Consider the following 72,089-nt stretch of genomic DNA (forward strand, 5'->3'; position numbering starts at 1 on the left):
AACAACTATCAACATATGAACACAAATCATACCCTCTTCATAAGACATCACAGGAGTAAAATCACTCACCGTATAATATATGTTGATGACATAGTAATGACAGGAGATGAAAAAGAAAAGATGACTCAGCTAAAGAAGCAATTGACTCAGGAATTTGAAATCAAGGATTGGGGAAAATTGAAATATTTCCTGAGAATTGAAGTTCCCAAATTGAGAAAACGAATCTTTATCTCCTAGAGAAAATAGAGTCTAGATCTCTTGACAAAACAGGCATGATAGATTGCAAACAAGCAGAATCGCCTATTGAGAGCAAATCATCAATTGCAAGAAGAGAGTCCATGAATAAGGAGAGATATCAGAGACTGGCTGGACAACTATTTATCTTTAGCACACTAGACCAGATATAGCATAGTTAGTTTGGTAAGCCAATTTAAGCATGATCCTCGAGACCTTCACATGCAAGCCGTTTTTCAGGTTCTACGCTACCTAAAATCTGCCCTAGTAAAGGGTCACCTTTTCTCCAAGCATGGTCATCTCTGTATTGAGGCCCTTTACAAATGCAGCTTGAGCTAGTTCTCCAGATAATAGGTCTACGTCTGGATATTACACATTTGTGGGAGGAAACCTAGTCACTTGGAGAAGAAAGACGCAATGTGTAGTTGCTCGATCAAGTGCGGAAGCAGAGTACAAGGCTACAGCTCAAGGTGTCTATCAGCTTTTGTGGTTGTGAAAGGTATTCAAATAACTAAATTTGCCAAAAAAAAGACGAATTATCCTTAGATTGTGACAACAAGGTCGCCATCAGTAGGGGTGAGCAAAATTCGATTCGATTTGAAAAAATAAAAAAAATTCAAATTTTGAGTTAATCGAATCAAGTTATTTGAATTATTCGAGTCAACTCAAATAAGAAATTTCAGATTTCGAGTTCAAGTCGAATTGAATTTTTATAATTTGAATAACTCGAATAATTCGAATAACTCGAATAATTTGAATAACAGATGAGTATAAATACCCTTTTGGTCCCTATCAATGTTGAAAATGAGCAAATTGGTCTCTCTTAACAAAATTACAAAAAAAATCAAAATAATTTTAAAAATTCAAAATAATTTTAAAATTCAAAATATTTATAAAAGTTCTAAAATTTGCATTTTAAAAAATTATAAATTTTAAAAAATCTAAAAATATATAAAAAGTTGAAATTTTCAAAATTTAAAATTTTTATAAAATAATAATTTTGGAATATAAATAAGTGATTTATGATCCAAGCTTATCATACTAAAATATCTTATTATTATGTTTTAAAAAAGTTTTCAAATATATATGGTTTCAAATTTATGTACTCTAACATGGAAATAGTTATATTGTAACAAGATTTTAATTTGACATTATTAATTTTTCTAATTTAACTCGAACAATTTCACTCGATTCGACCGAACGCTTACACTTAATTCGAGTTATTCGAAAATCCAAATAAGAAAAGGCAAAACTACGACGTTTTGATAAATGTTTACCTTATCTAAAGTTAAAAGTCAAAACTATCAAGTTAAAAGGCAAAACTACGTTGTTTGATAAATGTTTACCCAATAGTCTTACTTTCCTTCCCGAATCGCCCCACTTTCCCTTTTTTCTTTACTCAAAATTAATCTAAAAGCTTGTAGTTCGTCTACTAGTTAAATAATCGGTCCATGTAAATGTAACATTAAATATAAATAATAAGATTTGTTAACCCGACTAGACTCGATTCGATTCAATTCAAAAAAAATTCAAATTGAGTTCGGTTGCTAAAATAGGATTCGTCAACTCGACTAACTCGAAATTTTTTGACTCGATTCGACTCGACACAATCGAATACTCACCTCTAGCCATCAACATAGCACAAAATCTATTGCAACATGATCAAACCAAACACATTGAGATTGATCAACACTTCATCGAAGAAAAGCTAACTACCTCTTGAACTTATTTCATTTGACATCCGACAAGCAAGTAGTTGACTTTTTCACCAAAGGACTTAGCAATAAGATCTATTTTGGATTATAAGTTGAGCATGTGCAATATCCATGCACCAACTTAAGGGGGAGTGTTAACTAATTGACAACTAATAGTATAATTGGCAATGTATATAGCTGATCTCTAGGGCTTTAATTAGATTTAATTAGCTTATGTTTAAGGATTTTAGTCATTACTAATTTCCTTCTCTTCCTATTTTGTGTATATAAATAGCTATGTAACTTACTCATTGAAATCAACAAGATAGAAATTCTTCTCATATTCTTCTTTTTTGATGCCCTTTCTCTGATTTTAACACTTTGACTCTAATTGAGCTAATTTAGTTTATGATAATAAAAAAAATCAACTACTGGTTTTGTGGTTTTTCTTGGCAATAATCTTATTTCTTGGGCTTCATGAAAGTTGCGGACTAGAGCTCGCTCTTCTACTAAGACTGAGTATTGTGCCTTGGCTTGTGTTACTCCTGAGGTTCTTTGGCTTCAATCTATGTTTCATGAAATTATTTCTCCTCTTCATCAATCTCCTCAATTGTTTATGATTTGGCTGCTACTTATTTAATAACCGGTCATGTTTTTCACTCATGTACAAAGCATAAGGAGACAGTCTTTCATTTTTGCAAGATAAAGACCCTTGATGTTTGATATATTAGCTCTCATAAACAGGTTGTTGATGTTTTGACCAAGCCCTTGCTTAAGTCTTGGCTTCAAGTCCTTGGAAAGAAGTTGATCGTGCGATTCCCACACTCAACTTGAGGAGTGTGTGAGATAATAATATAATGTAAATAGGGCTCCTATGTAGATAGACTTTGTAAATAGGATTTCTTATGTAGATGGACTTCTCCTATCTTGTACAATTTACCCTAGTCGTTTATTCTTTTCTACGTGCATGTGTGTGTATATATTATTGTTAATAATAATAGGTGAGCCCAATATTATCTTTTAAAAAGGCCATCAACAAGAGTGATGGTGGCTATTACATGAGAATCCAACTAACCCAAGAATTCATAATCAAATTACTGTCACATGCTATTCATGTATCTCTCAAGTGATTACCTCATTTTCATATACATGGTACACAATTTTCCCTTTATTAGTTATTACCCACTCTGAAATCAACCCTTCAACCGCTATTCCCATTGGGCACAAGAACAAACATTTCACGTATAAGGCTTTTTCCTTGATATGTTATATTGCCAGTTGATTGCATGAACCATATTACACCACATGCGCATTTTAGTAACCATGTGGTGAATAAGATCCATGAAAATAAGGTCCTTTACAATAGCCCTCATTATCCAATGATGCCTTCTTCGATCTCCACCTCCCATTTTTGGCACAAGCATCTTTCACTATGTTGCATCTTTTACAAAAGCATATTACACCTCTTCAACTCACTTGTACAAATTACTTTTAGTGCATTTCCCACATTTTATGCTCAATTGATGCAACGCAAGTGCAATTTGATTTTCAGATGCACTCATTTCTAATCTTATTTTTTTCACTTCTACCACTACATTGGCTAACAACAACATCAGAGCAGAAGTTTCACCTCAAAGCATCAGTAGGCCAAAAGAAGACCTAAAATAGTGGGTCAAGGCTATGAATAGAACTACACTAGCCCATAACAAGATACAAGAGGTTGAACTGGTACTGACCTAAGTTACAGATCTAGGCCATTAACTGCTGAGAAAATCTCTTCCAATACCGAACTTTTTTTTTCCTAATTTCATACCAGATTGTCTTGTATCTAAATTGGAATGGATTGGAAGGGCTGATATTTGCATGATGGAAAAGAAAATCATTTAACCAATCCCTAGTAACTGGGCAACACTAGCCCAGTTAACTTTCTTTTTTAAAATTTTTTGCCACAAAAGTCATTTGAGTCTTAAATATTCAAATAAATAATAATTGAACACTACCTCACCATAAACCGTGTAGATCCAGGATCCCCTTGCCTTCCTGCTCGACCACGAAGCTGTAAAAAGCCATCATCATGGTTATGTTAAAGATTAGAGCCATGTTTAAAATGCAATAAATAGAAAAGAAATAAAGATAGTTATCAGTTCTCTCTACCCACAGCCCCGCAAAAAACAACCAAAATAAACAAAAGAGGGGAAAAGAGTATGTTCATTGACTAGTCAGACCATCAAATTTTAGATAGTTCGATGCATCCCAAAGTTTCCAATTTCAAACAATTTGTCAACTGACAATGAGTATTTAATGAATTTGGGCCTAATTAGATCTCATAGAATAAAACTTATGGCTCCAACATATACATGCACGTTTATACATGTATAATAGTAGTCCATATCATGTAATTTACATGTTACATTTGTGAATAAAAACATCACTGAACTGAAAATTTCAGCCTTCTCTGGCATTTGCATATACAGTTACATCTAGATTTCAATCTTCCTAGAGAAATATAGTTGTTTGGCATGGCACATATGAAGTCAAACTATCATCAAAGTGAATCATGGGGGATACAAGGTGCATTTTGAAAGTAGATGAAATATTGTGACCATGGTACTGTATAGAAAAAGTTTTACTCCACAGTAAATGCTTGCAGCATTTGACCAACAAAACAATAAGTTGAGTGATTCAGCAAAAGGAAAGAAAATCATAAGGGATGACTGACAAATCAGTTGTACTCAATCTAGCAAAGCATCTAACCAATATTTTTATTTGGATCAGCTGATGCAAATGATCAAAGGGAACTACCATATTGATCCTTAGGAAATCAATTTTCTAAATTGGATACTTGTCACTTTGTTATGGAAGTTTGAGTCTCCATCTTCCAATAGCAAAAATTGATGCAATTTTCTTAAAGCAAGATACTTTAGAAATGTCTATCAAAAAGAAGATAATTCAGAAATGCTAACTAAATAATGGTTTAGAACTTTAGATGTAGCATAATTACTCAAATCTTTTCCGCATTTAATCACTAACCTGATTATCTATTCTACGGGATTCATGCAAAGATGTACCAATCACATGAAGCCCCCCAAGCCTTTTCACTTCAGAACCTTCTTTGGTGCAGTGTACTTCACAATCTTTAAGAACAGATAAATAAGTAATCGCAATAGAAGGGCCAAGAGGGTACATCTCAGACTGTTCATCAATAAGCTTCTGCAGCTCTTTCAAAGGCTTTAACTGACTCATTTCCACAGATTCTAAAATGATAGATTTTGCCTCCTCATGTGTCCAGCTCTTTCCTTCACTTTTGCCAACAAATTTTGCTGTTTGATTCACATTGAAAGGAAGAGTGGTATCAGAATAATTAAATAAATATTCCAATATCACTACAAAGAATGTATATTACACAGAAAAATCAAGCTACACAGAAAGTTTTAAGAGTCAAACCCATTAAAGCAGCCTTAGCTAGCAAAGCCATTGATGATGGGCCAACCTTTACCTTTGAAAACACCTACGCCAAAAATCTCGGAGAATAAAAAATTTATTTCTTACCAACTAACAGTGACAAGAAAGAATTACCTTTCTTGAAATTGCCATGTCACTGACTTCAATACTAGGAGCTTCTCTCGTCAGAAATGAAAGCAAGCTGTCCTCTATAATTTCTCTCGCTAGCATCTTGATATGGCACAAGAAGTGGTGTAATGTCATTTCCTCATGTATTTCGAATAAAAGAAAAAGACTTCACAACCACACTTACTTTGGGATTTCCCCCAAGAATAATGTCAGTTCCTCTGCCAGCCATATTGGTAGAAATGGTTATAGCATACTTTCTCCCAGCTTGAGCAATAATTTCAGCTTCCCTTGCTGCATACTGATAGAATAGAAGGCAAAAAGAAAATTGCTGGTGAAAGAAGCTTGCATAAACATAAAGGTAAAATGATTGATGCCAAGGAAAAACCCTGCACATAGGGTAAACTGTTCATCCAACTGCAAGGTATCATTGAATTAAAAAAATAACAAACCTTGGGACGAGCATTCAGGACACTGTGAGGGATATTTCTCTCCTGCAGCAGATCTGACAGGTATTCAGAATTCTCAACACTGCATCAAGAAGGTGATAGATCATATCTAAGGACGTTCTTGTTTTTGAACACTCTTAACAGATAAAATTTGACCAATTGTTTAACTTTCTATACAATAGCAAGAATAAAAAATAAGAAAAGAGGAAAGGATATATCACAATGACAGCTGCTAGAGAATTTACCTAGTGGTCCCAACTAAAACTGGACGCCCTTGTCTAAACATGTATTCCACTTCTTGACTAACATATTCCCATTTCCCTCGAGCAGTCTTAGAAGAATTGACAAACCAAAAACAACCATAAAAAAATAGTAACAAACTAATATTAAAAAAATATAAACACTATTAAGAAAACACTCAAGTATTAAATGTCCTACAGCAAACGCTTGTATGGGTAAATCTTTACGAATATTTGGAAGATTTGTGGGCACTTCAATAACGGGCATCTGGAACATTTTCAAGAATTCCTTCTCCTACAAACAAGTTTGCATTCTTTTTTGAGTTGCATTAAAAAAGTAGGAATGGCCAAATATAGCGCATGAAATCCACTTATCATCCATACTTCTGTTTTTGCAGTCCCGGTCATTCCAGAGAGCTTGGGATAGAGCTTAAATAGAGACTGATAAGTGATTTGAGCCACCACAACTGAATCAGCCTAACAAATATAGAAAATTTACAATTTTGAATGAGAAAAATATAATTGTTATACTTGATATGGGTCAAGATGAAGTTAAGAACTTTTCAGATATCATATCTACCTGAATCTTCAAACCTTCTTTTGCTTCTACAGCCTGGTGAATCCCTTCAGACCATCTCCGTTTTTCTTCAACTCTACCTGTCAGCTGCAGATTCTCATAAATGTTTAATTTCCATCACAAGGAAAAAGACATACTGCTAAACATACAAACACCAAAAGCAACAATTTTTACTTTTTCCGAAGCTTTAGCCTTGAACATAAAAAACAACATGATAAGGTTCTACCTCAAGCAAGGGTTAATGAAATCAAATGTATTTTCGACATAAAGAAATCATTAACTTTGCTCCTAAGAATGTTTGTGATGGATATATAGACATGATTAAAGTATCAACTGAATCAATTCTAAAAATTTGAATTGTCTTTAGTGGCTAGCTAAACAGTTTGCAGGAACCAGTAATTACATACAAACATGGTCAATGGAGAAGTGGTACTGCAACAAAGAGACTGAAACATCAAAAAGCACTACATAAAAACCTCGTTGATAATGAGAGCTTTCCCATTTCTGACAATGTATTGGACATCCCGCCGATAAAATTCTTTAGCTTTCAAAGCATTCATCACAAATCTGCAACAACATAAATTTTAACATCAAATAATTTGTGGATTGGATCACATTCAACCACTAGAGAACCAAGTATCAAGGTAGAGAGAGTGTGTAGGCTAATATACAACAAAGGAAAGAAAGATATCAGATTGAAGTTGGTCAAACATTTTCTTTTGGGACCTTTTAAGTTTTAAAAGTAACATATGTTAGTGAACTTGAAACAAAAGTTTGAGAAAATGCTAAAAAAGAAACAGATATTCAGAACAAAAAGTGTAGTAAAAATTGCTTATCCCGAGAATGAGTACAAAAGAAAAAAGGCCACAATTTCACCTTGCCCAGGGATCATTTTCATCCCATAGATCATTTGTTTCAAGAGCCAACTCAGCAAGTGCAATTCCTTCCTCAGTCAACTCCACTGAATTATCTTTAAGCTCAATGTTATAATGCTGTTACCAGAATTTACACGGAAACTACTTTAGCCGTAAACTGTGTGTAAAATAACAGTACAAAATTACATTGGCAGCTTGATAGCAACAAAATAATATGGTTTAACGAAAGATGAAGCCAACCAACTGAACTCACCAGACCCCTCATTAGCAGCTCAGCCACTTTAGCAGCAACAGGATATCGCGCATCATCTTTACTAGCCTGGAACACAACAGAGAAGAGGCAACAGGCTATTACAAGCTATTTCTACAGCTCTCACTGTCCTCCCAACATTTCCAAAAATTTTCAGAGGCAATCAGTTAAACAGTTTAAAATAGGTTTCAGTAATTTTGTGAATCAAAATATTTAGTATTATTCGTGGAATCAGAAAACAGTTAATAAAGGAAGAAAGATTAGTTTATATTACCTCACCACTTATTAACAAAGGATTTCTTCCTTCATCAATCAGAACAGAATCAACTTCATCAACAATTGCGAAATGAAATGGTTTTGGCCTGTTTTTGCAAGTCTATCACTAGTGGTCCATTAAAAAAAATCAAAGACCAAATTGAAATAGTGCTCTGGGACATACCATCTCATCACAAGTTGATCATTGTTTCCAGCAAGATTATCTCGGAGATAATCAAAACCTAGTTCCTAAAAAATGTTCAAAAACAATGGTATGAGAAACATGATATTGGCATGCCATGGGAAGGGAAAAAAATGCATCAGCAGTAGTCACATTCAATTGTACCAACCAAATTAGGAACACTTACCGAATTGTTGGTGTACGTAATATCACATTGGTAGTTGATTCTCCTCTCTTCTGCTGTCATCCCCTTCTATATATGCAATCAAAACAGGCAAAAACTATTACAATTAGAAGTATATAAGTATGTAAACAGTTACTCAGATCTGCTTCTCATGCATAAAGAAAATAAATTGTTCAGTGGTTGACTCTCCGCAAGAATGACACAAGTTTTACAACATTCTGCCACTTAGTAGACAAATACCTGAACAAGCCCAACTGAAAGACCTAAGAAGCGATGAACACGACCCATCCACTCAGCATCACGTTGAGCAAGATAATCGTTCACAGTTACCACTGTTAACAACAAAAGCAACGATGTCAAATTAACGCATTACCATCTGGTTAAAAAGAACATTAAAAGAGTAAAAGTTGTGACCCAAAAATCCTGCAACAAAAGGGAATTCAAAGGACTGCTGAGAATCTAGTTAGAGGTAAACCAGATGAAAAAGTTGTCCCTTTTTTAAATATTTTATTAGATCCTTATATCTCCAATATCTGACATACACACAAACCTGAGAGCCTCATATTCAAACTTTTAGAATATCAACAGAAACAATAAAGAATAACATCTTTAGATTAATTTCTTTTCCAAAAAGAGGAAGAATGCAGAGCATACCATGGACACCATCACCAGTCAGTGCATTAAGATATGCAGCTAATGTGGAGACCAATGTTTTTCCCTCCCCTGTCTTCATCTCCGCAATAGACCCATCATGAAGCACCGCTCCACCAATAATCTACCAGTAAAAGATCTTTAGATTAATAACTGACTTCAAAATGAATTTTAAAAAGAAAAGATACCTGTATACAGTGACGTAATCAAGGATAAATGACCGCACAGTCATACATGCTTTTGTCTTTAATCTTTATACATAAAAAGATCAATACCTGCACATCAAAATGGCGCATGCCAAGTTTCCTTTTTGCAGCTTCACGAACCACAGCAAATGCCTCTATATAACAATCAATAAAAGGAGCATTAATTGTCATATAAATTTCATAAATCAACCCTCTGAAACAGAAGCATTAATAAAGACTAACCAGCTTGAATATCCGAAACAGCCTCTCCTTGGGTCAACCGTTTCTTAAACTCGGAAGTTTTAGCAGCCAACTACAACAAACAAGCTCAGTCCATCATCCCAATGACCCAAACAAAGCAAGCCAAGTACTTGATTCTAAACAACCCAACCAACCTGCTCATCAGATAGCCTCTGAATTTCTGGCTCAAGTGCATTAACAGAGTCGACAAGACGATAATAGTCCCGAACAACCCAGTAGTTTAAGCTAGTAAAATCACTCAAAGTCTTCTTAAAACAACCCACCTTCTCCTGAAACAAAACAAAGGGGGGGGGGGCGTCAAAAGTGAACAGAAGCAACTCTGCAGACACATAAAATCAAACAGTTGGTCAGCAATTGGGAATGGTGAAAAATAACGCAGAAGAGGACCTTGAGAGATGCAGCTATAGGCGGTTGTCCATTGAAACGATGTTGTTGAAGGTTGGGAAAAGAAGGGAAAGACGAAGGGAAGAAGAAAGGAGAATTGGGTTTTGCAGAGGGGAGGGTTTTAAGTTGAGTGAGGGGTTTGGGGGTGAGGAAAGGAGCGTTGAGAAGAGAAAGCGCAGTGACCATTTGGGTTTCAGCTAAAGTTGCCGTTGGCTTCTCCTATGAATTTTAAAGATGATAGCAGTTGTCTAGCATGCCTTTTCTGGCACTTGCAAGTTTTGGGCTCTCGGCTTTGCTTCCACTGTCGAGTACTTTCGTGTATTTGCTGGGTTTTAGGAAAGCACCAAGTGTTCGTGCATCTTAATTAATTAGGTAAAATGCTGCCATTAGTCCCGTTACTATATTTAAGTTTCAAATTTATTCCCTATACTCTAATTTGATCAATTTTAGTCTCTATATCTTTTCCAAAATTTAAAATTTTAATGTTGAGTGTTGTCCTAAACAATAGCAATTAAATCTATTAGATCAAATATTATCTTTCTTGTATTATAAGTAAGTTATGAATTTAATATATGCTCTCTAATTTATCATTTTTAGTTCTTATAAATTTTGAAATTTCAATCTAGTAATCATTAATCCATAAACTAAAATAACTTTTATAAATTTTATGTAAAAATAAAAAACTAACATGGCATTATACTATAGAGACTAGTATCAATATTGACAAAATAAAATTCATTTACACCCCATTCAATCAAAGTATTTATGCTGGTGCAGCACAACCTTTTTCTCCAAAGTCTTGGGAATCTTACTGCTTGAAATTTTGTGGCCAAGGTAGTCATTTCTCTCGTCGGGGTGGTGATCCAGGGCTTGCCTACTAGTGTGTCTGGTTTGGTGTTGGTTCGTAACCCAACTTTCAAGCATTCATGTAATCAAGTTTTGGATGGTCACGATGCAATTGATCATCCCATGTTGCCGAAGGGCTCCCTCCCCAATACAAACCAGGTATGAGTTTTAGGGATTCAATGTTAAATAAGAGTTCTGCTCCCAAGCTTTCGTGGGATGATGTATTAAGAACGGACTTTGATTGTGGGAGTTAGGAAGAAAAGGGAGGCTTGAGTTGGCCTTTGTTAAAGATCATTGAACAAGAACATATTGATTTGTGTATACCCAAGTCTTGGGGAAATTTATTGGGTATGGTTCCTTAACAATAGGTTGAACCAAATTTGGCAGCTTGTATAGGATTTTGATTTAATTGTTCTAGGAAATGACTACTTCCTAATTAGGGTTCAGAATTAGATAATTATTTTTATGTGTTGCCTAACGGTTCATGGGTTGTGGCAGGGCATTACTTGACAGTTCTGAAATAGAAACCTTTGTTTTGCCTATTCTTGGAGACAATTGAGAAGACAATAGTTTAGGTTCATCTTTCAGTCTTGTCAATAAAGTTCTTTAATAAAGAAAATATGATGGTTGTAAGCAACCTTCTAGGCAAAATGGTTAAAGAGATATGTGGATTGTAACACTCCTTAACCGACCCGACATCCAGTATGGATAGGAAATGCTACCGGAACAAGTACGAACAAGAAATATTGAAAAAAGATTTTTAAAAAAAAACTTAAAACATTTTTATAAGATCAATAAATCGAGTTTAAGAAAGTTTAGAGGCTTTAGAATCATTTTAAAATCATTGAGTAGTTTGAAAAAAATCATTTAGGAGTGATTTAGCGATGGGAGATGCGATGCCCTTTGCTGGTTGAGCAATGTCACAATGTTGCAAAGACGAGGTCGCAATGTTGTAGGTGAATGTTGTGACGTCACAAATATGAGATCACAATGTTACCTTCTAAGTAACCCAAAAACACTCCAAATTATCCCCAAATCACCGCCAAACATGGTATACATAAAGCATGCTTAAAATTTATCAAAATATGTGTAAGAACTATCCCTAAAACATGCTCAATCATGCATTACAATATAAAATCATTGAAATAACATTGAAAACATGCTAACACCTCATGAAATCATTTTAAACAAGTTCAATAAATATTCAAAACGTTTCTCACATCAAAAGGAGGAAATATGCATGCATGTTATCCCAACTTAATGTCATAGCTACCTACGACACAAGCCAACTATCCTTGCCACAAAATGAAATTCAATTGTCACATCCAAATATAAGGCCAAGAGTAGAATTAAACTAATATATATGCATAAACTAAGGACTCCTAGTACATGCCACTAGGAGTCAAATACACAAATACAAAAATTATATACACTCGTAGTCTTGCTATGGTGTGAGGTGGTGATCCACGAGACGAGTAGAGCTTCCGAGGTTAAAAAAAATCTATGCGCAAAACAACAGCATGTTAAACACAAAGCTTAGTAAGTCTAATGGTAAATCAATATCACATGTTTTTCCTTAACCTATAGTAATCCATTTAAAAACATCTACATAATTAACAAGAAAATTTGAGATTTTACCAAAAGAACTTTCCAACAAAATAAATAAAAATAAGTGGAAAATCCCCTTCTCTATATCAATATGCAAGCTTGCCTTTACCTTTGCTTGTAGTCCTTTTTGTTGGGATCTAGTGCCCTTAGTGTTGTATTATCGTTTATATGTACTTGCATTTTTCAAACAAATTGGTTTAATAAAATATCCATTATTTACATTAATATCCTTTTTATATTCTCCTCAGCGGTTTTTGCACTCAAAGTAAAAAGAAAGCAAATATTGGATCATTGATTATCTAACATTTAACTAATACTAATCAGTATCACATGATTAGATCATAATACGAAAAAATAACTTGTATTAGTAGATAATCTAAACATGTCATTAGTTTAATCGAAAATAAGAAAACCGATTGAAAGACTAATATGTCATCTATCAAGTCCAATTGGGGAGTTACATTATCTTGGGTATCGAAGTAGATGACTCTCAGAAGATAGAGACATAGATGTGATTGATTGGGCTGATAGTACATCAGACATGACCCAAGTAGAATAGATCCTAGATTTGTTTATAGATCTATTCACTTGCGATGCTCATAATGTGACATACATTAATCCTAAATGGATGATGGACTATGTATGCCTGACTCGTATACTTTGATGCAAATGAAAGCCTGAGTTCAAATATATAATGAACTGAAAGCTAGTACGTTGGGTAGAAGACTTCAGCAGTATGTAACATCATTCCACGACAGTGAAATTCATAGCCCAACTATAGTGTAAATGATATCCTCTCATTAACACTACATGATAGATAAAAAAACAAATATGACCATAAGTCATTTGTCTTTGTGATAAATGATTTAATTACTCTTTGATAGTAATTGACTTTTTAGGAAGGAAAATGCAATGGCTACCATGAGATAAAATAGGATCATACTGGGAGAACAGATTTATCCCAAAGAGATTAAGGATACCCTATGATAAAGTTATTGGATGAGCACTTATTAAGTAGCTGTCATAATGGTATATAATAAGAAAGAATTCAGTCACAATACTTTAGTGGAATGACTTCATTACTAAATAATGTTATAATTAATAGGCAAAAGTCGAAACCTAATTATAAATTATTTGAGCTCTAATTGTATATGTCCAATTGGTCCCTCCGCTGGCTCAAGATATCTAGAAACAAATAGCATGTAGGACTAATGAATAAAAATGAATGAAAACAATAAAGTAAGAGAAATAGATCACATGTCTCACTATCCACTGTGAATGGGTTTTCTCACTAAGTATTAGAAATGACTAAAGAATTAATTTAAGATTCTTTGAATTTTTATTTAATTAATTATAATTAAAAAAATTGAAGTTTGAAGATGAAATTAAATTAATTAGTCATTATAAATTTATTGAATTAGGAAATTAAATATATTTTCTCATAGATTTTATTATGGTAAATTTTCTATGACTTTAACGAAATTAGAACTGGTTTTGAGAAAATTATTTAATTAAGAAATTAATTTAGTTAATTAAATTAAATGATTAAATAATATTTATTTTAGGTAATAGAAAATAAATATTCAGTTGGATAAATTATAAATGTTGGCAAAAGTTCAGGAAACATATAATTGGACCCAATACATCAAAGGCCCAACTAAGCCTTGTATGTACTACAAGGGTCGTAACCCTAGTACTGTTACAAAGGTGCCATCCCCCCCTTTACTTTACTCAGAGTAGGATTGCATTTTTCTATTAAAATAGTATTATTTATTTAGGATTTATTCAAGCAAAACTCTTATACTTTTCTCTATAAATAAAGACTACCGGTTAAGCAATTTACACACTTCATAAACGTCGTTATTCTGCCAAAAAGTAGTGGTAATTTATTTACAAAGAATAAATTCTATTTTTTGAGAAAAATGAATAATTATCAATTTATAGAGAGAATTTACTTTCCCATTAAAAGTAAATAAATTGTTTTCATTCTATGAATTGGTTCGTGTTGCTCAAGCCCACACTTGAGGCAATTCGTGGTTCGAGAATAGGGAAAAAGTTGTTCAGTTGAAAGTCAAGATCAATTTTTGTCTGCCTCGTACAAAGCACATGTATAATTTTGGTTAAAGTTTATTACTAAAAATATTACAAAAGGGCTCAGTTTTAGAAAATTTTAAACTTTCGTTGTACCTAAAATAACTATTTTCTAAACAGATTTTCTAGCAACTTGTATCAAAGCCAGGTTGTGTTATGTTTATAGTATAAACCAATATCGATTTTATCTCTATATCTCATGTTCGATTAAATTAGATAAGATGTGACATTCTTTAAATTGTATGCATGTTTTGGAATATATATGTGAATGAATGTATGTCATTGTTCTATTTTTTGTGATAAAGTAATTTTGCCAAAAGTTGTGCTAGAAATTAGATCCAGTGTATTTTGGATTTTTCATAAATTTTGGAATATGTATTTAGATTGTGGACTATCAACTCCACCCAGGTTTTAATTTAATTTTTTATTTTATAATAATTTATGTGAGTCGAAAACGGACTAAGAATTTGTGTAACCTAAGTTTTTCGATGAAATTCAAAGAAATGAGGTGACTAACAATGTAACCCAAAATGATTGAGACAACCCAAACTTGACCAAACCAATCAGTAAGAGATCGGCAATGGGCTAACCAGAGGTGATCGATGGTGACCAATAGTGGGCCAACCAGTGGTGGCTAGCAAAGACGGTGGCCAATGGTTGACCCAATGATGGCGACGAAATTTCAGTGGTAGACCCCTTCGGTGGACTATTCAAGTTTTTTTGGGTTTTGGGATCCTTTGGTGCATTTGGGCTAATTTTGGGAAACCCAAAAATGATATTTAGCTTTAACCTAAAAGACCCAAAGAATGCTTTGGGAATAATAAATGTAATTTATTTTATTTTTATTTAATTTTCTTAGGATGGAATCATGAAAAATTTTGGTTGGTCAGAGTCAATTTATTTTCTTCATATATTAGAGCATGTTATATAATACGAATGTGATGAAATTGAAATTTACAGAAAAGTATGTTCATGTATATGTATGAGATAAGCATGCCATATAGTTTAGGGAAAAAAGTGCATGTTTTTAAATATTGAGTGAGAGAATGTCCCTGAACAAGACTTACGACCTCCATCAATGGTCACTGTGTGATGACATGATAATGCTTCAAGTCAGTTTTCCCCTAGCCGCACCCTACGGTAAGTATTATCATGTGGATTTCACTAGGGAGATTTCCTTTAAGAGGATAACTAGTCATGTATGTTATTCATTGAGATTGTCCCAAGATGACTCTATTGTAGTACATATTATGATAGGTGTTGAATTGATGGTTATAAAACCAAGATTATTCTAGTTAAGTAGCTTCCCACAAAGCTTTACTTAAGTTATAATAATGGTCAAACGTGAAACAATTATTAGTACGAGTGAATCTCTAAGGAATTAGGTTAACGTATTAATTGGATGGAAATCCATACTCTTACTAGTTGATTAAGATTACCCCATGGTAACTTAATTCAATGGATGTAGGAATTATCATTGCAACGGATTACAAATGTTTTCAAGGTTTAATGTCAGACACATGCATCATTTAAATGCTTGTCGTATGTTGCAAAACTTTTTCCAGAATACTTGTTTAATATATAGATATAATTGAATGGCGATTTTATTTTACAATTTGAAAATGACACTAACTCCCTTAGTTAACATCCTAATTGAGAACAAATTGAATGGAAACAACTATAAGGAATAGAAGAGGAATCTCAACATCATTTGATGCTGTGTTAAACATAAAACAATACTTGATAACAAATACCTTTCGACCAACCAAACTGAGGCAATAACTCATTGGCGCATATCTGAGGAGATATCTCATTATTATATATTGGATATTGGAAAAAAATTAGTTTGAAAATGGTTTTCTTGCACAACGGAAAATTAAAATTTTGAAAACTGAGCCAATTTGTGATATTTATAATAATAAACTTGTTCCAAAATCGCACATTTGTTTTTTGCTAGACGGATCCTTGTCGTTCCTGGCTTTCAACCAAAGGACCTTCACTGCTATTCTCGTACCATAAACTACTTCGAGTGTGGGTTCGAATGAATTCAAATCAAACACAAAACAAAAAATTATTTACTTTATTTTCAGTGGGAAAGAAAACCTTTCTTCAATAAAAATCGATAGAATTTTTATTCCAGAAAATAAAATTTGTACTTAGAAAATAAATTCACACTATTTTCAAGTAGAACAACAATATCTCAAAGTTGTGTGTTTAGCCCTACCGGTGCCATCTATTTATAGGGACAAGAAGTGAAACCCTTGTTGAATTAGTATAAGTTTATTTCAATAGAAAAAATAAAATCCTAGTCTAACTATGGGAGAGAGGGGCGGTAACCCTAGTTAAATATACTAGGGTTTGTCATCTCATGTATTAGCATGAGGGGCTTTTAGGTCTCTCCCGTATTGGGTCCAATTATAAGTACTTCATGTACTTTTAACCCAGTACTTTTTAATTCAATCCAACCCAATACATGTTTTTCTATTTTCCAAAATAAACATCATAAATTAATTTTAATTAATTAATTTCTCAATTAAATAATTTTCTCAACTCGATTCTAATTCTATTAAAATCATTGCAAATTTACCGTAAAAGAATCTATGAGAAAATATATTTAATATTTCTACATTCAATAGGTTCACTATGACCAAATAATTTGATTCTTTTGAAATTTAATTAATTAATTAATAATTCAAAAATCTATAAATTAATTTTTAGGTCATTTTTGTTTAGTGAGAAAATTACATTCATTTCTGAATTTTTGTCATTTCTCCAACCTTACCATTTCTGTTCATTTGATTCAACATGAAATTTATTTCTGATTTCAACAAGTTAGTGGAGGGACCGATTGGACATAAGTGATTAAGGCTTAAATGATTTATAATTAAGTTTCATCTTTTCACATATTAATTATAAACTCATTTAGTTACCGATCTGCCACAATTCATTGTGGAAAATTAGAGTATTTTCGGCACTTAATGAACTTGCTTCTAGCTCTTTTATATGATTTTATTACATTTTCCGTATTTATTAATTTATGTTTAATTTTAGTAAAATAAGTGTTTTTACGCAATTTTTAGCCATGTGATGACTTAAAAGGGCAATATGTGCCTAAGGATGAACTAACAAATCAAGTGAGTGCGCAAGACACTGTTTTCGAGTTGAGAACGCGAAAGACAATGATAGTGTCGCGACACCGGCATGTGGTGTTGCAACATCGGGCTTCAAATCCAAATAATTCACCCTCAAAAGACAATGTCGTGATACTGATCTTTGGGTTTCGCAACACCAGAGCGATGGACTGGAATTTAAGTCAGGGGTGTTTTCGTCCGTACAATGAATATTATTCAGTTTTAGGGCTGTTAATTAACCTAGTTAGGACATAAAATTTGGCTATGAATAAAGGTGTTGAACCTCAATTTAGGAGGCTTGGCTGAGTGATTCGTTTAGATTTGTTTTAGGATTTTATTTTAGTTTTACTTTTCTTTCAAGTTAGTCGTTTAGTTACTAAATGAAATTTTCTTTCCATTATTCTAACTTGGATTCAATTTCGATTCAAGCTTTTATTTAATTAGTTTATAGTAATTTCTTTTTGGTTTTCAATTACAATTGAGATTACCTTCGCAACTTCCAAAAGAATTTCAACTTTAACACAAATCGATATAAAAAAAATCAATTTTCTTATTCCCTTTTCTATTTAATTATCTACTTTGCATGTTGAATATGAAATTAGGGAAAATGACATTTAGATCCATGAGTGGTTAATTTCTTTAGGGAGATTAACGATTGGATGCAAGAATAATTAATGAAAGAATTAGGGTTTGTTTTTTAGTTAGTTGTGTAACACCTTAAACTCGATCCTATGAGCTGGATCTGAATCCAGGGTGTTACTACTCATGAACATATGAATTTCACTCAAATAGACAATTTACATTCGATTACAACTATTTAATTATAAATTTGCCTAAGAAATACATAGGTGTGATTAATGCAAGAATTTATTTGGTACACACAAAGAGACTATTTACGACTATGATTGAATTAATGTCATAGTCTATTGTAATTATCCCGTGTGAGAGACTTCTACAAACAAACCAAACTCGAACACGACATTAGACTTGCTTTGTATGCATAATAGCCCACTTTGCCACTCCTTTGTCATAGCCCTAACATCGTCCCCTTGACGCAGACCCAAATCCGCTTATCTGTGACACAATATACAGAGGTAAGTTCATGAGAACTTAGTGAGTTAAACCTCATTTACTTGTATTGTCTCAGTATTATGCATCTGGTGATTTTATTATCATCTCATTATTCTTCGTTCTTCAACTTTGGAAAATACCCTCTTCTTCATACCATAGGTGCCATGCCTTATTTTGTGATCATCTCTAACCCTTAGCATCTTCAGTACATTACTTACATTCTTTACCCAGTCTTTTCGTGATTCCTTAACTATTCCCATACTGGACCCCATACCTACAAAACAATATTAATTGAGCTATTCTTCTATTCTGCTTGGTTTATACTATGAATTTGCCACATTCTTTGGCATGTTCCATCTTCTTTGGACATATCTTAAGACTATGTAGGATACGCCACGACATTTCTTACAGAACATTTTCTTCAGAGCTTGCCATACGTACTATTCCTTCAAAGTTCGCCATACGTACTATTCTTTCAATGTTTGCCACACATATCATTCCTTCGAGGTTTGTCACACTTACAATTCTTCAGAGTTAGCCATACATACATTTCTTGCGGAACAGTTTCTTCAGAGCTTGCCATACGTACTATTCCTTCAAAGTTCGCCATACGTACTATTCCTTCAATGTTCGCCACACATATCATTCCTTCAAGGTTTATCACACTTACAATTCTTCAGAGTTAGCCATACATATCATTCTTCTAGGGTTGGTCATACTTACCATTCTTCTCCTTCAAGGTCCTCCACAAAAGCATTGCCTTCAGATGATTTTTATAAGGGCATTCCTGTAGAGTGCGCCACGAAGGCGTTCCTTTCCATATATCGCCACAAAGGCTTTAATTTCATAGATTTCCACAAAGGCTTTAATATCATAGATTTCCACAAAGGTTTCCATTTCAGAGATTGTCACAAAGTCTTACATTTCATAATTGCCACAAAGGCTTCTACTTCATAGATTGCCACAAAGGCTTCTATATTATAGATTGCCACAAAGACTTCCAGTTTCTAGCGCGTTCATGATAAGGATTCACCTAGACTCAAATTACGTGAGGTTTGCCCCTCATTGTCTTGGGTTACGCAGAGAACTCTATTAGGTAATAACCTTCCTTTAGTACTTTCCATATGATGCCATAACCCACGAATTATGGTCTTCTATGATATAGTCTTTCCATATGACGCTATATCCCACCAGCTATGCTCTTACACAATATAGTGCCATGGACTTTTCATTTTAGAAAATCATGTTTAAAGTCTTGATGGACTTCTTTAAACGACTCCGCGGAGACAGATACAAACTCATCATACTCTAACTCACTTTTGATAGACATAAATCATAACATGCTCTCAATATACACTTATACATTACAATTGTTCATATACAAGCATCCTTTGATTTCCAGTTTCACATCACATACTTAGTTTATCATGTTTCATGTAATTTATATGTACACGATCCATCAAACATTCATTCTACATAGAATCGTCACACCATACTTTTCTGGCTTCCGTCCTATAATTTATTTACTTTTCACAGAAGTTTCTCAGATGCACAATCACACATACAAGAGTCAGCTTAGGAACTCACTTGACAAGAACATATAATAGCTTGTGTAACAGCCCAATTTTGACCCTAATCAGACATAGTGGTTTCGGGACCATGAATCTTAGTTAGAAAAATATTTTAATATTATTTTTAGTGTCTACCGCATGTTAAGTTGTATGTGTGAAAATTTCGTGTGAAAATTTAATCGTTTGAAGGCTCAATTCGATAAAAAAATACTTAATTCTGTAAAATAAAAATTTAGAGGTTAAATTTTAAAAGCACCTATTTGTTGTTGTCTTTTTAAGTGGGAGGTCTAAAGATGCAATTAGACCAAGAAATAGTTAGTGGGTGGCATATGACAACATTGTCCTTAATATATATGTTATATATATTTATTATAATAAGGTTAATTTACTAAATTAGTAAATTATATGATATAATTAAAATAAGTAAAGAAAACATGAAAACATTCATCATCTTGGCCGAATATTAAGCTTGGAGAACTCATCTATGGCTTCCTAGGGTTTTGGCATTTCTATTGTAGATTAAGGTATGTTTTGGTTTCGGTTTTTGATAATTTTTATGTTTTTGATATCGTTGTTTTGTGTACTACAAGACCCATGCTTGAATTTTTGTAATTTTTGATTATTTTGTGTTTTTCCATTGATGATAATTTGTGATTTGTGATGTTAGTTGATGAAATATGAAAGATAAGTGTTAGATTAACATGTTTTGTCTTTGAATTTTTGGTGAAATTGAGTAAATAGGGCTAAATTGTGAAAATAAATTTTTGAGGGACTAAAATGTGAAATAAAAGAAATGTGTGGACTTGTATGAAGTCTATGAACATTCAGCCCTCGAATAGTGTGGGCAAATTTTGAGTATTTTGTGTTTTATGCAATATGGACTAAATTGTAAAAAGTGTAAATTTTAAGGGGAAAATGGTAATTTTCCCAATTATGTGTTTTTGTACTAAATTGAATGTGATAATATTTAAACTAGCTCATTTTGAATATATTTAGATCAAGAACCAAAGAAATCGGAGTTAGATAGGGGAAAAGCTAAAGGAATCGAATAATCGTCCGATTTCGATTTTTCATCGTCCGAGGTAAGTCTACTAGCTATTTAATGTTATTAAATCAATATATATGTATGTATATCTATTGTATATCTAGCAGGCTTAAGGCCGGTGATGTAATTCAGACTTTATGTCCAGCTGGCTTAATGCCGGTGAAATAATTCAGACTTTAAGTCTAGCAGGCTAATTGCCGGTGAATTGAATCAGGTTTTTTTTTTTGAAAATCTAGCAGGCTAGTTGCCGGTGAATATGTCTAAAATGTGTGAGTTGTACAGACTCAAGTATTTGAAGGAGTTTGCACTTTTATTCAGCCAAAGTAGTTGACAAATTTATGTATATATCTATGCACTTGTTAAATGTAATTGAAAGGTATATACATGTTAATATATGTGCTTTTGGCATAAGAAATTGAAGAAATATACTTATGCGCATATGGGAACATAAATATGTTTGGTTATTTATTTGCAAGTAATTGTTGATCAATAAAGCATCCGGTTATTTATGTTTAAGTATGAGTTAGGTTAGAATTTATGATTAATATACAAATATGCGTGATAGGTTATGCAATGTGATTAATATATTCATATTTATATTTGAGTATATATACGAGGTAAGTACACATATACCTTTAGTTATATGTTTATGATAAATACCTATGCCTATTCAATCTTTATATTTGTTAAGCATATGAATATATAGATGTATTTCGTATATATATAATTATTAGTTTCTATTAGTCCATTGATTTGTAATTTGACAAGTAAAGATGTGTTCATTATATTAGAATGACATTTAAATGTATATGTATAAATACATATGTATATTCAGTTTTAATAGTGATTGAATATATCGTATATGAATAAGCATTTGGTTATACACAATTGATGTGTATGTATATTTGATTCTATGTATTACATAATAGGATATGTGAAGGTTGCAATGTATATTTATGGAATCAGAAATTATTTGATTTTATGTAATATTTAATTATTATATTTTTGGGTATGCTATAGACTTACTAAGCTATAAAAGCTTACTTTATTTGTTTATGTCTTTCTGTTTTATAGTTTAAAAAGATCAAGCTTCAAGCTCGAGGACCGTCAGCAAGTTCATCACCCTATCTGTTGTTTCGATATTTAAAATGTTTACATTCTAACTATGGGATGTACAGACTAGATAAATGAGTTGTGGGTTGTATTTTGTAATAATGTAAGTGATTATAATATATATATATATATAATGGTTTATTTTCTTATGGACTTATTAGTTTGTAATATCCTTGTTTATTTTAAATGGTTAGAAGAAAAAAAAATCTAAAAATTAAAATTTGCATGTTTAATATTAGGTTCAGATTATCATATGTGACTATTAAAATTATTTAACTTTAATATATGTTTGTTCTGAGTTATGTTATGCTTAGTAATGCGTCCTAACCCTAATTTGGCGACGGATATGGGTTAGGGGTATTACATTTTATTGGTATTAGAGCTACGGTTTAGTCGGTTCTAGGACTAACGTAGCGCGTGTAAGTCTAGTTGTACATGCCATAATTTATATTCTGATAGTGTGATGACTTCTGGCATTTGAAATTGTGTTTTCGTATAGGAATGGATCCCGATCGAGCTGTAGCTGATGATGTTGATAGTATAGCGCCTGCTCCCATGCAAGGGACAAAGCCAGTAGATTCTAGACCGACCTCGAGTAATCAGGAGGGAGAGGCTAAACAAGCCTTTTTCCAAATGATGAACGACTGGTTTACTCAATATATCTAGACTAATCCGGCTACACAACAACCTTCACCCCCGACTAATCCATCTCCGATACCTATGGTACCTCAGATGATTGATCCGATGAGATTTAATAAGCCCCATGTTGATAAAATTAAAAAATACGGGGCCGAAGAATTCAGGGCCGCAATTAATGATGATGCTGAGCGGGCTGAATTTTGGCTCGATAACACTATCCATGTATTCGAAGAATTGTCATGTACGCCCGACGAGTGTTTGAAATATGCCATGTCTTTGTTGCGCGATTCTGCCTATCATTGGTGGAACACTTTAGTGTCGGTTGTGCCAAAAGAGCGGGTCACCTCGGAATTCTTTTAGATTGAGTTCCGTAAGAAATATATCAGTCAAAGATTCATTGATTAGAAATGTAAAGAATTTCCTGAGCTTAAACAAGGTCGCATGACTGCCATTGAATATGAGCGGGAATTTGTGAGACTCAGCAGATATGCCCGAGAGTGTGTTTCGACTGAAGCTACAATGTGTAAATGATTCGAAGACGGGCTGAATGAAGACATTAAACTGTTAGTTGGCATAATTGAGATAAAAAGAGTTTGTGGTACTTTTTGAACGAGCTTACAAAGCCGAAGAACTAAGGAAAGAGAAGAGAAAAGCTGACTTTGAAGCTAGAGATTCCCGTAAAAGAACATTCAGTAAATCATTTCAGTCGACCTCAAAGAAATTCAGAGATGATCATAGCCGATCTAAATCTACTACAGGCTTTTCTAAATGAGATCGAGATCAACCTCTTATGAGTTCACGAGCCACTTCAGTTGCTAGTGTTGGCAATGTTCGACAGAATAGATCAAAGTGCAAGCATTGTGGTAAATGGCATCCTGGAGATTCTAGACTGCATGATCGGTCTTGTTTTAAGTGTGGACCAAAGGATCATTTTATTCGAGAGTGTTCGATGATGGCTGAGCAAAACACTGTTCAGAGTACCAGACCAAGTAATGTATCAGTGCGAGGTAGACCACCCAGATCTATAGGCAATGTAGGTGGCAGTCAGAGAGGGACAAGAGACACAACAATTTGATCTGAGGCTCATGCACCTGCTAGAGCATATGCTATCTGCACTCGTGAGGAGGCTTATTCCCCATATGTTATTACAGGTACTTTCACTCTTTATGATACTAATGTTATTACTTTGATTGATCCTGGTTCATTCATATGTATGTGAAACTTTAGTATCCAGTAAGACTCTACCTGTTGAGTCTACTGAGTTTGTTATTAGAGTATCAAACCCCCTAGGCCGGTGTGTTTTGGTTGACAAAGTGTGTAAGAACTGTCCGTTGATGATTCGAGATTCATGTTTTCTGGCTAATTTGATGTTATTACCATTCAACGAGTTTGATATAATTTTGGGTAAGGACTGGTTAACTGTGCATGATGTTATTGTAAACTGTAAATGAAAGACTGTTAATTTGTAGTGTTAGAATGATGAGATTATTCAGATTGAATCTAATGATCTAAATGGGTTATCGGCAGTGGTATCCTCGATGTTAGCTCAGAAGTATGTGAGGAAGGGTTGCGAAGCTTACTTTGCATATGTTCTTGATAGTAAAGTGACCAAAAAGAAGTTGAATCTGTACCAGTTTTGTGTGAGTATTCGGATGTGTTTCTTGAAAAATTACTGGGTCTGCCACCTATTCGAGAGGTAGAGTTTGGTATTGAGTTAGTACAGAGGACGACTCCAATTTCGATAGCTCCGTACTATATGGCACCGACTAAATTAAAAGAGTTGAAAGCACAGTTGCAAGAGTTGACAGATAGAGGTTTTGCATGACCGAGTTTCTCTCCTTAGGGAGCACCAGTTTGTTTGTGAAAAAGAAAGATGAAACAATAAGAATGTGTATCGATAATAGACAACTCAATAAAGTGACTATAAAGAATAAGTATCCATTGCCACGGATAGATGATTTGTTCGATCAGTTGAAAGGGGCTACTGTGTTTTCAAAGATAGATTTGAGGTCAGGCTATTATCAGCTGCGGGTTAGAGACTCTGAGGTACCAAAGACTGCTTTCAGAACGAGGTACAAACATTACGAGTTTCTGGTTATGCCTTTTGGACTTACAAATACACCTGCTATTTTCATGGATTTGATGAATCAGATCTTCAGACAGTATCTGGATCGGTTTGTGGTTGTATTCATAGATGACATTTTGATCTACTCCTGTGATGAGACCGAGCATGCTGAACATTTGAGATTTGTATTACAGACTTTATGAGATAAACAAGTGTATGCAAAGTTTAGTAAATGTGAGTTCTGGTTACGTGAAGTCAGTTTTTTGGGTCATGTTGTATCAACATCGGGTATTATGGTTGATCCAAGTAAAATTTCAGCTATACTTGATTGGAAACCTCTAAGAAATGTCTCTGAAGTTCGTAGTTTTCTGGGACTCGCTGGTTACTATAGACGATTCGTGAAAGGTTTTTCTATGATTGCGACCCCGATGACGAAGTTGTTACAGAAAGATGTTAAGTTCGTGTGGTCAGAAAAGTGTCAGAAAAGCTTTGATCAGTTGAAAGCCCTTTTGACCGAAGCTCCAGTACTAGTTCAGCCAGAGACGGGTAAAGAATTTGTTATTTTTAGCGATGCATCTTTGAACAGTTTGGGCTGTGTTTTGATGCAGGAAGGCAAAGTTGTAGTTTATGCCTCATGACAGTTAAAGCCACATGAAAAGAACCATCCGATGCATGATCTCGAATTGGCCGCTATTGTGTTTACTTTGAAAATATGGCGCCACTATTTATTCGGTGAAAAATTTCACTTTTATTCTGATCACAAAAGCCTAAAATATTTGATGACTTAGAAGGATCTGAATTTGAGACAGCGACGCTGGTTAGAGTTGCTAAAAGATTACGAGCTTGTGATTGATTATCATCAGGGAAAGGCTAATGTTGTTACTGATGCTCTAAGTCGAAAATCACTGTTTGCTTTTAGTGCTATGAACGTGCATATAGCTATGTCTGATGATGGTCCGATGATAGCTGATTTAAAAGCAAAACTGTTATTTGTTCAACAGATTTGTGAAGCTCAGAAAGCCGATGATGATTTAACTGCAAAACGGGCTCAGTGTGACTTGAATGTTGATTTAGAGTTTCTAGTTGATGCTGAGGATTGTTTGAGATTCAGAAACCGATTATGTGTTTCGAAAAATTTAGAGTTAATTCAGATGATATTGAATGAAGCTCATAATAGTCGATTATCTATTCATCCGGGTAGCATGAAAATGTATAACGATCTGGAACAACACTATTGGTGGCATGGTATGAAACGAGACATTTCTGACTTTGTTTCGAAATGTTTAATATGTCAGCAAGTAAAAGCTGAGCATGAAGTACCTTCTGGATTGCTTCAGCCGATCATGATACCTGAATGGAAATGGGACGGAGTCACGATGGATTTTGTATCAGGTTTACCGTTGACACCGAGCAAGAAAGATGCAGTCTGGGTTGTTGTTGAGAGATTGACAAAATCGGCTCACTTTGTTCCAATCTGTACTGATTATTCACTTGATAAACTTGTTGAATTATATATTTCTCAGATTGTGAGATTGCATGGGGTACCTATTTCTATTGTTTCGGATAGAGATCTGAGGTTTACATCATGGTTTTGAAAGAAATTGCAAGATGCACTAGGTACTAAACTACATTTTAGCACTGCCTTTCATCCCCAGACAGATGGTCAGTCCGAACAAATCATTCAGATACTTAAGGATATGTTGAGATGTTGCATTCTTGTGTTTGAAGGTACATAGGAACGATACTTGCCTTTGATTGAATTTGCGTATAATAGTAGCTTTCAATCTAGTATCAAAATGTCACCTTACGAAGCTTTGTACGATCGTAAATTTCGTACACCATTGTATTGGACCGAGCTTAGTGAAAATAAGATACACGGGGTCGATTTGATTAAAGAAACTGAGCAGAAAGTGAAAGTGATTCGGGATAGTCTGAAAACAGCATCAGATCGTCAGAAATCATATGTAGACTTGAAGAGAAAAGATATAGTTTCAGATTGGAGATAAAGTCTTTCTGAAAGTCTCACCGTGGAAGAAAATACTCAGATTCGTTTGAAAAGGCAAATTGAGTTTGAGATTCATTGGACCATCTGAGATTATTGAGCGTATCGGGTCTGTTACTTATAGATTGTTGTTGCCACATGAACTAGAAAAGATTCACAATGTATTCCATGTTTCGATGCTTCGTAGATACCGATATAATTCCTCACATGTAATTAATCGGACAGAGATTGAGATTAAATCTGATATGTCGTACGAAGAAGAACCGATTAGTATTTTCTCTTGTGAAGTTAAAGAGTTACGAAACAAGAGAATTTTGTTAGTTAAAGTATTGTGGCATAAACACGGAGTCAAAAAAGCAACTTGGGAACCAGATGATGTAATTAAAGAACGTTATCCAAACCTATTCACAGGTAAGATTTTCGGGGACGAAAATCCCTAGGGGGAAGAGTTGTAACAGCCCAATTTTTACCCTAATCAGACATAGTGGTTTCGGGACCATGAATTCGAGTCAAAAATATATTTTAATATTACTTTTAGTTTCTATCGCATGTTAAGTTATATGTGTGAAAATTTCGTGTGAAAATTTGATCGTTTGAAGGTTCAATTCGATAAAAAAGACTTAATCGCGTAAAATAAAAATTTAGAGGTTAAATTCTAATAGCACCTATTTGTTGTTGTCTTTTTAAGTGGGAGGTCTAAAGATGCAATTAGACCAAGAAATAGTTAGTGGGTGGCATATGACAACATTGTCCTTAATATATATGTTATATATATATTTATTATAATAAGGTTAATTTAGTAAATTAGTCAATTATATCATATAATTAAAATAAATAAAGAAAACATGAAAACATTTATCATCTTGGCCGGATATTAAGCTTGGAGAACTCATCTATGGATTCCTAGGGTTTCGGCATTTCTATTGTAGATTAAGGTATGTTTTGGTTTCGGTTTTTGATAATTTTTATTTTTTTGAGATCGTTGTTTTGTGTACTACAAGACCCATGCTTGAATTTTTGTAATTGTTGATTATTTTGTGTTTTGCCATTGATGATAATTTGTTGTTTGTGATGTTAGTTGATGAAATATGAAAGATAGGTGTTAGATTAAAATGTTGTCTTTGAATTTTTGGAGAAATTGAGTAAATAGGGCTAAATTGTGAAAATAAATTTTTGAGGGACTAAAATGTGAAATAAAAGAAACGTGTAGACTTGTATGAATTCTATGAACATTCGGCCCTCGCATAGTTTGGGCAAATTTTGAGTATTTTGTGTTTTATGCAATAGGGACTAAATCGTAAAAAGTGTAAATTTTAGGGGTAAAATGGTAATTTTCTAATGATGTGTTTTTGGACTATATTGAATGTGATAATATTTAAACTAGTTCATTTTGAATATATTTAGATCAAGAACCAAAGAAATCGGAGTTAAATCGGCGAAAAACTAAAGTAATCGAATAATCGTCCGATTTCGATTTTTCATCGTCCGAGCTAAGTCTACTAGCTATTTAAGGTTATTAAATCAGTATATATGTATGTATATCTATTGTATTTTTGTTGAGTTATAATTAAAAATACTTTTAATGAGTAAGTTTGAAATATGAATGGTATATATGTGTATACCATATTCGAATATATGGATATATGCCAATATAAGTTTTGGAATTAAATATAGTTTCTGAATGGTATATAGATAAATATATATACATTGTTTGAATACTTAAATATATATATCTATATCTATATGTATATGTTTTTGTTTGAAAATAATTGATGATATAAGAATTATAAATGTAAACATAAGATTCGAACATAGACATGTACATTCATGTATAACTTTTGGGATGGATTAAAGGTGTGTATATTGCATATGCATAGGTAATTTCGAATAAGTGTTTAAATGTGAGTTGAAACATATATGTATACATTGAATAGGTCTTAAACATATTTCAAGATATGGATGTTAAGTTTATCTATATGGGTAGTATTGAATACGTATAAATATACATGTATAGTTAGTTTTGAATAAGTGTATATATATATGTAAAGTTCTTGTATTGAACTTAGTGAAGTAGTAATATATATATATATATGTTTGTGTTTATAAAATTTATAAGTGTTTGAATTGAGTTGAAAGTATGATTTATAAACTCTTTTATGATTGAACATGGACTACAATGAATATGTGTTTGTTCTTAATGATTATTTGAGGAAGTATTTTGTATATGTGAAATGGAAATTTTCAGGCTTAAAGTCTAGCAGGCTTAAGGCCGGTGATGTAATTCAGACTTTATGTCCAGCTGGCTTAATGCCGGTGAAATAATTTAGACTTTAAGTCTAGCAGGCTAATTGCCAGTGAATTGAATCAGGTTTTTTTTTTTTTTGAAAACCTAGCAGGCTAGTTGCCGGTGAATATGTATAAAATGTGTGAGTTGTACAGACTCAAGTATTTGAAGGAGTTTGCACTTTTATTCAGCCACAGTAGTTGACAAATTTATGTATATATCTATGCACTTGTTAAATGTAATTGAAAGGTATATACATGTTAATATATGTGCTTTTGGCATAAGAAATTGAAGAAATATGCTTATGCGCATATGGGAACATAAATATGTTTGGTTATTTATTTGCAAGTAATTGTTGATCAATAAAGCATCCGTTTATTTATGTTTAAGTATGAGTTAGGTTAGAATTTATGATTAATATACAAATATGCGTGATAGGTTATGCAATGTGATTAATATATTCATATTTATATTTGAGTATATATATGAGGTAAGTACACATATACCTTTAGTTATATGTTTATGATAAATACCTATGCCTATTCAATCTTTGTATTTGTTAAGCATATGAATATATATATATGTATTTCAGTATATATATAATTATTAGTTTCTATTAGTCCAGTGATTTGTAATTTGACAAGTAAAGATGTGTTCTGTTATATTAGAATGACATTTAAATGTAGATGTATAAATACATATGTATATTCAATTTTAATAGTGATTGAATATATACGTATATGAATAAGCATTTGGTTATACACAATTGATGTGTATGTATATTTGATTCTATGTATTACATAATAGGATATGTGAAGGTTGCAATGTATATTTATGGAATCAGAAATTATTTGATTTTTATGTAATATTTAATTATTGTATTTTTGGGTATGCTATAGACTTACTTAGCTATAAAAGCTTACTTTATTTGTTTATGTCTTTCTGTTTTATAGTTTTAAAAGATCAAGCTTCAAGCTCGGGGACTGTTAGCAAGTTCATCACCCTATCTGTAGTTTAGGTATTTAAAATGTTTAAATTCTAACTATGGCATGTACAGACTAGATAAATAAGTTGTGGGTCATATTTTGTAATAGTGTAAGTGATTATAATATATATATATATATATAAATATATATATGAAAATGGTTTTATTTTCTTATAGACTTATTAGTTTGTAATATCCTTGTTTATTTTAAATGGTTAGAAGAAAAAAAATCTAAAAATTAAAATTTGCATATTTAATATTAGGTTCAGATTATCATATGTGACTATTAAAATTATGGAACTTTAATGTATGTTTTTTTCTGAGTTATGTTATGCTTAGTAATGCCTCCTAACCCTAATTTGGCGACGGATATGGGTTAGGGGTATTACAGCTTGAGCTCTAGATTTAAGACCTTTTAGGAGTTGCAACAACCATTGCCTCTCGAAATAAAAGAACATCATAAAAATACATTCAGATAACCTTTCCATCATCTTAAACACAAATAACCCATAAACAAAGGCTTACTTCTTTAGAAATTCATGTAGATCTACCTTTCAGAGCCATAAAACTCACCTCGACATGGAGAAATTTCTAGAAGAATCTAGAGTTTTAGATCCAGCTTAAAGAAAAATGCTTCTCCTTTACTCCAACCTTAGATTTCAATATTTTCAAAAGAGAATAAGAGAACTCCCTTTTATTACAACTTGAAGACCTATTAATATAGTCAAAGTCTTTATTGGAACTTTACAAATGTCACATCACTATTGACTTGTCTTATCAAGGGTCTACAACTTCCGAGAAAACTAATTGAGTACTTTCCCTTTCTCTTTTAATTATCGAAGTTCTCGTTCGGCTAGTTCCTAATCAATTTACCTTTTAACTTAACTTGTACAATATCATGGGGAAAAGGGTGTACTACTTCTGACATGGGCTCATACCTTCAGTATCTATTTACCTAACTAAATCCTTCTGCTATCAAATCACAATTATCTAGCATGGAACTCTAAACATCTTGAACACACAACCGTGTTCGCCCCTATTATACGCCAGAAAGAACACTTGAGAGATTACCAATTCACCAATCGTACTTTTCAAAGACTATATTGAACCTTATGCTCGTCGAAACTGAGCGTTATAGGCCTGTTCAAAGAATTATTATACTTAGTCAACTTCAACTTCTTATACTTTACACACACTCAAAACTTACTCTTTGTGCCTTACTTTTGTAGACATTGTTTGAACACTAAGGTTTCATCAGGTAGGATGTTACAACTTGGCTTGCGCAATGTGTGATTAAACCTTAAGATTGATGACCCTAGGAAGTAATTCAGGATAAACGAGATCGAAAGATAAGTTTACTGAGTAAATCATAATTTATCCTGATCAAGAAAGTGAGGTCGAAAGATAAGTGACTATTGGTCGATTAGTTAATTAGTTAGAGGCTGAAAGGTAATAACTAGTTAATTAATAGCTAATTCGCTAAAACTTGAATCCTGAAGTTAATTAGGAACACTGACGTAAGTTAATCTTCTACTTACGTAATTGGATTAATTTCAATTGTTAAATTGGTTTTTAATTTTGTTTAATTTATGTTATTTCAGTTAATTAATTTTAATTTGGTTCTTCGTACTATAGTTTTAAGTTATTACTGTTTAGCCCTATTAGTGTAGAAAATGAATTTTAATATAATTCAACCTCTCTTAGGTACGATCCTTGGAATACTTTTCGCAGTGTTTCGTTGTAACATTTTACTATATTACAATTTGACCCGTATACTTGCAAACACCTCTACTCAATTAATTATCTTTTTGCTACAGTATTTCCAGCCTAGACATTCGCATGTCTAGCAGCGGTCAGTCACGAAGTCATTCCTGAGCTCTCCCTAATGACATGCAATTACGAAAGCAACACAATCAGTGCTTGTCCAATGACCTTGTCAAAAATATGTTACCCTCATAGAATATCCTTAATCTCTTTAGGATAAATTTGCTCTCCCAATATGATCATATTTTATCTCATGGTAACCATTACATCTTCATTCACGAAAAGCCAATTACTATCAAATAATAATCAAGTCATTCATCATAAAGATGAACGACCCGTGGCCATGTTTACTTTTCATTTATCATGTAATGCTAATAAGAGGACATCATTTATTCCTGTCTTGGGCTATGAATTTAACTATTGTGAATGATGATACGTACTATAGAAGTCATATACCTAACGCACCAGCTTTCAGTTTCATATTTATTTGAACAGAGGCTTTTACTTGCATCAAGGTATACGAGTCACGCATACATAGTCCATCATCCACTCAGAATTAAGGTATGCCACATTGTGAATGTCACAAATGAATAAAACCATAAACAGATTCAAGATCTATTCTTCTTGCGTCAATTCTGATGTACTATCAGTCTAGCTAGTCACATCCATCTCTCTATCTTCTGGGAGTTGTCCACTACGATGCCCAAGACAAGACACTCCCTATTGGAAAAATTCTAGTTTGAAAACGATTTTCTTGCACAACAAAAATTAAAATTTTGAAAATTGACCTGGTTTGTGATATTTATAGCTATAAACCTTAGACCGAAATCATATATGTGTTTTCAAATAAGCTGATCCTTGATGTTTTTCGGCTTTCAACCAAACGATCGTTTTCGTTATTCTAGTACCAGAAATTACTATGAGTGTGGGCTCGAACCAATTGAATCAAACCACATAACTAAAAAAAGTTTTCTTTTATCTTTGGGGTGAAAACGAAAATTCTCTCTTCTTTAATAGAAACCAGTAGAATTGTTATTCTGGAAAAAATATATTTAATAGCTACAAATAAATTATCTCTATTTTTTGGTAGAGTAACAATCTCTCTAAGTTATGTAAATAACTTTGTTGGTGTTATCTATTTAGAAGGCGAGGATATAGAACCCTTATTAACTTGTAGATGTTTATTTCAAATAGAAAAACAACTTCCTAGTCCAAATAGAAAAGGGAGAGAAGCTAATAGGGCGTGTTTCCCCTCAAATGTATTCTGATGGGGATTTGGGCCTTTCATTGTATTGGGCCCAATTATATGTGCTATTTGGACTTTTAAGTCAACACTTTATAATTTAATCCAACCCAAGACATATTTTTCTATTTCCAATTAAATAATTTTCTCATCCAAAATTTACCCGTGATAAAATTATAACGATTTTACCCCTGGTAAAAATTCCAAAAAAAATATTTAATATTTCACAATTCAATTTGTTCACTATGATCGAATGGTTTAGTTTCATTTTCGGGCTTTAAAATAGCTCAAAAACATAAACTCTTTCTTTCGATCATTTCTAAGTAATCCATGTGCATTTGCAAATGAATCATTTCTCATTTCCATTTTTGAGAAAACCACATTCATTTCCAAATGACTCCATTTCTCCATTTCAGAGAAAGCCATAGTCATTTCTGAATGTTTTTCATTTCTCAATTTCTATTCATTCTACTCATTTTGATTCAAACACGCAATTCATTTTTGGTTTCAACGAGCTAGTGGAGGGATTGATTGGACATATGTAATTACGACTTAAATGATTTATAAACTCATTTAGTCACGAAGTAATTCCACTATAGTATCGTCACTAAGCTCTCCCTAACGGCATACCATTACCAAAGAATTTACTCAGTGCTCGTCCAATAACCTTGTCATAAGTGTGTTACCCTCATAGGATATTCTTGACCTCTTTGGGATAATATTCACTCTCCCAATATGATCATATTTTATCTCATGGTAACCATTGCATATTCCTTCACGAAAAGTCAATTACTATAAAATATTAATCAATTAATTCATCACAAAGATGAATGAATGATGGCCACGTTTGCTTTTCATCAACCATGTAATGCCAATGAGAGGATATCATTTACCCACGTATCGGGCTATGAATTCCATTGTTGTTAATAACACTACATACTATAGAAGTCGTACACCTAACATACCAGCTTTCGGTTCCTTATCTATTCAAACTCTAGCTTTTACTTACGTCAAAGTGCATGAGTCACACATACATGATCCGTCATCCACTCCGGATTTAGGTATGCCGCACTATGAACGTCACAAGTGAATATGTCACACCCCAAAAATGATGGATCCAAATGGGTGAGTAAGGTATGTATGTAAACTGATTTAGCAATGTGGTAGCATAATCTGCCATCTTGTTGGCTTGTTGGTGAATCAGAGTGTTTACTCACACTAGCGTTAAAGTATTTACCTCTTAGCAGTATCTAAGGATTTAATTACAGGGTATCTACAAGCAATGAAATATTACACCCAAGAAAGAGTATGCCTAATGAAGAGTATGACCAGAATATTGGTTGAGCACGAAGAGCTTATCAAGTATCTAAGGATGTTATAGGAGATTTAATTATCTTTATGACCATGTCATACGCGAGTCATTGTCAAAGTATAGTACGCTCAGTTTTCTTGAGCACTGTTCAAGTTGATTTTTGTGATGATATGAGTTGAGAGTCAGTTGAATTGATTTTACCATCCCTATGATTGGTCAAAAAGTAACGAAGATCTTTGCTAGATTCTCTTTACCTTCCTCTGAATTTTTCTTTATAGGAAACTAGGACGTTTAGGTAAGGTAAGCATCATCACTTGTTAGAGTCCATAGTACGGGGACAAGGAGTTTGTATCTAGTAAGAGAGAAGACATTTCAAATGACTTTACTTTCTACTTTACGTTCTGGTTTTTATTTCCAACCTAAATGTTCTTTTCTTCTTTGTTAAGATAGAGCTAAGACCTCATTTAATCAATGGATGATTCAGCCTTCTAGTAAGTTTTATAGCCCTATATGTTATGATTGTTATTGAGGAAGGATATTAAAAGGTGTAAGAATAGTAGGGCGTGAGTGAAAGGCCTTGTATGGGGGTCACATGTAGTTGAAACATTAGTAAACTATCTGTAAATGAGGATTCTAATAGAAATTCCATGATCTTGTAAGTAGTTGTTGCTACTAGATTGGGAACGACAATTAAAACAGAAACTCCAAATTGAAGTAATGGTAAATCTCTGGTGAATTTCTAGACCCGAATTCTACATAATATGTTATGATGATTCCCTGTACAGTCGATGTTTATATAGATGAACATATCTTCTTGAAAAGTTACTGTATACATGTATATATGGTTGTGTGTGTTCTCTGTGAAGCATTTGTATGTATGTGCTGAAGTGTACGATACACTACATGAATATGACAATGTATGGTGAGAATGCATGAGAAATTATGTGTTAGGAAGTATGATTATGTTAAGATTGTGAGTGAAATTTGTGTAGATGCGTCTATTATGTTATTCAAGTAATGTAAGACCACGAATGGTTGGCGATAAGGGGGTTCCGGTGGAGTGTCAGTAAAGTATATAATACGATGACAGACCTTGCAGTGGTGCTTTGATGATATCCTTGGGATAAAAAACGAGAAAAGGCCAATGCGGCAGAGATGAAAAAAAAAACAATGGCCATGGCAGTTTTTGGGAATAGCAGATGAGCTACATTTGTCTACTAGGGTTTTTACGTGTCCTTGGGGCGTTGATGGGCAAACCTCAGGTGATGCTAAGTTTAGACAAATCTATATTGTCAAACATGATAGTTTATGTGGTACCTTTGTGGTAAGTCACCTTTAAAGCCTTTTTGGCAATTTACTTGGGAATTCCTTAACACTGGTTACCTATAAAGCTTATGTGATGTAATGTTTGGAAAGCCTGTCAGGCGAATTTTGTATCACCTAAGTGGCGAGTTGTTAGTCTGCCTTCATGGTGAGAACTGGGCATGCCTTTGAGACATTTCTGAAGGTGTCCTCAACAGAGTACTCGACTGATGAATCCGCCATAATAACTCATTAGGTCAGAAAGAGAGCTTAGCATATAAGTAATTATGGGTGATGTAAGTGTCCACCAAATCTAGAAGTTTTTCCCTTTTGTATCTAATGTTATCTGAACTTCCATTGGGTGATCTAAAATATTAACTTCATTGAAAAAAATTTGTTGTCTAGATCGACGTGAAGATATGGCGTGATTGGTATTCCGACAACCACCAGAGCTAGTATATGAATCCGCTAAGACTAGTGTCCATAGGTATATCATTATGAGGAATGCATCCAATTTCTATCTTTAAGCAATTGTGAAATAGGATCCCCTATAAGGTAGGAAGTTTGTAATTCGCCAATCAACTGGAAAGTGGATAATGTGGTCGAGCTAGAGGTTGACGTATAGTTATCCGTCAGGAATCAGAAAAGTATTCTTCAAAATCTAAAAGGAAGTCCAGGATTCTTAAGTCAAGGAATTCAACATCATCATTTAAAGGTAAAAATGGTTAAAACTCACTAAGTTCCATTGAACTTATGGGTGTTTATTTGTAATGCAGGTTCTTGAGTTGAACCAGTTCGCTATAAGGGACCAAGCTAGGAATGGGCTAAGGTGGTTGATTGTAGTGCGATGTTATGCATATAGAGGGAAATTTTTGGGAACATGTTTTCAAATGGTGAATAGTATTAAATGTCACGAATATGTCTGTTTTATCAAAGATTTAATTTGTAATGCTTTATACTACTTTTAAGAGTATGTTATAAATTACAAACGTTTCATTCAAATCTTTTGACTTCGAAAAGAGTTTTAAATAAATAAGAAGTACATCCAATATGATTTTTCACCAGTTGAACAATTTTGTTCAGTATGTAAGTATTCTGACGTCCTATATTCAGATCTGGTAAATCGGGTCAGGTATAGGGTGTTATAGAATAAATCTAAAAATGGATTCAAGATATATTCTACTTGGTTCATGTCCTATGTATTGTCAGTCTAGTAAGTTACATCTATGTATTTATCTTTTAGGATCCATTCGCTCCGATACCCAATAGAAAACATCTCCTCAATTTAAGTTGGTAGATGACATATTAGTCTTTCAATCGGTTTGCTTATTTCTGATTAAACTAAGGACATGCTGAGGTTTGCTTACTAATACAAGCTGTCTTTTCGTATTAAGATCTGACCACGTAATACCGCTTAGTATTAGTTAAACATTAAACAAACAGTGAGAAACATTTTCTTTCATTTTTCTTTGTGTGCAAAAACCATGTGAGGACAATATACAAAGTATTAATTTAATTCATGAATAAATTTATTGACCAATCTATTCGAAAAATTATAAGTGTACTTAGACGAAAATACTACACTTAGGGCACTAGATCCAACAGTCTCTCACTTTCCCTAGTGAAGTAGATGAGTCATGTTTCGCATTCCTATTCCCCTCCATATATTTCCCAAAGAGCTGTCTAGCTAGGAAAGTCTTGGAAAAAAAATCCCCAAGGTTTGTCATCAGATGTGATCTTTGACTACATCTACTATCCCATCAAAAACTACTGTCTCCCTTAATGTGTTTTTATCTTTATTTGGTTTCTTTTAGGTTTAATTATATTCGTACTATTATAGTGCCATAGCTTTTTCATACCTCATATTTGACCCTCCATAGTGAAGTTAGCAATGTATCTCTGCTTGACACTTAATCACACTATGGACTCGTTGTCTAGGACAAAATACAACCCAATGTTGATTTCCTCAAATCTTAACATGTTTAAAAGTCATAATCAGTATATCCAATAGGAGTAAGATCTCCTCTGGAATGCACAAGCATATAATCCCTCATTCTCCGTAAATATTTTAGATCTATTTTTCAAGAAAAAGGATGGTTCTCTAAGGCTATGTATAGGCTATCGATTGTTAATTAAGCTAACCATTAAGAATAAATATCCCTTGCCCAGAATTGATGACTTGTTTGACCAATTTTGAGGTGCCACGTTGTTTTCTAAAATAGATCTAAGGTTGAGGAACTATCAACTTAGGGTAAAGGAGGCAGATGTGCCCAAAATTGCATTTAAAACCCTATATGGCCACTATGAATTCCTTGTAATGCCATTCGATTTAACCAATGCTCCTGCCGCCTTCATGGATCTAATGAACCAAGTGTTCCAGCCCTTTGTTGATTAGTTCATTGTTGTGTTTATCGATGATTTCTTAATCTATTACAAAACCAAATATGAACATGATGAACACCTTAATAAGGTTCTACTATAACACCTTTAACTCGACCCGATTCACCGGGTTTGGATATCAAGTTTTATCACATGAAAAACCTAAAAAATTTTAAAGATACTCTCTGTAATGCCCTCCACCTGACTCGATGAATCGGATCTGAGTATTGGGTGTCACGCTCTATAACAGATGTAACTTAAACTTTTTGCCTATGGAAAAGTTCTATCTATGAATATGACAGAGTCTCTTATGGGTGTACATTGTATGGTTACATATACAATTCATGATAATAAAATTTTATCAATTTTTATTTTATCTTTTGGAAAACTGTATACATATTGGAATTCTACCTAATGAACTTATGCTCAGACTTAAGCATGCCACTTAACTTCCTCTGTATTCATAATGGCCTGATTCGCCAGTCCTTGGCGTAGCCCTAGCATCGTCCCTCTACGCATACTCCTTTACAACCTGAAACAGGAAATAAGTTTAGTAAGTTCATAAGAACTTAGTGAGATAATCCTTAAATGCATGTTTCATTATATCAAAGTGTGATAGATGCTTCACATGTCCTTCATGTGTCATTTGACTTTTCCTTATTCCTTCTGGCAGTTACTTCACTAAGATTTCCTTTAACAGATTGTAATAACTCTTTTATATTTTAGACCTTTGTCTTCCTCTCAGTGTCTTTAAGGACTTACCTTCCTTTCATATTCATTAAACTTTCACTCTACTAGGCTCCAAATTCGAGGTCCAAACTAAAATAATATTTTTTTCCTTTGAGCATATTATACTTACAATCTCATCACTTTCTATGTCCATATTTAAAATTTTATCTTTACATGGTCTTTAACCACTTTGTTTTCCTTATTAGCGAACTTAAAATCTTATTTCATACATCCTGATTTTACCTCTATTTTCAGGCGAGGTAGACTACGCTCATTACTCTACATAGAGTTCACCTAGATCTTCCTTACTTTAGGGTACTATCTATACATGCCTATAACACATATCTCGGATTCACCACCTATTCTGGCGCACTCTAGCTTCACCGTTCGTTTCTTATTACTATGTGGGGTTTACATATGGTGCCTTTCTTTCAGAGTTTGCTGGATACTTTGTTCTTTCTACTTGTCTCATACATTATCCCTTACAATTATCATACCTTCAGAGTCCTATATTTACTTTGCCTTCAGAGGACCATTCATGCCATTGTTTCCTAATTCATTACACGACATTCATTCAAAATTTTTCGTGAAGGCATTCCTTCATTTAAATAGCCGCAAAGGCTTCCTTTGTATTCGCCACAAGGGCTTTCCTTTACAAAGTTGCCACCCAGGCATCCTGTCCTTAGGTTGCGCCACGGAGGTGTTCCTTTTCAGATATAGCCACGAAAGCTTCCTTTACAGAGATTTCCACAAAGGATTTCCTTTCTAGAGTTTGCCACAGAAGCTTTCTTTTGACAGAGATCGCAACAAAGGCTTTTCCTTTTAGCGATTTGCCACACAGGCGTTCCTTTGAGAGTTTTGCCATAAGGGCTTACCTTTCTAGGGTTTTGCCACAAAGGCTATCTTTTAACAGATTCAACTCAAAGACTTACCTTTCTAGAGTTTTGCCACAAAGGTTGTCCTCTTTAACAGGTTCGCCACAAAAGTCTACCTTTCCAAAGTTTTTCCACAAAGGCATCCTTAAATAGAGATTACAACAAAGGCTTTTCTTTTCTTGGTGGTTTAGGCGATAGGGATTTGCCTAGACTCACACTTAGTGAGGTTTGCCCCTCATCGTCCTGGGACACATAAAGAACCATATTAGGTAATAACCTTCCTTAATTTTTTCCCATATGATACCATAACCCACCAGTTATAGTCTTACATGATATGGTCTTATTTCGATATGATGCCATAACCCACCAATTACAGTCTTACACGATATGGTCTACTTTCCATATGATCCCACAACCCATCAGTTACAGTCTTACAGGTATGGTCCTTTAGCGCCATGGCCATGGACTTGTCCTTTTCAGAGATTTATCTTTTTAGTCCTGACGGATCCTTTTCACAAATCCGGAGATAGACACAGACTCTTCATACTTAGACCCATCTTTCATGAACTTATCAGATCTTTACTTACTCATAATAGACACATCTAGACCTTTTGGACACATTAACATATTTCCATTATCCAAACACAATCATCCTTTAACCTCAAGATTCATGTTTCATACTTTGACCATAAGACTTCATGTTATCCATACATGCAAGTCCATAAATCTTATGCTCCTTATTAGAGCCATCACATCATGTTTTACTAGTTCTATTTCATGATTTCATCACTTAGCATACAAGTTTCTAGAAGGTATATTATGCATGCATGATTCAGTTTAAGGACTCACCTAATAACCTCAGAGGCGGTTTAAACTTTAGAACTAGCCCTTCATTGTGGAATCGATAGTTTGGGCTCCAGATCCATCATTCAACAAGATGCTACAGCCTCCTCCACCTTGATAAATAGAGACACTTTGTTAGAACCCATTTGGGTAACATTTATCATCACTTTAAACCTTATCACTAAGCCTTATTTTGTTCAAAGCATACCTACAAATTTGTGTTCCGTTGACCAGTAGAGTCATGAAACATACCTTGATGGGAGGGAAAATCACTAAAAAAAATTAGGGTTTCATACTCATCTTAGAGAGATGTTTCAATCTTCTTTTAGCCCCAGTTCTTAAGAAGGAAGATAACTCTCCCTTAAATTAAACTAAGTGTCCTTTAAAATTAACTTAAGTCTTTATGGGAACTTGGTAAACGTCACATCAATACTAAGTTGTCTTATCCAAATTTGTCACTTTTATGAAACTCATTTGATTACTCCTTTAGCCTTTCACACTTCTAGTTCACGCTTGGTTAGTTCCCACCCAACTTACCTCACAAGTTACTGGTATGGGACCACATTGGTTACAGGGTGTACTTGCCACTAGCGTGGACTCATATCCTAAAAATCATTTTACATAGTCGTAAGCCTTATTTCACTACTCATAGTTATCTGACGAGGAATCCTTATTTACTTATTTTCCTTTCAAAGTCCACCCATTCTATACGCTGCAAGGGGCTTTTAGGCGAACATTTCTTCGCTAGTCATACTTCTTTATAACTATGTTCCATATTTATACATATACATTCTTACTAGTACACTTGACTCGTTATAGTTCCCTTTCTTCAATTTTAGCCATAAGCTTTTTTTTTCAAAATATCCTATATGATGTACATACTATAGTTACCATGGATTCCTTTCCTTTCATTCAGAATCCGCCAAACTAGGGCATCACTGACGCACTCAGAAAGTCCTTACACTTAATCAAATCCTAACGTTGGGCATTTCAAACTTACCCTTAAGTCTTATTTTTATAAACAACAAATAAATTGTTAGGACTTCGCCGGGTGGGATGTTACACTCTCTTAAATTCTTGGTTTAAAAAATTTTTCTTGTTATTTAAACTAATTTCTCATTATAAAGAAATAGAGAAAAGTTTTAAAAGATAATATGTTAATGATAGGTGCTAAAAGTAACATGTTTTAGCCTCTTTCTTAATACGTTTTTGGATGATTATTCGATTTCAAATGGTGAATTTTATGCTCCTAATCCTTTAAATTCATGTTTCTCCACTTAGGAGGGCATTTGAGACCAAAAAGAGAGAAAAACGAGTGAAATTTGAAAAATCAAAGCAAGTTTCAAGAGTCACAAGGGCTTGGCCATTCCATACGGGCCGAACACATGGCAGTGTGAGACATACGGCCTGCTTAGAAATCACAAATTGTATTTCAAACACGTGAAAAATGTAATTTTTAGGTTTTTCGGGAATTCTAAAACCTATATATGACAAAGATAAGAATATGGGAGTAAGTCATCAGAGAATACTCAAGAAAACAACTCAAAAAACACCATTAAAGCTGACTCTGAAGCAGATTTCCATCAAGATTGAAGATCACATTTTTCTTTCTTTAAAGTTTATTATGAGTTTATTTGTTTCTCGTGGTTATACTGTCTTTGAGATGTTTTTATTTGCAATTATAAACTAATTTTCTAAATACCTAGGGAGATGAACCCTATGATGAATTCTGTCTTTTGATTTCTATTTTATGCAATAAATACTTGAATCTTGATATCAATTACGAGTGTTTAATTCTTGGTTTAATATTTCTAGACTAATAATCCATGTTTGAAGTGCTTAAATCAGAGGAGGAAAAGTCCCTGTTTAAGAGTAGATCTAGCATAAATGAGTGGAGTTGCATGCAGTCCTAGAAATAGGACGACATAAATCTACTAGATTAGAGTAAAATCCAATAAGGGGATTAATCGAGTTAATGCAATAATATGGGTTTTAATTAGAAAGAAATTTCAATTAATCAAACTAGAGTCAATTGCTCTTACTCTTGAAAGAGATATTAGCATAATTTAGGGATTTCTACGGATCAAGATACTAAGTGAAAAAATTATTTAATTCAGATTGATAATGACAGATGAAACCTAGGTGGATTCTTTCCTAGGTATTGTTTCGCTTCTTGGATGTTAATTATTTATTTCCTCGATTCGTTCTTTGTCATATTCTTTTGTTAATTAAATTAATTAATTTTAGTTTTAATCAGTATCTCTAATTTGTCGGTTAAATAATTGAAAGACAATAATTACTAGTACTATTAGTACTCGTGTGAATGATATCTTTGCTCACTATACCTATACTGCGAATTGATAGGTGCACTTGCCTTAGTTAGATTTTTAGTTATTTTAGGACTTCAATAAAGTTTTTTGGCACCGTTGCTGGTGATACAAACTCACTTACGAGATGTAATTGAGTCATTTTGTTGCCCGATCATAAATTAAGTAGTTTTCGTTTTGGTTTAACAAAATGGCTAAGTTACAAAAATATAGTTGTTTAGGCAGCGGATAAAACAAAGTTAAAATGATGGAAAGATGGATAATGAACTTAAAACAAGAAAGAACCCTTAATAGCGATTAAGGACTCGAATCCTATAAGTTTTAAAGTGAAAATGGTTTGTTGAAATCGGACCGTGACCCACTATCTAATGAGATAGGAACCAACGGTATCAAGGGTGAATGCCACACACGGACGAGTGATAAGTTCAGAAAAGAAACAAGATTGACGCCACTAGCTTAGCTAGATATATCAAGCTGAATCTCGAAGAACAATGAGAGTGAAAAGTAACAAATATATATTTCATAAAAATGATTCCAAAGTCTCCCCAAAGTTTACAAAAGAAACTATTTATAGGTTGAAATATGACCAGTTGAATAGACAATCATTAAAGACAAAATAATTAAGCTAAATTAAATATCTAGCTGAAAACAATCCAATAAACTCGGTGAATGCAAGTGCTGATCAGTCTTGGTTCATGGCTTCGATAGGTGAGCTGAATGTAGCTTGATTTGGTGAATGCAATTGATGTTTGTAGGTGCATCGAATGGGAAGTCTGCTGATGAATGAACTTGATGGCAGCTGAATGGTCTTTAAGTGAGAACATTCTGTTATTTAGGTGTGAACAGCAGGAATCAAAGAGTCACTTGGAAAGTTAGCTGATCAACTCATAATATTTGGCAAAAGTTCATGAATAAGTCGGCTGGAGAATGCACCAAGCAGCCCTAAGTATATGCGCAATTGGGTGCATGAATCCTTCATTAATTAGCTACAATGTATAGGCAAGATACATGAACATCCAGTTGAATAATAACTCCCTTCGTTCATGTACAATCAGGTACGTTGTTGCTCAATTAAATGGCTTCAATGTATCAACTAAGTACATGAATGTTCAGCTAAAAAAATTAGCTCCCAACATTCATGCACAATTCGGGTGCATGCTCCATATTTAATGAGCTACAATGAATCAGCTAGATTCATGTATGTTCAGCTGAATAGATGGATGTTAGCTTCTCCTTTCCAGCAACCTGTAAGAAACCATTAAACACACACACGGTTAAAGCTTCAATAAGATAAACTGAACACAAATAAATATGTAATTGACCAGGACACCATTAAGGAAGCTGACTTGCTAATCATGCATTAAATTTGTCTGAAAATGAAACATGTTAATAGGTCTGAATTAAACATGCTTTGATGTCATCCTAACTAGTACATACTTAATAAAAACAAACAAACAAACATGTAATTAAAGCTTTAAGAAACTGAAACAAAATTAATTTAATTAACATAATTAAAAATGTCTAAGTCTAGCTAGCTAATTCGAATTCAGCCTTAAATAAACTGTAGATGTTCCTTGTGGAATCGTCCAACACTTGATTGGCAAGCTCTTTTGTAGCTTTCTCCCAAACTCAATCCACTAAAGCCAATATTGACTTTTTAAGCTATTTAGCTCGAGCTCAAGTGATTGGTCCAATAGGAAGCTCGATGGAATCTCGATTGGAGTCAGCTGAGTCCTTAGGCTAGTTCATATCATTCCCCCTCTTCAAGTCAATTTGTCCTGAAATTGTCGCCTATATCAATAAGAGATGAATTAGATACGTTAAAAGTCGCACGGGTAGGATACTTACCTGGTAGGTCCATTCGATATGAAGCATCAACAATTGACTCCATCACTTGGATCGGAACATCAATCTTAGGAAGCAACACTTTAAAATGATTTATTCTTAAATCAGGCCATTTGCTCACGAAAAATCTTTCAAGATCTCGAACCCCTTTGTTTATAAACCTGACAAAGTCGTGTCCAAAAATGTAAAAATCTAAATAGTTCGAAAAGAAAGAAAGTTATTTGCATGCCTTCCCTCTTTAGAAAGGTACCATTTCAAATTGTCACCTACACAAGAATGGAACAGTTTAGTAACTTTATAAATTATAGGCACAAAATAACTTTTCGATACCCTATTCAAGAATGGAATGTATAAACCACTGCTAGAGTATAAGTTATAAATGGGTCTTACCTTTTTAGATTGAATCAAAAACTTCATTAATGGTAACAAATCAGAATCACAAAGCATTCATAAGTTATAATCTTGGAAAACAAAATTCCATCGCTCAAACCCCTTAAACGATAATATAGAACAATAATCTCCGGGATCAAAAACAAGGTTTTTTGTTGCCATTTCAATCAGACTCAAAAATTTCATGAATGGCAACAAAAAAGGAGCATAAACTAATTGAGAGTTATAATCATGCAAATTATGCTTAAATCCTTTCAACCATAATATAGAACAAAAATATCCAACATCAAAGATTTGATTTTGACTTTGTACATCATCAAAGCTCACATATTTGGTTTTTGAAAATAATGATAAGTCATGGAACAAATGAAAGTGGCCAAAATATTTATGCAAAATAGAACTATGATGCTCACCTTATTTCAACAATAACTTAGGGAATCTTGCTCCAAGTTTAAACACATGGGTTTGCTGGCTTATTTTCGAAGGCAATGAAAACCTTTCGTTCAGCAACGATGCAAACATGCTAGACATGGGTTTGTACAAGCAATCAAAACTTTCAAAATTCCTTCGAACAGGCAACAATATCCACAAAATTTGCTCGCATGAAGTTAAAGAATTCTCATGGCATTTTAAATCAAACAGGTTAAGCTTATCTCGTGAAAATTCTTTATCACTTATGACAATCAAATCTTGCTGACATATAGTTAGGACAATGTCATCTATGTCCAAGTCATCTTGCAACTTGATGTTATTTGTATAAACTTGAAATAAATGATGAAAGAAATATTTCAAGACACTAATAAGATCAAGAACAACAACTCGATTTAAGGAACAAAGTAGGTTGTCATGAAGGATCTTTTTAAGACTAAAGACTTGGACACACTTATCAATGAATTTCAAGGAGTACCAACATGATTGAATCTCAATAGATTCCTTACCTTGCTTCCTGTAAAAAATTTGCAGAAAATTCTCACCCTCTAACTTACCTTTTTCGATTAATTGAAATCGTCGTTCGTCGGCAAAGTAGTGAAGTTGGAACTTGTCTGCGGGTGGAATGTTATGAACTGAAATGAAGAGAAATCACAAGGCAAACTTGAATATTGGTTAGCAAGAATAGTCCTCCCTTTTATTTGATTACTTTCTTCACTCGTTTCTCATGCAAGCTCTCTTTCTTTTTCACTCGTTTCATTTTCAAGCACTCTTTCTTTTTCACTCGTGTCTTTTTCAACAACAACACTCTTTTCATTCACATTTTCTTTTATTTCTTGAATCTCAATGACATATTCATCTTTCACATTTTCTTTTCTTTCTGTCTCATTTTCCTCTTTTTCATTTTCAATCTCTTTTTCAAATTTCTTTTCTTTTTCTTTATCATTTTTCTTTTCGTGCTCATTCACTCTTGCACTCTCTACAGAAGCCTTCATCTTGAGTTGATCTTCGTAGACTTGTTTCGGGGTTAAAGTCTTCCTAAAGTGCTTGCAAGTGTAGCGGTTAGTGTCACCATTGTGCATGACCCTCCGGTCAAATTGCCAAGGCCATCCAAGCAGAAGATGTCCGACATGCATAGGCACCACATCACGTAATACTTCATCTTGATATTTTCCAATAGAGAGAGCAATAGGTACTTTTTTGGTCACCTTTAACTCTCTGTCGTCATTAAGCCATTGTAGCTTATAAGGATATGGATGCTTGGTAGTAGTTAGGCTAAGCTTCTCCACCATCATCGTGCTGGCCACATTGGTGCAGCTTCCTCCATCAATAATGACACAACAAAATTTTCCTTATACTTGGCAACATGTATGGAAGATATTCTCCCTTTGTTTCTCATTTTCCACGCTTGGAAGATTGAGGCTTCGCTTGATTACTAGCACCTTGCCATTAACAACTTGTTCTCGGTCACGTTCAGAACTTCTTGTCATGTTGATTGATACCTCACCAAAAACCTCACTTATTTCACTCACAAAGAAAGAAAAAGATGACACTCCACTCGTGTTTCACTTAAATGTTGGCTTTTACGTCTTGATGAATTCTTCTCTTTGTGCCTTTTAGAACTCAAATTCACCTCTCGAAGTTCTTGGAGATTTCGTTAGACCTATTAGAAAGCTCGTAGATAAGCTTCAAAATGCTAAAAACAAAATGGATTAACATTAGGTAAATAGGTAGGCTGAAACAAAATTTCAAGAGTGTGGCAGCAAAAATCGGTTTTAAGAACAAATAAAAAGATCGGGAATTAAAACACTTTTTTTTGTAAACTAGCTTTTTTTTGTCGAATTGCTCAAAATCCAAACTCCGACTTTTGTATTTCATTTTTTTATTTTGCACACTTTTTTTTATATTCGAAACTTTTTTTTACTCGAACTTTTTTTTGCTTCTTTTCAATCCGGGAGTATAAAAATAATGAAAACTTACTTAATTTGAAAAGCTTTGATACCAAATGATACGAACTCACTTATGAGATGTAATTGAGTCGATTTGTTGCCCGATCATAAATTAAGTAGTTTTCATTTTGGTTTAGCAAAATGGCTAAGTTATAAAAAGATAGTTGTTTAGGCAGCGGATAAAACAAAGTTAAAATGATGGAAAGATGGATATAATGAACTTAAAACAAGAAAGAACCCTTAATAGCGATTAAGGACCCGGATCTTATAAGTTTTAATGTGAAAATGGTTTGTTGAAATCGGACTGTGACCCACTATCTAACAAGACAGGAACCAATGGTGTCAAGGGTGAACGCCACACTCAGACGAGTGGTAAGTTCAGAAAAGAAACAAGATTGATGCCACTAGCTTAGCTAGATAAGTCAAGCTGAATCTCGAAGAACAATGAGAGTGAAAACTCACAAATATATATTTCATAAAAATGATTCCAAAGTCCCCCCAAAGTTTACAAAAGAAACTATTTATAGGTTGAAATATGACCAGTTGAATAGAAAATCATTAAAGACAAAAAATTAAGCTAAATTAAATATCCAGCAGAAAACAATCCAATGAACTCGGTGAATGCAAGTGCTGCTCAGTCTTGGTTCATGGCTTCAATAGGTGAGCTGAATGTAGCTTCATTCAGTGAATGCAGTTGATGTTTGTAGGTGCACCGAATGGGAAGTCTACTGATGAATGAACTTGATGGCAGTCGAATGGTCTTTAAGTGTGAACAAATGTAGGTGTGAACTGCAGGAACGAGAGAGTCACTTGGAAAGTTAGCTGATCAGCTCATAATCTTTGGAAAAATTTCATGAATAATTCAGCTGGAGAATGCACCAAGCAGCCCCAAGGTACATGCACAATCGGGTGCATGAACCCTTCATTAATTAGCTACAATGTATAGGCAAGATACATGAACATCCAACTGAACAATAACTCCTTTCGTTCATGCACAATCAGGTGTGTTGCTCTTCAATTAAATGGCTCCAATGCATCAACTAAGTACATGAATGTTCAGCTAAAAAAATTAGCTCCCAACATTCATGCACAATTCGGGTGCATGCTCCATATTTAATGAGCTACAATGAATCAACTAGATTCATGTATGTTCAACTGAATAGATGGATGTTAGCTTCTCCTTTCCAGCAAACTGTAAGAAACAATTAAACACACACATGGTTAAAGCTTCAATAAGATAAATTGAAAAGAAATAAATATGTAATTGACCAGGACACCATTAAGGAAGCTGACTTGCTAATCATGCATTAAATCTATTCGAAAATGAAACATGTTAATAGGTCTGAATTAAACATGCTTTGATGCCGTCCTAACTAGTACATACTTAATAAAAACAATCAAACATGTAATTAAAGCTGTAAGAAACTGAAACAAAATTAATTTAATTAACATAATTAAAGACGTCTAAATCTAGCTAGCTAATTCGAATTCAGCCTTAAATAAATTGTAGATGTTCCTTGTAGAATCATCCAACACTTGATTGGCAAGCTCCTTTGTAGCTTTCTCCCAAACTCGATCCACTAAAGCCAATATTGACTCTTTAAATCGTTTAGCTTGAGCTTGAGTGATTGATCCAATAGGAAGCTCGATGGAATCTCAATTGGAGTTAGCTGAGTCCTTAGGTTGGTTCGTATTAGCTGGGGACTAAAATATTGGGAAAACTTTATTTCTATTGATTTAACCATTTTTATTTTTATTTTAATATTTTTAATATAATTTTTACATTTTAATTTTTCTTTTGTTTGATTCTAATAAGTTGTAGAGATGGATGATAATCAAAATAATCATCAGGCTCTTGAACGTCTTGTTCCTTGTACTATATTTGATTATGCTAAGACTACTCTAATTGGGGCTGGATCTAGTATCGTCAGATCGACTATTGCTGTAAACAATTTTGAACTGAAGCCGAACACAATTCAGATGGTACAACAGTATGTTCAGATTAATGGTTTGCAAGATGAAGATCAAAATACTCATTTGGCTAACTTTCTAGAGATTCGCGACACATTCAAGATTAATGGTGCTACTGGTGAAGTCATACACTTACGGTTGTTCCTATTCTATTTGGGGAGCAAGGCATTCATTACCACGAGGTTATATCACTACTTGGGCGCAAACAACTAAATTTTTTTTTGTTGAAATCTTTTCCACCGGCTAAAATAGCTATGTTAAGGAATGACATATCTTCTTTTGTTTAATTTAACATTGAAACTCTTTATGATACATGGGAGAGATTTCAAGATTTGTTGAGAATGTGTCCTCACTATGGACTACGTTTGTGGCTCCAAGTTCAAACTTTTTACAATGGTTTGAACCCTTCAACTAGACAGATGATTGATGCAGTAGCTAGAGGAACATTGAACAAAAAAAGACCTGAGGCTGCTCAAGAATTTATTGAGGAGATGACACTAAATAATTTTCAGTGGCAAGTTACGAGAGTAAAACCTGTTAAGATAGCCGATCTTTCTAATATTGATGCAGTTTCTATGTTAGTAAATCAGGTTGAAGCTCTTGGTAAAAAAAATTAATTGTTTGAGTTTTTTTAAGCAGGTAAATCCGACAGTGCAATGTGATGCGAATGGAGCGGAGATGATTAATTAAGAATATTTACCCTTCGATTCTAGCATGGAACATGAACAAGTAAACTTTTTGGGTAATAATTCTAGACCTCAAAATAACCCCTATAGTAGTAATTATAATAGAGGATAGAGGAATCATCCAAATTTCTCTTGGGATGGTCAAGGAAATCAAAGGTCACAACCCCCTTTAGGTTTTAAACAACCTTATCAGCAAGAGAAGAATCCGAACCTTGAGGAGATGTTGGCTAAATTTATTTCAGTGTCCAAAACTCAATTTCCAAGCACCGAGACATCTTTGAAAAATATGCAAGTATTGATTCAAGGGCTTGACAATCAGATTGGACAGTTTGGCAAACTTGTTTCGGAAAGACCATAAGGTAGCTTGCCTAGCAACACTGAAACTAACCCAAATTAGCAAATCTATGATCTTAGGTCGACCCTTTGTAGCCACTGTAAGAATTTTTATTGATGTGGGAACTAGTGAACTTGTGCTTCGTGTAGATGATGAAAAGATTACGCTTCAAATGTGATTTTTTGAGAATCCCTATTAAGTGAAATGATACTAATTGTTCTGTTAATGTTAATAATCATGTGGCTCAACGTTCATTGCAAGATATCCCTCATGAACAAGTGTTGGAGCCATATTTAATTTAAAGTGATAGAACTCGAGGGATAAGTGAAAAACAAATAGTGTAGCTCAACGAACTAGATCAATGACGAATGAAGGTTGATGAAAAATCGAGAAAGCAAAAGGAAGTAACAAAGCAACGCCATGATGTGCATGTAAAGAGAATGAACCAACTCAAAATTCGGGACAAAGTGCTATTAGACCAATCGAATCCATGAATTTTTCCTTCAGAGTTTAAGTCAAGAGGGTCCGACCCATGTGTGGTAAAAACCATTTTTCCATTTGGGACAATTTAAGTAACACATCCTGAATACGAAACATTCAAGGTAAAAAAATAATCATCTCAAACCTAATTTTGGTGGTAAAACTGATAACGAGAGAGAGGAGCTTCCGCTCCAAGATCCGCCTTAACCGTTAGCTTGAAAAGCGAAGTTGAACTTAAACTCTAAATAAGCGCTTGTCGGGTGGCAACCTGAGTTTTTTTTTTTTAGTTTACTTTTATGTTTTTATTCAACAAAAAATTTCAAAACAAAAAAAATTTTAAAAATTACTACGGTTATTTTTTATCACTTTTAAAAAAATTTTAAAAAAGAACAAAATTTTGAAAAACAAAAAGAAAAAATAGGAAAAAAAGAATGAAAATATTTGAAAAAAAAAAGTGGCCTGCATGGTCTGGGTTGATCCACACGACCTGGCACACAGCCGTATGGAACACACGGTGATACAAAATGAGTTTGGATGAATGCGGAAAAGGATTGTAAAGTTTGTTCAAGTCGTAAATTTGACCTAGGGATCTAGACGTTCGAAAAGAAAATTGGATCTTGACAACTCCTGAAACACAATCATATCCAAGTTAGATTAAGCAATTAAAATAAATAACGAAGATAAATAAAATAAAATCAAATAATAAATCAAATACTAGAATAATAAATAAAAAAATAAAGAAGATAGAATATGATATGTAGAAGTCTTAAGAAGCCTTAGGAACACGAAAAATCCACAACCCCCTTCACGTGGCTCTAATTTCCCCTCCAAGATAGAAATATTGGAAATAACAAGTTTGAAGATGATCCCCACAATCTAAAAAGATTGTTAAAATCTCTTCTAAAAGAGACTCAAGAATAATTCTTGAAAAGAAAAAAAAAATCAAAGAGAACTTGAATAATAATCAATTGTTTGATTTGTATACAATGCAGAGGCCTATATATAGGCTAGCTAAATAAATCTAAATAAAACTCGTAAGTGTACTAGAACTCTAATTAATCTAAATAAGTAGTTTTAAATTAAACTTTCTTGTTGACATAAAACTCCTAAGTAACTTAAAATACTTAATAATTATTAAAAATTTGGAATAATTAAATAATAAAATAATAAAAACTGATAAATAAAATATTGGACTCATATATAATAAAAATTAAGCACAAAACACGAACCCAATATGATTTAAACTTGAATTAAAATCACGAAACTCGTAATTCTTGTCATAATCACGTCCAAAAATGATCATAACTTGAGCTCCCGAACTCGAAATCGATTGATTCAAAGTGCGTTTCGAAGCTAAGAGATAGATCTTTGAACTCCATGAGACGCCCCAACCTAGAAAAGCCAGGATTCTATCCAAAAAGTCATCGCAAGTCTTTTGATTTCCCAAGCTTGAAAATTGGCAGCTTCGGTGAATGAAATTTAATTAATTTCACCCCATTCGTGCATGTATCACACAACCTGGACATACGGGAGTGTCTTAGGTTGTGTGCATACTGGAGCTAATTTTTTCAAATTTAATTTGCCCCACATGGGCGCAGAGAGTTACACGGGCTAGAGACATGGCCATGTGGCTCACATGGCCTAGAACATGACCATGTACTTTTTTTCCTTTTTAAAACTAGTGTTTTTTTTCTTCATTTGTTTCCTTCCTACCCCAACCTAAGTGGTTTCATTTAGTTTTATATTTTTTTTATTTTTTTTTGTTTTTGTTTTTGTTTTTGTTTTTGTTTTTGTTTTTGTTTTTGTTTTTGCTTTTATTTTTATTTTTATTTTTATTTTTATTTTTATTTTATTTTATTTTATTATGCACTATACTTTTATTGTTTTGTCGGCTATTTTTCCATTTTTTATCTCTTTTATCTTTTTATTTATTTTTGTCTATTTTCTTATTAGTTTCCTCGGAAACATGCACTTCATTTAGAACCACTCGCGATTCTGGTTTTCAAATATTTCGACGAATTCATCCAAATTCAGGACAGTTTCAGTTTTCTTCCTCCTTATGATATTGTACTTATTCTATGATTTTAATTGTTTTTACATTGAGGGCAATGCACATCTTAAGTGTGGGGAGAATTTTATATGTTTATGCGATATAGCCCCTAAATTATTGTTTTGCGTTTAAGTAATTTTCTTGAACCTAACATTGAAGTAATTTTTTTAATTTGGAGTTTTTATGTATTTTGTTTTGGAATAATTTGTGAATTTTTGTGCATTGTGTGATCTATACTTTAAGACACGAGAGAGTCAAGCATGATAAGTTATTTTCAGAATTTATAATTTTTTGGTTGTCTCCTTGAACTGAAAAATTATTCTAAATTTTTAAATTTGCAAGTTTGATATCAAAACCATAATTTTTTGTGAGCTTTTGAGCCTATAGAGTAGATATTTTATTTCATACTCATTTTATTTTTTGTTGTGAGTGTGTCAACTTGCTTCGATTATATATGTCAAGACCACATTATTGATTTGATATACTGATATGATAGAGGCGCTTAGGATTTAACTCGTTTAACCTTTAACCACCTTAATTGTTGTGTTAACCCCTAGTAAACCCCGTTGATCCTAACATTTTTTTTCTAACCGTTAATGCTAACCCATATCTATGTTGTAAAATTATCCTTTTTATTGACTCTCTTATTGTCAAGATTCAATTTGGTTAGTTTCTTAACTATGTTTCATATTTTGAATTGCTAAATTTTATTTTGTTTAAAAAAATCAATAAAAAACATAAAGAAAAAATATATATTTGATTGAGCTTGAATAATTAGTTTCATATTTTGTTGAAAAACTCAGTTCCATTTGCGATTATTCTTGTTGATGTAATTTCTTTTAATTCAACAATTGACTTTTTTCTAGTTTAGTAATTCATCAACTCAATCTTGGTTATAACCAATTGTTTTGACCTTATCCATTCCCTTAACCTCAGCCCCATTACAATAGTGTAAAGACCTCTTAATTGGTGTGTCATCTTATTTTATAGTGGTGCTCTTCATAAAATTGCATCTCCTTGTTATCCATCAGGTCTTGAACCAAGGCTCTGAATTCTGCGCATTCCTGGATTTTATGTCCCTCCTCATGATGGAACTCACAATAATTTTCCACTCTTTCGAAGCTTCTCTCTGAACTTGAGATGATCAATCCCCTTCTTACCATATTTTTCCAGACCCACCTCAAAGGAATTTTCACCTCTGATATGTCCTCCTTGATCTTTCTACCCATGCTCCCACCTATCATGTTCACTCCATTATCATTATGATTAGGTAACGGATTCTCTGTACTAGGCGAATCATCTAATTTAACCACGCCCATGCTTATAAGCCTTTCTACCAGCTTCTTGAATGCCGTACAATGTTCTATAGAGTGCCCCACAATTCCCGCGTAATAATCGCACTGTGCGTTCGCATCGTACCGCTTGGGGTATGGAGGTTGCAGAGGTTTCAAGTGGTGAGGGGCAACCACGTGTGCATTGAATAGATTCTGATATAGTTCCCTATACGACATTGGGATTGGCGTAAATTGAAGCTTCTCTGTGTTTTGTCTTGTGTCAGATCTCTGCTTTGATGATCCTTGCTGGTTAACAGCCATCTTTCCCGGTTGATTGACTGTAATCGTTTTTGAATATGAACTTGTGTTGTTAACCTCGTTCTCCTTTTTCTTCGGAGCTGACCTTCTGCTACTTTCCCCAGCATCTATTTTCCCGCTTCTGATGGCATTTTCTATCATTTCCCCATTCATAATTATGTCAGAAAAGCTTTTAGAAGCACTCCCTATCAGATGCGTAATAAATGGGGCTTTCAATGTATTAACGAAAAGCATCGTCATCTCTCTTTCTAGAAGAGATGGCTGAACTTGGACAGCAACCTCCCTCCATCTCTGTGCGTACTGCCTGAAACTTTCACCAGGCTTCTTCTCCATGTTCTGCAGAGTAATTGTACTGTTTTAAGAATGCCTGTGCTAGATCTCTCCATGAATTAATCTGGGCACAGCTTAGTTGATTGTACCATTTGGATGCAGCCCCTGCGAGGCTATCCTGGAAGCAATGTATCAGCAACTGGTCATTATTAACATATCCAGTCATCCACCTGTAGAACATAGTAATATGGGCTTCGGGGCTACTAGTCCCGTTGTATTTCTCGAACTCTGGCATTTTGAACTTGTGAGGAAGTACCAGACCTGGAACCAAGCTCAATTCTCTAGCATCAATTCCATGGTAGCTCTCAGTACCTTCTAACGCTCTAAGTTTTTCCTCCAGCCATCTATACTTTTCCTCGAGCTGTTTCGGCAATTCATCATTCATTTTCTCGATTGTCTCGTCGAAGTCTGGGAAAACAAGATTAGCAAGATTGTCTCTAGCTTGGAAGTTTATTGGTGTTTCAGTACCGTCTTGAGGTTGATAGTGACGAAAGATTTGCGCGGATATATCCCCGCTTGTTGAGAAGTAAGTCCTGAGGAATACACAGGTCCCTCGTTGTCTCCTTCTTCAGTGTTGAGCACCAAACCCTTCCCTTTGTCAACTCCTCCAGCCAATAACTGAGTCAACTTAGCCATCATACTCCTCTGAGATTCCAATATTTTATCCATCATCTTTTGTTGAATCTTCTCTAGTTGCTCATTCATTTGCTCTTGCATTTCCTTCTGGAACTGTTCTAGCCTTTGGTCCATGTCTCTAGTTTTCGATCGAAAAGTAGAATTGTTCGGTTGATTGGTTGGTTTCAGATTATGAGGAGTGATTTGAATTAATTAGAATCGTTTAATGTTTTTAAATGCATATGAAGTAATGCAATGCATGAATGCAAAAAAGACGTCAATTTTGATTCAATTCCATATAAGAAAACCTTACTAGAAAGCAAATTTCTTTACATAAAGCGAATTACAAATAAGACTTTGCCCTAGTACCCAGAACTCTAATCTTTCTAAGTAACAAAGCTAATTCTTGCCCTCGATCCGATTCTAATTCATACTTCACACTCAGCATGTCGGCCTGTATTGCTAAAGTCTGTACGTAATCAGCTACTTCTCGAATCTGAACTACGGCTTCCTCCATAAGATGATCTCTGCTCCTAACTTGACTCTGAAAGTGGTGGAGTTGTTCATTATTACGACTTTCGTTTACTTTCAAGTGCTTGATCTGGATCTCACAATTTTGTAGCACCGTTTCTAGCTCTTCGATTCTTTTCTTCATTTCGTCAATCTTGCTTAAGCTTGCTTTTAACTCTATCGTAGAGTTTCGGCTTCGATATTGACGAAGAGATATTTCCAACACAATCACTCTATCCTTTAATTCGCCATTTTCCTTCTGGCTTTCTGACAAACTCTTTCCTAAAGCCTCATTTCGCCTTTGCATCTCTTGAAATCTCTGTTCCCACCTATCGGCCTTGTCCTTTTCTTCTTGAATTTCTGCTCGCCACTGTTCTGACGTCTTTCCTAGCCCAGCAGTTCTTATTGACAAACGCAACTTTTTATAGTCCGTCTTTAGACTGCCCAGTTCCTCATGAGCCTTGTTTTTCTCTTTCTTCAACTTCTCATTCTCAAGCTTCTGAACGTCTATGTCCAATCTCAAGTTCGTTTTTTCCGCCTTCATTTGCTCTATCCTTTTCTCCAAATCCGCGCTCTTCCTCTCAAAATCTTGTCTTACAATTTCCAATTCCGAATGGATGACTCGCAAATGCTCTTCTATTGACTGGCCATCCCCATGATTTATCTTGCGTGTGTTATCATTAATCCTCCTAGCCCACCATCCATAATACTCAAGAGTTGTCATTGGCCCCACAACTAACCTCTTCATTCGGCGAGTATGTTTTCACGCATTAGACATTTCTTGAATCTTCTTTCTATAACCATCATCTTTGTATAAAAATTCACAATTAGCTATCCCTTGAGTCGCATGTATAAACTGTCTTAACCTGTATTGCCTTAGCACCAATAATGGGGCATATCCGACAGCGCCCCAAATACCCAATAAAGGTACCCAATCGAAATTTCTACACCTACATAGGATCTCATCTAGTAGTAACCAAGGAGCTCTCCACTCAACATCTTCCTCTTCAAGATTTTGAAGAATGGCCATCCATTTTTCCTCTGAAATGTCATCTCTCCTCGGCGTAGCGACTATCTCCTTTAGTGGTGAATAATTTTCAGAGAAAACCCGATACGAAACTTTATCCACCTTCCAAAAGTGACTGTGAAACCATACGAGTAGAAGCTGCGCACATTCGATAAATCTACCCTCACCCGTCTTTCGGCATGCACTCAATGACCTGAAGGTTTCCGCCAAAATTACCGGAATCGGTGTAACCCTCTTATCAAGCCGATCAAATAAATCGGTGACTACTTCGTCCACATGCCCCAAGGCTTTAAGGAAGATAACCAAGCCGTATATACTTAAGGCAAAGATATCTAACCTCTTTCTTATGTCTGGGTGTGTGAGAATTGCATCCTTCAAGCTCCTCCAAGGAATGCACTTGCTGTCCCTCTTTTGCTTAACTCGTGCAGTGACCCACTGCTCACTCATCCCTGTTATTCCTATCAGTTTCCTTGAAAAGGTTGGCACATTCACCGCTCTCGAGTAGACCCTATCCACTTGAAACTTTGAACATCGGAGTAAAGCCACATACTCCTCTATCGTAGGTACCAAATCAACATTCCCAAATGTGAAGCAACTGTAAGCAGGATTCCTAAACTGGGCAAGGGCTCGAAACAAATGTTTGTCCACCTTCACATCAAGCAAATAAGGCAAGTCCCCATAATTGTCGTAAAATGACTGCCTAACCTCATTATTCCACTGATCCCAAATTTCTTTCAACTCTTGCAAATTATTTTGAGCCACACTGATGCGAGTAAAATCCCATAATTCCGATACATACCCATTGGCCAGGCTATCACCCTTTTCTTGTTGCGTTGTTTCAGACCAAGCTCGGACAGCCGCATTGTCCTCTACTTTATCAAGAAACCCTTTTTCCATGTTAAGCTTTCTATCTAGCAACCAAATCTGAACTGACGCCTTTTATGATGAAATGAAATGCCTTGTCATGCAAACAAAATAAAGCACAAGAGTCAGTATCCAATACAAGCATATAATCAAGGAAGAGTAAAACGTCTATTAGGGTATCTATTATGGTTTAGTGTAGTTCTAGCTAAGGCAAGCTTCTAAGGCTCATTATATGCGGTTTGGCTCTAAAGTAAAGGTACCCAAACCAGCAGATTCCTTGATCCTCACCCATTATAGGCTCATATAGATCAAGTTCAGTTCAGGGGGACACATTTTCCCTATGACTATACGGAGATGAAAATCTCACGAAGGCATAGGTACCGATGTATCCCGAAAGCGATCCACTATCCTATACGGAGATGAAAACCTCACGAAGGCATAGCTTCTCACTCCCACTTAAAAGGGTAAAACGTTCAACTCATGAAATGTAGAATGCAAACAATATTTAAACAAGAAGATAATGAATGCAAAAGCATGTCATGAGTTTTTTTTTTAAAAATATATTTTCTCGACCATAAGACAAAAATTAATCAACTTTGTGGCTCGACTCTCTTATTTTTTTTAAAAAATTCCCCAGTGGAGTCTCCAAGCTGTCGAAACCGTTTTTGAAAAATAAAAGTTTTAGGTTGTCGACTTAAAAAAAATGAAAATTGGGAGTCGCCACCAATCTTTTATTAGGGTGTGATTGGATCACCTAAAAAACAACTTTGGTCTACGAGTTTAGAAAACGGGTTCGGGAGTCAGTTACGTACGAGGAAGGATTAGCACCCTTATAACGCCCAAAAATTGGTACCTAGTTAATTAATTAATGTCTTAATGTAGAAAATTTGAAAAATATAATCCTTAAAAACTTAAAACGTTACGTATTAAGACCCTTCTCGTTTCAGAGAAGAAAAATGCCACACCCAATGCGTTAGGGCACAACATTCTAATTTCCTCCAAAATGAATTAGGTCAGAATACTCATATAATGAAAAAAACATTAAAAGAATATCCATTTATCCAAGATTTAAGAAATCGCGGCCCAATACGTTAGGGCACAATTCCTTTAAAATCCCAAACTCGGAATATTTCCTTTATTATTTTTTTAAAAAAATCTTCATTTCGAGAAATCAATGCGTCACATCCAATACGTTAGGACACAACGTGTTGAATTCCCAATAATGAGCTCTTATTTTTATTAAAGAGAAATACTTGATTGTTAAATTTAACGAAGGGAATCGGAACCCAATACGTTAGGGCTCAATTTCCTTGAAAATCCTAAATACAAGCATTATCTCAGATTTGAAAAGTTTGAAATCGAGTAAAAATAATGTGATATGAGGTTGAATGCATGTATAAATGACAGTAATAAATACAACAATAATTATAACAATGATATAATAACATGAAATTTAACTACACTAATATAAAAAAAAAAAAAACAACGAATGACATATAAAATATCAAATAAATGAGCAATATAAGAAAAATAAATGAAATTACGAAGAATTAGAGGCGTACATATGAATTTTCATGTAAAACTTTGATTTATAAAATTTATAATGTACTTATGAGAACATAAAATATATTAAAATTATTAAATGATGCCAACATTAAAAAATGTATACATATAAATGTGAATAAAACTTTAGTTCAAAAATATAAATGCGCATAAAAAATAAAACATATACATATGTTTTTTAAAATAATTACAAAAAAATAAAAAATAATTACATTATTAAAATTAATTAGGAAAATAATAAGAAAAACTAAATTGAGCAAGACAATTGAATAATTTCGGGCAAATCGTGAATAAATAAAACCCAAGGGACTAATTGAACACTTGAATTATATAGAAATTTGGAAGGAAATTTTCCCTTCTCCTCTAAAACGGTGCCATTCAAAAAGGATTAAATTGGAATTTAGAATAAATTAAAGGCCAAATTTAAAAATAGAAAAAAACCTAATTGAAAATATATTAAAAGGCGAAGGGGCTAAAAGCGCAATTTACCCCTCCGCTCAAAAACACGCGGATCCTAGGCCGGGTCGGGTCGGAGCCGGGTCGGCCTCCCCAAAATGACACCGTTTTGGGCGTTTGGGGGCTCTCCAAAACGACACCGTTTTGGTGCCCTATAAATACCCCCAATTCTCAAAAAAAAATCATTTTGAAACCCTTTTTTAAAAAAAAAACCAAAAACACTTCAAAAAAAACTCTCCTTCCCCCTTTGTTCGGTCAGGGGTCCGGTCATTGGCCGGTCGTCGACCACCGCGCCGGCCGCCGATCTCCGGCACCGGCACCATCGTCTACGGTGGCCGAAAAAGGGAAAATTCCCTATAAGACTCCTTCGGCACCCCTTTACCTAAATCTGGGCTTAAAAATTCCAAAGAAACAGCAAAAGACACGAAAAGATCACGAAAACCTTTCAGTTTCTGGCCACCAATCCTAGGGGGTGGCTCCCTCAACCGCTCACGGCGGTTCTGACTCGAACAAAGGTAGTTTATTTCCTTTTTTCTCTTATACTACTCGCTTAATTATAACAAATAAATAAATAAGAAACTATAGTAAATATCAACCTTTTCGATTGATCTGCTCTCGGTATTGAACTTTGTTGAAAGTAGTTGTTTTTTTTCTTTTTATTAATTTCCATCCCCTGTTACAGTATGTTTTTTGGCTTTTTTATAGCCGAATGAATAAATCAAGAAACAAATATTGCTTGATTACAAATCTTTGATTGCTTCTTTTGTTGTTTTGTTTCCTTGCAGGTGAAGATCGGGGAAGATTCGGAGGCTTACGGCACTGTAGAAACCCTAGGGTTTCTGTGTGTAGTTCAGCTTTGGGCCACTAAATTTCGAGCCAGGATTGTATTGGGTTTCTGTTTAATGGGGATTTTGGGCCATATAGGCCAATTGTAATTTGTAATTAGCCTTTTATTACGTAGGCCGGGTAAAATTGAGGTATTACAATAGAAATAAAAGTTAGCACAAAAAATATGGAAAAAGTGTGGACATGTAAACGAGATTGATATAGGTGCAAAGGGATCTAGAGGGGGGCTCTCTTTAGGCTGGAAAGAATGTTTATCAATTGATCTAAAATGTTTTTCTAATTCGCATATTGATGCGGATGTGAAGGTCAAAGAAGAAAGTATAGAGGCCAAGTGGAGATTTATGGTTTTTTATGGATCCCCAACAGAGCATCTAAGAAGGGACTCATGGAATCAGCTGGGACAATTAAATGAGGATTGTCAACTTCCATGGTTAATTATGGGTGATTTAAATGAAATAATGCACTCATTCGAGAAAAAAGAGAGAGGTTGAGAGAAGAAAGACAAATGGCAACATTCAGGGAAGTCTTAGAAGAATGTGACTTAAGCGATCTTGGCTTTTCAAGACAATGGTTAACTTGGGAAAAAGGAAGATTGCAGAAAATAACATAAGGGAATGATTGGATAGAAGAGTAGCAAACCTGGAATGGCGGAGTCGTTTCCCTAATTATTCTTTACACTATTTAACACATGGTTTCTCGGACCACTGCCCATTACTATTGGATACCTTGGGGCACCGAAGCGATATAGCAGTAAGGAGAGATTCCCCCTTTTGTTTCAACGTAGAATGGGTACTTCAAGAGGATTTTGAAGAACAAGTGAAGAGAATATGTGATTCAATTAACAGAGAACTCCCAGGAAAGCTTACAATTTTGGGCAACTCGTTAAAGGAATAGGCCAGAATCAATAAAGGAAATCGACACAGAAGAAGAGAGGAATTAAACCAAAAGCTCGCTGAGCTTAATAATGATGATCCTGATGAAGAGTGGCTTGCAAAAAGAACAAAAGTCAAGTTAGCGTTGAATATGGAAGTAGATAAGAAAGATTTTTTTAGAGCAACGAGCAAGGGCAAACTGGCTTAGAATTGGTGATCGCAATACATCTTTCTTTCACAACTTTACGTCCTATCGCAAGAAACGAAACACAGTAAAGGGGCTTGAAGACGAAAGTGGCAGATGGATTTAAGGGGATAAAGATTTGCTTGGCTTAGCGACAAAATATTTCAACGATCTTTTCTCCTCAAAACCCTTCCAAGACTGTGAAAATTTATGGATAGAAGTTCAGCCTTGCATTCTTGGACACCTTAATGAAGAACTATTAGCTGATTTTAGAGAATAAGAGTTGTGGGAAGCACTAAAATCAATAGCTCCTTTAAAGGCTTCAGGTACGGATAGATTCCATTCTCTCTTCTTTTAAAAATATTGGCATATTATAGGGAATGATATAACTAGATTTTGCTTAGAAATCTTAAAGAATTAGAGAGAATTAGGTGTTATTAATAGAACCAATATCGTACTTATTCCTAAAGTTCAAATGCCAAAAAATATGGGTCAATTTAGACCAATTAGACTTTGGAATGAAGTATATAAAATGATTTCAAAAGCTATAGTTAATACATTTAAAAAGGCCCTTAGTTATTGCATTGAGGAAACACAATTTGCCTTTGTACCAGGTAGACAAATTATTGACAACATTCTAGTGGCATATGAATTATTGCATTCCTTCAAGAAGAAAAGATATGGTCTAGGGTCTTTTGCCTTAAAATTATACATGAGCAAAGCATACGACAGGGAAATATGGAATTTCATGGAAAATATGATGAGAAATCTTAGATTCTGCAACAAGTGGGTATCATTGATCATGCGATGCATCAAAAATGTTTCATATTCAGTTGTACTTAATGGAGGGAAAGGGGATGAGTTCAACCCCACTAGAGGAATAAGGCAAGGAGATTCCATAAGCCCCCATCTATTCATCATTTATGCTGAAGGTTTTTCAAGACTCCTTAACATCGCAAAAAAGGAAGGAAAAATTGAATGGACAAAAGTGGGGAGAGGAGGGCTGTCAATAACCTATTTATTTTTCGCTAATGCTGGTATTTTATTTGGAAAAACAACAACAAAATGAGCTTTAGCTATAAAATCAATAGTCAATGAGTATGAAAAGATTTCTAGGACAATTGGTGAATTTTGAAAATTCATTAATTTACTTCAGTAACAACGTTAACGAGGCGGTCAAGCATCAAATAGGGAGTGATCTAGGGGTTTGTATATTCAATAATCCCAAAAAAATAACTCGGATTACCAACGATGGTGGGAAGGAGAAAGAGAAACGATTTTGTAGAAATCAAGGAAAATTTTTTGACAAAAGTTAAATTTTGGAGTATTCGTAATTTGTCCATTAGAAGGAGAGAGGTGTTTATCAAATCAGTTTTATAAGCCATCCCAATCTATGCTATGCAATATTTCAAATTACCAATTTCATTATGTCGAGATTTAGAGAATATTATGTGTAAATTTTGATGGCAAAATGTAAAAACAAAAAGAAAAGGTATTCATTGGTGTAATTGGCGTCATTATGAATCCCTGAGGCACAAGGGGGATTGGGTTTAAAGATTTATCGTCATTTAAAAAAACCTTGTTGGCAAAGCAAGGGTGGAAGCTAATTACCCACCCCACAAGTTTACTCACGCAAGTCATGAAAGCGAAATACTACCCACGCAAGTTTACTTGCGCAAGTTTTCATTGCCCGCAAATCTCTTGGTACAATGTCACGAACATAATTAATCCCCTATTAAGTTGCATCACTTCTTTTAAGTCGATTAGTTCTAGGAGCCACCTTAAATGTACCAGATTTCGAGATTTATCTTGTATTAGAAGACCCCCGATTAACCTCAATATGAATGCTCGCACGTATTGTTGTCTTCCAACGATACTAGTAGAGCTATTAATATATGAAAAATTGTCTTCAACCATTTCATCTTTATCTGGCTACCACTAAACTGACCCGGCACCTTGCCTAATAGTTGGTTGCAAATTGCGCTTCAATCGCCAACGCTCACTACCCCCATAATAACGGCCCCATCAACCAATAAATCGAGCTGTAATGCTACATCCTCAAGTGTAATTGTACACTCACCATATGGAAGATAAAATATGTGTCTCGAGTCTCCATCTTTCCACCAAAGCGTTGATAAGTTCGAGCTTCAATTTAGTCCCCCTGAGCATACGAGACACATGCAAGAATCTCGCATCTTGCAATTATTGTTCAATTACACATGGTGCCCTTCCACTTAAATTGTGTATATACGTCTCAATTATTTGATCTTCGATCTGATCATATAATTTAAAAAATTAATAATATTAACATAATAATTATATTAATTTAAAATAAAAAAATTGATAATATTTTCTTACTATTTGTAATTGGATGCGAAAATGTGTTTGACATTCAAACGAATAAGAGGCCTTGATATTTTTAAAATTATAAAAATCAAAGAAATCAAAGAAATTATGAAATATAAAATTAAGACAAGAAGAATTTGAGAGAAATTGAATGAAAAAATTGAGAATAAAATAGTAGAGAGAATTAAGGGAATAGGATTGAATGAAGAAAAAAGAAAACAAGTATGTTTATATAGAAAATGAAATAGCCTTTGGGAAGCAAAAATGTAATTAGCTATTTGAAATTTTAATCGTCGAAAAAAAATTGACCATGGGACGAAAACGTTTCCTATAGGAAGCGCTTTTCAACCCCTTGACTGCCACCTTAACTGAAAACGCTTCCAATTCTCTAAAATCGACATATATTCTTAAGAGAAAAACGACCTAATTCCCTAATTAACTTTTAAAAGTGACATTTTTAACTAATTAACTCCACATTTATATAGTGTATATATATTTAGATACTCGTGTAAATTTCTATTGTTAGTACGCAAGGTTGTCCAAATTCTTTACTTTTTAAATATAAATCTTATTAATTATATATTTTCTTCTCCACATCTAAACACCAAGTAATAATAAAATACAACAAACTTAATTTCTTGTTGATTGCTTTTCCGCGCGGCTTCGGTTTTAAACAAAATAAATAAATAAATAAAACAACACTTAACCTCAAATTTTCTCTCATTTAAGAAAATTCAAACCACTAAAGATAAAAGTCTTGATGTTACGTATTTAGATTCGAGATTATATATTTAGGTTCATACTTATAATTACTCCAACATGTATTTACTTATTTAATGTTATTGCTTGGAACTTGTTTAATTTTTCATTCTAAGTTTTGGACCTGGTTCCTTTCGTTACTAATCGCTATATTGATGACTAACGTTTTTGTGATTGGAAATAAATTTTTAAGTAGGTCCCACTACGTTTAATATCTCATCACCGTCGACTCCCGACACGTGTCACCTTTTACGTCGCTAATTGGTTCCCTTTCTTTTTATTCCTTCTCTGATGTTTTAGTAAGTAAACTCTTGTTCGTTTAGTTTTTTTTGGGTAACAAAATCCATATGAACTTGGAGCAAAGCGAAGCAGGAAAACAAAGAAACCCAGTAAAAAGGTATGATCATAATCTTAATCTTCCATTGTTTCCTTCTTAATTTCTTAAAATTTGTTATATTTGGTGATTGTCTCTTGTTTACTTTTGTTTGTTTCATCCGCTTTTCTTTTGTTTTATAAACTGAGCTGCTGCTTTTGAAGTGGGTTAAATTTTAATATTTTACATGAAAATTCATAATTTTAGCTTTCAGCTGGAAATGTTAAGTTTTGCAATCAAAGAAATGAGGTTGTTGCATTAAAGAAATGGGGTTGTTTTTGTTTCCTTTTCCAGTGATCATTTCTATTAGTTTTTGCATGTCCATCCCTCTGATATCCAATTTGTTGAACTATGGTATATGCCAAGAAGAGTTAACAAAACTACTAAGAAAGTTAAAATTTTAATTTAGGGTATACTTTAGAAATTGCTAAAATTCTAGAAACTTGATTGTTTTTTGTGGTCTTCTGTAAAGTATCTGCAAAGTTTCTTAAGGTTGTGACACATGGTTTCTGTTGTGCTTTCTAGACACTTGTCGCTTTACTAGACTGTGTTCACTGAATTCAATGTCCTTTTTTGGTTTTTTCTCATTCTAACTTTATTTTTATTAGTCTTTTGGGTTCTAGGACCAAGGAATTTATAAGCTTGAGTAAAAGGCGGTGGTGAGTAGAAAGGAAAGTGAAATGATAGGTGAAGAAAAGGTGCGAAGTGAAGACTTGAACTTGTGCTTTGAGAAGCTGATGATGGTTGCTGCTGGAAATAGTGGTGAAGGAGTTAAGAGGAAGGGTGCGGTGATCACTGAGTGGAAAGATATTCCTATGGAGCTGTTGTTGAGAATTGTTTCCCTTGTCGATGATCGAACTGCTATTGTTGCTTCTGGTGTTTGTAGTGGGTGGAGGGATGCTATTTGCTTGGGCCTTACCCATCTCTGTCTCTCATGGTATCTGTTTTTTCCAATGTTCAAAAGTACCAATATTTGTGTTTTTCGTTGTTTCCGTCAACAATTGTTTGATGTTTATGTGCTTGTTTTGCAGGTTAGCTATTATTACCTCTAGAGTTCTGAACAGAACCAGGATTTACTCTAATATAAAGCAATAATTTGTAATTCATTTCCTGTTATTTGTGTGCTTGTCTCTAGCTCTAAGGCAAACCTTTTAGTAGTTTTGGACGCATAGCAGCCCATAGATTCATTTGCCTGGCCTTCTAAGATATGAATATTGCTGTTCTTTTATAGCTTCAAGGAGGTTAGATCTTTTTAGTACTAGGGCTTTTATAAAGTCCTTCTTGATGCTATATCCTTGGTGCTGCTCTCTATGAGTAATATCAATTCCAGATACAGTTCATATAAATCAATCCCAGCTTGGGAAATCTGAATTTTGAACTGAGTTGCTAGTTTTTCTCCAACTGGTTGGTAGCAGGAGGCCTAAACCGTTTTCTCATTAAGTGTCTGGGTTAACCTCATAAAGTTCCATTTTCAGTTAGCCCTTGATTATTGCCTTTACAATTGCCCGTGTCACTTTCTGTTTTAACTATAATTAACCAGAAAACTTGCATTATTTTTTGTTGAAGTACCATTCATTTGGCTATGCTTTTGATTTTTGAACCTTCATAAATGATACGAGTTTACAAATAATATTTTGGTCATTGTTCCCTTTTATGAATCTTGAAGAAAGTATTTGGTTGATTTAGGAAGATGTATTCAGTGTTCTCCAAGTTTGTAGCACCTAGTACGTTAGTTTCTGATAGGTAGGATAACATAATGCATGACTTGAAAACACTCTCCTAATCGGGTTTATCAATTCTTAAATATATTTATCAATGTATATTGGTGGTTATGGTAGTATTTTTGTGCCCCACCTGATGCTTATTAACTTGCTTAACATTTCATCTTAGTAGTAATGGTTAAAGCTTGTTTGATGTGGAGATCTTGAAATATCTTATATCTACCTTATTGGTTGGAAACTTTTTCATATTATGCTTGGCTGCATTTAGATTTGTCATTTTATTTGTGGTAGTTTACTTCCTCGCTAAAATTGGGTTGTGTGGTATCTTGCTGCAGGTGCTGTAAGAACATGAACAACTTGGTTCTATCCCTTGCTCCTAAATTTACCAAATTGCTAACTCTCGTACTACGCCAAGAAAATCCGCAGCTTGAGGACACTGCTGTTGAGACTATTGCGAAATTCTGTCATGATCTGCAGGATCTGGACCTCAGCAAAAGTTTCAAGCTTGGTGATCGCTCATTGTATGCTTTGGCCCATGGTTGCCCTAATCTTACAAAACTTAACATCAGTGGCTGCACATCATTCAGTGATGAAGGTCTTGAATATTTGACTAAATTTTGTCGAAAACTAAAAATATTAAATCTCTGTGGATGCGTTAAAGCTGCAACTGACTGCGCATTGCAGGTAGGAACAATACTATTATTTACTTGCTGATTAGAAAATTGACTTACTTGATTCAGAAATATTGGTATAGGCTATTGGACAGAACTGCAATATGTTGCACTCTTTAAATCTGGGATGGTGTGACAACGTTGGTGATCTAGGAGTTACGAGTCTAGCATATGGATGCCCTGATCTCAGATGCCTTGACTTGTGTGGCTGTGTCCGCATAACAGGTATTGCTTTCATTGGGTTCATATTCGGTATTTACAATGTAGTATAACTTACTGCTGTGACATTGAAATTCAACATATTGTTTCAGTTCCAAATTCCAACACTCTAGCCTAATTCATCTCCCTTTGAAATTTGACATGGCATTTTGCTTCCACGTATATCTAGTGAAGTCTGGCAGCACCTAGTGCTAATGGTTGTCGGTAGACAATTTAAAATTATGCATTCGTATTCTCAAATGTGGATACCATCTATTTATTGACTTTAAATTGGCTTCCCTATAATCCAGTTTAAAACATATGTGAAGTTTGCATGAGAGTGGACTACAATATCAAGAAACTTTTACCGTCATTTCTAGCTTTTGAAGCAGGTTGATGTTCAGTCTTCGAATAACTAAGCTTGTTTACCATTTTCACTTTCAAGAACAGAAGGCAAACATTGCATGCTTTGAAGATGAAGACTGATCAGCTTTTACATTGTATTGCAGATGATAGCGTGATTGCTTTGGCAAATGGATGTCTCCATTTGAGGTCGCTTGGTCTGTACTATTGCCGGAATATCACAGACACGGCAATGTACTCACTGGCTCACAGCCGAGTGAAGAACAAGGCTTCAATCTGGCAGTCCATGAAGGGTAGATATGATGAGGAAGGTCTTAGAAGTCTGAATATAAGCCAGTGTACTGCACTAACTCCTTCAGCTGTTCAGGCATTATGTGATACGTTCCCTGCTCTTCACACCTGCTCTGGAAGGCATTCCCTCGTCATGAGTGGCTGCTTGAACTTAACGTCCGTGCATTGCGCTTGTGCAGTCCAATCACACCGCACACTAAACAGTATTCTCCATACAGCTCATTGAAAGGGGATGTTAAATCTAATATTGATATTGTAAGTAAATGTACTACAAGGTCTTAGAAATCTTCAGGCTTGTAATCTGGTCTGTTGAGTTGTGAATTATGCAGTGTTTCTCTTTCGGAAGCTAAACTTTGCCGTTTTCACATTGCTTGTGGTCTTAATGATGAACTTGGGACTTTCTCAATCGTAAATATAAAATTAATTAAAACACATGATAAATGCACTGAAATTTAGATGAAATTGAACACGAGAATCGCAATATTTAAACAAATTTATAAAGAATCTTCATTTTATTTAAGTATTAAATAAAATAAAAATTTAAAATAATTAATAACTGTTCTTATAAAGTGTTTTTTTCCTTTTAAACTTTTATATAAAATGTATAAAAAACAATTTAAACTCAAAATATAACATGTGATTTAAATTTAAGGCTTCAAATTCATTAAATTCTTTACTTTTTTTCTCTTATTATTGTTTTATTTTAAATTGGTTTTCATCTGTGATTTATTAAGTGTGCGTTTGAACAAGGGATTTGGAGAAAATGTTAATTTTGTTAAGAATTTTAGAATTAAAAAATACTTATTTTAGTAAAGAAAATATACAAATTTAAACATTGTGAGGAAATTATATTTAGATTTTTGAATAATATACACCGTTCCTATAAAAGTAAAAGAATTTGAAATTTCAAACTATCATTTATATAATGCATAATTTTTCACTTTATATTATTAAAAATATTTATACATTTTTACAAATATAATATATTCATAATTATTTTTGGAATAATATCGATCGTCCATCGGTGCATAAGTCACATTAGTCACATGTACTATCGATGAATAATAAAATGATACATCACCATTAAATTTTAAACAAAAAGTATGGAAGACTTATAAATAAATATTAATAATTTTTAACGTAATTAAATATTAGGCATATCTATTATAAATAAATATTAATAACTCTCATATTTAAGATCATGGGTTTAAGGGTTAGGGTTAGGGTCTCAAGTTTAGGGTATCGGGTTTAGTATTTATTTAGAATTAATTATTATTTGGTTATGTTTAAATAAATATATTTATTTACAAGTCCTCCATTATTTTTATTTTATTTAATGATTAAGTGACATGTTATTATTCATCGATGATGTATGAGACTTATACACGACGATGCATCAAATATTTTTCATTATTTTTATAGTATTTGTTTTAATATCATTATTATTCTTTTATAATTATTTATTAAATCATGAAATGATTTGATGATATGGAATTTTATATATACATATCTATAATACTTGAAAAGAAAGCATATAAATGACTACATGAACCTATTAGAATTTTATATATACATATCTATAATACTCGGAAAAAAAAAGCATATAAATGACTACATGAACCTATTAGAATCGAGGCACGAGGACCAAAACATGTATGAAAGAGTTAATTGACTCCAAGAATAGATTTGATTGGTAAGTTAAATAGTTAAATGATGTTAATTGATCATGGTATTAGATGGCTTAATGTTAAAGGTATATATATGTTTGTGTATAGCATGTTTAAATGATATAAAGTTAAGCATTTGACAACTAGTATGAATTGGTAAATTCTATTGCAATGCTGAATGGATTGATTTTCTAATTACCATATGAATACTCCGATATTTAAATGATAATGGAATTTCTTGGGATGATAGGATATAATTTGGGTAGATGTTGTGTTTGTAATTATTATGATCAATTGCTTATGTTAATATGATATTATCTTGAATCAAGAAAGTACCACTGAGCTTTATCGCTTAGAGTACGGTTTGTTTATTCCATGCATAGGTATAGGTGGGTCTCAAAGTCCTGAGAAGTAATTCAGCATCAAATCCACAACCTTTGACTAAGCAACATAGTTTCTTATATTTTTCAATATATGGCAAGTACCTATATTCGAGTCTGTCTTGTAATGTATATGGTCTTTAGGACATTGAGTTGGCATATGTCAATTGTAGTTTATGTTATGAAATGTTAAATTGACATGCATTTATGGTTTATAGTTAAAATGGTGCAAAGGTAGAAATTATTTTTGTATATTATGGTTGATCTTGCGTTTTGAATGGTTAACTTGATAAAAATGATAATGATGAAGCATCTATGGTAGCTTTTGAGTATTGTAAGTATATGTATATGTTCAAACAAGTTTGAAATGAATTTGGCCATTTTGCTAGGCCATTGTGAATAGGTACCGAATGGACCTTTTGAAAACAGTGAGTGATGTTGCGACGTCAAGCTCTCAATGTCACAACGAGGTTAAGTTAGTGGGTTACATTGTGACCTAGAACTCCCTAAGTTGCGACACCAATTCGACAGTTTGAAAATCCTACAATTTGCCCCTTATTCGACTTCAAGCTAACTAATGAACTTCCATAACCTCGTATATGTTTGTAAATCATGCAGTAATGATGTTTCAAACTTAATGATTTGTATTAATTGTTCGATTGATTTGCTTTTGATCGTAGTTGCTCCAGTAATGAATGTAACATTCAATACCTCGGGCTCGACAGTGGGGTCGAGGATGGGGTGTTGCATATCATACATAACCCAAAACATGCATATAATTACAAAAGTGCCACATCTTATTAAAATTAACCAAACATGACAAAAGGAATAAATTCGGTATCGGTTTATACTATAAACATAGCACAACCTAGCTTTGATACCAATTGAAAAAAATCCGATTAAGAAAATGGTTCATTGTAACTAGAAAAGTTTAAAAAATTTCTAAACCGAGTCTGTTTATGATATTTATAGCAATAAACTTTTACCGAAAGGTACCTGTGCTTTGTGTGAAACATATTTGAATTATTCTCGACTTTCAATAGAAAGGCCTTCTCTATAATGCCCTCAACCTGATCTGATTTGCCGAATCCTGATCTTAGATGTTACCACAAAACA

General features: G+C 33.9%; 2 protein-coding genes and 1 non-coding gene across 6 annotated transcripts in view; 1 reads left to right on the forward strand and 2 right to left on the reverse strand.

The window, feature by feature from the left end:
* The window catches only part of LOC105783132 (protein translocase subunit SECA2, chloroplastic), a 15,391-nt gene extending 5,077 nt beyond the window's left edge, over positions 1–10,314 (reverse strand). For all 4 annotated transcript variants that reach the window (XR_001130000.2, XR_008192723.1, XM_012608367.2 and 1 more), the window contains exons 1-22: positions 9,990–10,314; positions 9,737–9,871; positions 9,585–9,654; positions 9,432–9,496; positions 9,160–9,280; positions 8,746–8,837; positions 8,509–8,574; positions 8,325–8,389; positions 8,160–8,247; positions 7,889–7,954; positions 7,637–7,752; positions 7,237–7,327; positions 6,764–6,847; positions 6,568–6,660; positions 6,383–6,478; positions 6,190–6,275; positions 5,948–6,026; positions 5,683–5,796; positions 5,505–5,600; positions 5,373–5,436; positions 4,959–5,248; positions 3,929–3,984 (exon numbers count right to left, since the gene is read on the reverse strand). Coding sequence is in view for 2 of the 4 variants with exons in the window: in XM_012608367.2 (XP_012463821.1) it covers positions 3,929–3,984; positions 4,959–5,248; positions 5,373–5,436; positions 5,505–5,600; positions 5,683–5,796; positions 5,948–6,026; positions 6,190–6,275; positions 6,383–6,478; positions 6,568–6,660; positions 6,764–6,847; positions 7,237–7,327; positions 7,637–7,752; positions 7,889–7,954; positions 8,160–8,247; positions 8,325–8,389; positions 8,509–8,574; positions 8,746–8,837; positions 9,160–9,280; positions 9,432–9,496; positions 9,585–9,654; positions 9,737–9,871; positions 9,990–10,172 (2,216 nt within the window). In the remaining 2 variants the exon portion in view is untranslated. The remainder of the gene's footprint in view (positions 1–3,928; positions 3,985–4,958; positions 5,249–5,372; positions 5,437–5,504; positions 5,601–5,682; positions 5,797–5,947; positions 6,027–6,189; positions 6,276–6,382; positions 6,479–6,567; positions 6,661–6,763; positions 6,848–7,236; positions 7,328–7,636; positions 7,753–7,888; positions 7,955–8,159; positions 8,248–8,324; positions 8,390–8,508; positions 8,575–8,745; positions 8,838–9,159; positions 9,281–9,431; positions 9,497–9,584; positions 9,655–9,736; positions 9,872–9,989) is intronic.
* A 39,735-nt stretch (positions 10,315–50,049) lies between these two features.
* Positions 50,050–50,156, reverse strand: LOC128039458 (small nucleolar RNA R71). Its single transcript, XR_008193962.1, has one exon. It is a non-coding gene; the product is annotated as a small nucleolar RNA R71 (small nucleolar RNA).
* Positions 50,157–65,549: 15,393 nt separating this feature from the next.
* On the forward strand, positions 65,550–69,291 carry LOC105783905 (F-box protein SKP2A). Its single transcript, XM_012609618.2, has 5 exons — positions 65,550–65,706; positions 66,291–66,619; positions 67,739–68,087; positions 68,158–68,299; positions 68,782–69,291. Exons 2-5 carry the CDS (start codon positions 66,363–66,365, stop codon positions 69,150–69,152), a joined length of 1,119 nt encoding a protein of 372 aa, XP_012465072.1. The 5' UTR covers positions 65,550–65,706; positions 66,291–66,362; the 3' UTR covers positions 69,153–69,291.
* Positions 69,292–72,089: the final 2,798 nt, after the last annotated feature.

This window comes from Gossypium raimondii, chromosome 2 (genome assembly GCF_025698545.1).
Source record: "Gossypium raimondii isolate GPD5lz chromosome 2, ASM2569854v1, whole genome shotgun sequence".
Lineage (NCBI taxonomy): Eukaryota > Viridiplantae > Streptophyta > Magnoliopsida > Malvales > Malvaceae > Gossypium > Gossypium raimondii.

Excerpts from the sequence above, each read along its gene's own strand:
- LOC105783905 (XM_012609618.2), top strand. The coding sequence starts at position 66,363 with ATGATAGGTGAAGAAAAGGTGCGAAGTGAAGACTTGAACTTGTGCTTT. Across the intron at positions 66,620-67,738 it reads ACCCATCTCTGTCTCTCATG|GTGCTGTAAGAACATGAACA; the intron begins GTATCTGTTTTT and ends ATCTTGCTGCAG. Across the intron at positions 68,088-68,157 it reads CAACTGACTGCGCATTGCAG|GCTATTGGACAGAACTGCAA; the intron begins GTAGGAACAATA and ends ATATTGGTATAG.